Raw genomic sequence first — 72089 nt, 5'->3', positions numbered from 1 at the left:
ATGTAGTAGACAACACACTATGAGGCATGTATGTATCGGCGTTAACAGCTAACAAGGTAAGTTAGCCTCAATGTTAGCACATTGAGGCATATCGTATTAACGTTTGCAGCTAGCCAGGTAAGTTAGCATTAGTACATAGCAGACATGCAAACACCCCATTAGGCATGTTGGTATCAATGTTAGCCAGGTAAGTTAGCATTACTGTTAGCACATAGCAGAAATGCCAACACCTCATAAGGCATGTTAGTATCAACATTAGCAGCTAGCCAGGTAAGTTAGCATGGTCTCTTAGCACAGACATGCCAACACCACAATAAGGCATACTAGTATCAACATTAGCAGCTAGCCAGGTAAGTTAGCATGGTCTCAGCACTGACATGCCAACACCACAATAAGGCATACTAGTATCAACATTAGCAGCTAGCCAGGTAAGTTAGCATTGTCTTAGCACTGACATGCCAACACCACAATAAGGCATGTTAGTATCAACATTAGCAGCTAGCCAGGTAAGTTAGCATGGTCTCTTAGCACAGACATGCCAACACCACAATAAGGCATACTAGTATCAACATTAGCAGCTAGCCAGGTAAGTTAGCATGGTCTCAGCACTGACATGCCAACACCACAATAAGGCATACTAGTATCAACATTAGCAGCTAGCCAGGTAAGTTAGCATTGTCTTAGCACTGACATGCCAACACCACAATAAGGCATGTTAGTATCAACATTAGCAGCTATCCAGGTAAGTTAGCATGGTCTCTTAGCACAGACATGCCAACACCACAATAAGGCATACTAGTATCAACATTAGCAGCTAACCAGGTAAGTTAGCATTGTCTTAGCACAGACATGCCAATACACAATAAGGCATACTAGTATCAACATTAGCAGCTAGCCGGGTAAGTTAGCATTCTCTTAGCACTGACATGCCAACACCACAATAAGGCATACTAGTATCAACATTAGCAGCTAGCCAGGTAAGTTAGCATCGGTGTTAGCACATTGCAGATATGTAAACATCCAGTGAAGCAGGTTAGCAACTAGCTAGACATGATGATGATGATTCTGAAGGGTCGCCTCAAGTGTAAATAGTTGTATTAGACTCACACATCACCATGGCAACAGCTGAGTAAGGAGCATGTGACAGGGGGATCCTGCAGCTACTGACCATATAAGGACACAACAGAGAGGAGGAGGAGGGAAACTCACGGGAAACCCCATGACTCTTTTGGACTCCAACTCTCCGACATCATAATAAGGTCACAGCGCTTCCTGACATCATGATGATGTCATCGCTTTACTGGCAGCTGATTGGAGGTGAAGCAAAAGATGGCACAAATGAAACAAACACTTTGCACACCAACACGTCGGCAAAGTGTCATTGGTGGTTAGTTCTCAGGTAAAGGCCGTGCAAGGTTCAAGTCTCAGGTCAAGAGTCACGTACAATACACGCTCAAATAAAAATAGGTTCAATTATTGATATTTTTACACTATTTATTTGGAATACATTTGGAACTTTGCCCTTTTGAATCAGTGTACTTTTCTAATGTGGTCTAAATAGTTTAGAATGGTGACTATGCACTATGTAAAAATAAAATGTTAATTGTAGACTGTCATTTCTAACTCAAGACTATAGTTTTTAGGTAAACAATGTAGTTATCATCTAAAATGTGAATAATGCTGTTTTTAACATACCAGTAGTTATAATATACTCTTTTTAACCTAGACTATAGTGTCAATTAAGTAAACAAAGCATTATTAATGTATACTGTGCAGTTTTTTGTTTAAAACAACAACGTCTAACTATGTTAAAGTCGTTTTTAACATGGACTGTAGTTTGTATACACAAGCCTATGTAGTTTTTAAGTAAACAATGTAGTTAACGTAGACTGATGTTGAAAAGGTAAACTATGTAGTTTTTCTGTTTAACAGACTGTTGTTGGTTGTAACCTAAACTGTCGTTTTTAACATAGTTTTTAAACACAGATTGTGTAGTTTTAAGCAAACAATGTAGTTATTCATGCAGACGATGTTTAAAATGTATACTATGCACTTTTTTGTTTAAAACAACAACAATGTCTAACTATGTTAAAGTCGTTTTTAACATGAACTGTAGTTTGTATACACAGCCTATGTAGTTTTTAAGTAAACAATGTAGTTAACGGAAACTATGATGATGAAAAGGTAAACTATGTAGTTTTTCTGTTTAACCTAGACTGTCGTTTTTAACATGGACAGTAGTTTTTAAACACAGACTGTGTAGTTGCAGTTTAACACGGTTTTAGGTAAACAATGTAGGTATTAACGTAGCCTATGATGTTTAAAAATGTAAGCTATGCAGCTTTTAGTTTTTTTAACATAGTTAAGACTGTTGTTTTTAACCCCAAACTGTAGTTTTAATGTACTTTTTACCATAGACTGTAGTTTTTAAACAGACTGTGTAGTTTTTAACAAAGCCTATGACGTTTAAAATGTAATATATGCAATTTTTTTGTTTTTAACATCGTTAGAGTAAATTGTTTTTAACTCAGTCTGCAGTTTTCATTTAGTTTATAAAATAGTGTAGTTTAGAATGTAGTTTTTAATGGTGACTATACATTGAGTGTAATGTAGTTTCGTTAAGAAGTTTTTAATGGTGACCATACAGTTTATAAAATAGTGTAGTTTAGAATGTAGTTTTTAATGGTGACTATACAATGAGTGTATTGTAGTTTCGATAGTCGTTTTTAATGGCGACTGTACATAGTTTATAAAATAGTGTAATTTAAAATGTAGTTTTTAAATGGTGACTATACATAGTTTATAAAATAGTGTAGTTTAGAATGTAGTTTTTAATGGTGACTATACAATGAGTGTATTGTAGTTACGATAGTCGTTTTAATGGGGACTGTACATAGTTTATAAAATAGTGTAGTTTAAAATGTAGTTTTTAAATGGTGACTATACATAGTTTATAAAATAGTGTAGTTTAGAATGTAGTTTTTAATGGTGACTATACAATGAGTGTATTGTAGTTTTGATAGTCGTTTTTAATGGTGACTATACATAGTTTATAAAAGTGTAGTTTAGAATGTAGTTTTTAATGGTGACTATACATTGAGTGTAATGTAGTTTTGTTAAGAAAGTAGTTTTTAATGGTGACTATACATAGTTTATAAAATAGTGTAGTTTAGAATGTAGTTTTTAATGGTGACTATACATAGTTTATAAAATAGTGTAGTTTAGAATGTAGTTTCCAATGGCGACTATACATAGTTTATAAAATAGTGTAGTTTAGAATGTAGTTTTTAATGGTGACTATACAATGAGTGTATTGTAGTTTTGATAGTCGTTTTTAATGGCGACTATACATAGTTTATAAAAGTGTAGTTTAGAATGTAGTTTTTAATGGTGACTATACATTGAGTGTAATGTAATTTTGTTAAGAAAGTAGTTTTTAATGGTGACTATACATAGTTTATAAAATAGTGTAGTTTAGAATGTAGTTTCCAATGGCGACTATACGTAGTTTATAAAATAGTGTAGTTTAGAATGTAGTTTTTAATGGTGACTATACAATGAGTGTATTGTAGTTTCGATAGTCGTTTTTAATGGAGACTATACATAGTTTATAAAATAGTGTAGTTTAGAATGTAGTTTTTAATGGTGACTGTACATTGAGTGTAATGTAGTTTCATTAAGAAAGTAGTTTTTAATGGAGACTATACATAGTTTATAAAATAGTGTAGTTTAGAATGTAGTTTTTAATGGTGACTATACAATGAGTGTATTGTAGTTTCGATAGTCGTTTTTAATGGAGACTATACATAGTTTATAAAAGTGTAGTTTAGAATGTAGTTTTTAATGGTGACTGTACATTGAGTGTAATGTAGTTTCGTTAAGAAAGTAGTTTTTAATGGAGACTATACATAGTTTATAAAATAGTGTAGTTTAGAATGTAGTTTTTAAATGGTGACTATACATAGTTTATAAAATAGTGTAGTTTAGAATGTAGTTTTTAATGGAGACTATACATAGTTTATAAAATAGTGTAGTTTAGAATGTAGTTTTTTAATGGTGACTATACATAGTTTATAAAATAGTGTAGTTTAGTATGTAGTTTTTTAATGGTGACTATACAATGAGTGTATTGTAGTTTCGATAGTCGTTTTTAATGGTGACTATACATAGTTTATAAAATAGTGTAGTTTAGAATGTAGTTTTTAATGGTGACTATACAATGAGTGTATTGTAGTTTCGATAGTCGTTTTAATGGGGACTGTACATAGTTTATAAAATAGTGTAGTATAGAATGTAGTTTTTAAATGGTGACTATACATAGTTTATAAAATAGTGTAGTTTAGAATGTAGTTTTTAATGGTGACTATACAATGAGTGTATTTTAGTTTTGATAGTCGTTTTTAATGGCGACTATACATAGTTTATAAAAGTGTAGTTTAGAATGTAGTTTTTAATGGTGACTATACATTGAGTGTAATGTAGTTTCGTTAAGAAAGTAGTTTTTAATGGAGACTATACAAAGTTTATAAAATAGTGTAGTTTAGAATGTAGTTTTTAAATGGTGACTATACATAGTTTATAAAATAGTGTAGTTTAGAATGTAGTTTTTAATGGTGACTATACAATGAGTGTATTGTAGTTTCGATAGTCGTTTTTAATGGTGACTATACATAGTTTATAAAATAGTGTAGTTTAGAATGTAGTTTTTAATGGTGACTATACATAGAGTGTAATGTAGTTTCGTTAAGTAGTTTTTAATGGTGACCATACATAGTTTATAAAATAGTGTAGTTTAGAATGTAGTTTTTAATGGTGACTATACATTGAGTGTAGTGTAGTTTCGATAGTCGTTTTTAATGGTGACTATACATTGAGTGTAATGTAGTTTCGTTAAGTAGTTTTTAATGGTGACCATACATAGTTTATAAAATAGTGTAATTTAGAATGTAGTTTTTAATGGTGACTATACATTGAGTGTAATGTAGTTTCGTTAAGTAGTTTTTAATGGTGACCATACATAGTTTATAAAATAGTGTAATTTAGAATGTAGTTTTTAATGGTGACTATACATTGAGTGTAATGTAGTTTCGTTAAGAAAGTAGAAAGTTGTTTTTAATGGCGACTATACAGAGTTTATAAAATAGTGTAGTTTAGAATGACGTTTTTAATGGTGACTATACATAGTTTATAAAATAGTGTAATTTAGAATGTAGTTTCCAATGGTGACTATACATAGTTTGTAAAATAGTGTAGTTTAGAATGTAGTTTTTAATGGTCACTATACATAGTTTGTAACAGTTTTGTTAACCAAGTAGTTTTCCATGGGGACTATACGTAGTTTGTAATGTAGTATAAATGTGGTATTTAGAAGTCACAAATATAATGTAGTTTTAACGCAGCACAGTCATTTTCAACCGAGGTTCTGTCGTTTTTTTTAAAGACTATTTTGTCTTCCAAGGAAGAAGAGGGAAGTTTGGAAGTCTAAATTTAGCCAGAAGGGCGTCTCCCCACGCCCCCGACCCCTCTGACCGCACTATTGCACAGAGGACCCCCGCCCACCACCGTCTCTATGCAGCACTCATTTACTTCACTCCTGCAACCTTTATTCCAGTAATAAAAAAAACAAAAACATGTAGCGTCAGCTCAGCTCAGCGTTCCAAGTGGAAAAGCCAGAGTGCACGTGGGCGTGCATGAGAACAACTCCATTATTAGCACAGAAGACCCTCCTCAAGGAAATGCCTAGAAAACATCCCAAAAATAGTCCCAATCTTAGCCAAAACCACAGCACTGAGGAGGCAAGACTCCTCCTTCTTGTGGCCCCGCCCCCATTGATGAGTTCAACCTGGTGGGCTCATGTTGACGGTGGAGGTGTTTACCTAGCCGACCTTTGACCCTGGTCAGGAGAAGGCTTTACGCTAATGTCAAGCTGGCAACGCTACATGCTACGTGCTAAAGTGCCACCTGACTCAGCTAGTGTTAGCACAGTTGCACGCATGACAACGCAAAGCTGCTTCGCGAACAACAACACATGTTGCTAATTGGGGTCAACCCTCTCCAAACACACACACACACACACACACACACCTACCCCCCGCTGGCCATGTTGGCCTCGCTTGAGCAGCTGCTGCGTGTCTGAAACGTGGAGAGCAGACACATTTTCCCTGGAGAAGCTCACACACGAGCTGCGCCGCTGTTGTTGTTTCGTTATGTTAGCCTAGCCGCTAACCAGCAAACTGAAGATAGCAGCAAAAATCTGCTAGCTAGCTTTGTTCACACTTAAAACATCAACAGCTAGCCAGGTACGTTAGCATCAGTTTTAACAAAAAGCAGACATGCAAACACCCAATGAGGCATACAGGACTCCATCCATCCATCCATCTTCTTCCGCTTTTCCGAGGTCGGGTCGCGGGGGCAGCAGCCTAAGCAGGGAAGCCCAGACTTTCCTTTCCCCAGCCACTTCGTCCAGCTCCTCCCGGGGGATCCCGAGGCGTTCCCAGGCCAGCCGGGAGACATAGTCTTCCCAACGTGTCCTGGGTCTTCCCCGTGGCCTCCTACCGGTTGGACGTGCCCTAAACACCTCCCTAGGGAGGCGTTCGGGTGGCATCCTGACCAGATGCCCGAACCACCTCATCTGGCTCCTCTCGATGTGGAGGAGCAGCGGTTTTACTTTGAGCTCCCCCCGGATGACAGAGCTTCTCACCCTATCTCTAAGGGAGAGCCCCGCCACCCGGCGGAGGAAACTCATTTCGGCCGCTTGTACCCGTGATCTTGTCCTTTCGGTCATAACCCAAAGCTCATGACCATAGGTGAGGATGGGAACGTAGATCAACCCCGGTAAATTGAGAGCTTTGCCTTCCGGCTCAGCTCCTTCTTCACCACAACGGATCGATACAGCGTCCGCATTACTGAAGACGCCGCATCGATCCGCCTGTCGATCTCACGATCCACTCTTCCCCCACTCGTGAACAAGACTCCTAGGTACTTGAACTCCTCCACTTGGGGCAGGGTCTCCTCCCCAACCTGGAGATGGCACTCCACCCTTTTCCGGGCAAGAACCATGGACTCTGACTTGGAGGTGCTGATTCTCATCCCAGTTGCTTCACACTCGGCTGCGAACCGATCCAGCGAGAGCTGAAGATCCTGGCCAGATGAAGCCATCAGGACCACATCATCCGCAAAAAGCAGAGACCTAATCCTGCAGCCACCAAACCGGATCCCCTCAACGCCTTGACTGCGCCTAGAAATTCTGTCCATAAAAGTTATGAACAGAATCGGTGACAAAGGGCAGCCTTGGCGGAGTCCAACCCTCACTGGAAACGTGTCCGACTTACTGCCGGCAATGCGGACCAAGCTCTGACACTGATCATACAGGGAGCGGACAGCCACAATCAGACAGTCCGATACCCCATACTCTCTGAGCACTACCCACAGGACCTCCCGAGGGACACGGTCAAATGCCTTCTCCAAGTCTACAAAGCACATGTAGACTGGTTGGGCAAACTCCCATGCACCCTCAAGGACCCTGTCGAGAGTATAGAGCTGGTCCACAGTTCCACGACCAGGACGAAAACCACACTGTTCCTCCTGAATCCGAGGTTCGACTATCCGGCGTAGCCTCCTCTCCAGTACACCTGAATAAACCTTACCGGGAAGGCTGAGGACTGTCTCAGAAAATTAGAATATTGTGATAAAGACCTTTATTTTCTGTAATGCAACTAAAAACATGAGAATGTCATACATTCTGGATTCATTACACATCAACTGAAATATTGCAAGCCTTTTATTATTTTAATATTGCTGATTATGGAATACAGCTTAAAAATTCTATCTAAAAAAATCAGAATATTTCCTCAGACCAAGTAAAAAAAAAAGATTTATAACAGCAAAACAAAATCAAACATTTTAAAATGTCAATTAATGCACTCAGTACTTGGTTGGGAATCCTTTTGCACGGATTACTGCATCAATGCGGCGTGGCATGGAGGCAATCAGCCTGTGGCATTGCTGAGGTGTTATGCAAGCCCAGGATGCTTCACTTGCATTATTGGGTCTGGTGTCTTTCAGCTTCTTCTTCACAATACCCCACAAATTCTCTATGGGGTTCAGGTCAGGGGAGTTGGCAGGCCAATCGAGGACAGTAATGCCATGGTCAGTACACCAGTTACTGGTGGTTTTGGCACTGTGGGCAAGTGCCAGATCATGCTGGAAAATGAAATCATCATCATCTCCATAGAGCTTTTCAACAGATTGAAGCATGTAGTGCTCTAAAATCTCTAGAAGCGTCTGACTTGGGCTATGGAAAAGAACATACTTGCCAACCTTGAGACTACCGATTTCGGGAGGTGGGGGGCGGGGAGGGGGCGTGGTTAAGAGGGGAGGAGTATATCTACAGCTAGGATTCACCAAGTCAAGTATTTCATATATATATATATATATATATATATATATATAAAAATAAAATAAATACTTGAATTTCAGTGTTCATTTATTTACTCATATACACACACATAACACTCATCTACTCATTGTTGAGTTTAGGGTTGAATTGACCATCCTTGTTCTATTTGTCACTATTTTTCTAACCATGCTGAACGCCCTCTCTGATGATGCATTGCTGTGTGGCACTCAAAAAGTGCTTTCATCAAATGCACTAGATGGCAGTAATGTCCTGTTTAAGAGTGTCACAACAATGCTGTTTACGGCAGACGAACTGCTTTACAGTAGACGAAAACTTGACTGCTGTTGTTGTGTGTTGTTACCGTGCTGGGAAGACGTTAATGAAACTGCCTAACAATAATAAACCCACATAAGAAACCAAGAAATAGCTCTCGATCATTCTAGTTATAACGTCATTGGGCAGGTACGCTACTTATATTGTGTGCCTGAATTTCGGGAGATTTTCGGGAGAAAATTTGTCCCGGGAGAGGTGCTGAATTTCGGGAGTCTCCCGGAAAATCCGGGAGGGTTGGCAGGTATGGAAAAGAAGCACTGGACCGTTGCAGAGTAGTCTAGGGTCCTGTTTTCAGATGAAAGCAAGTTTTGTATTTCATTTGGAAGTCAAGGCGCTAGAGTCTGGAGGAAGGCTGGAGAGGAGCAAAATCCAAGTTGCTTGAAATCCAGTGTGAAGTTCCCACAGTCAGCAATGGTTTGGGGAGCCATGTTAGCTGCTGGTGTTGGTCCACTGTGTTTCATCAAGTCCAGAGTCAATGCAGCTGTGTACCAAGAGATTTTAGAGCACTACATGCTTCCATCTGTTGAAAAGCTCTATGGAGATGATGTTTTCATTTTCCAGCATGATCTGGCACCTGCCCACAGTGCCAAAACCACCAGTAACTGGTGTACTGACCATGGCATTACTGTCCTTGATTGGCCTGCCAACTCCCCTTACCTGAACCCCATAGAGAATTTGTGGGGTATTGTGAAGAAGAAGCTGAAAGACACCAGACCCAATAATGCAAATGAGCTGAAGGCTGCCATTGAAGCATCCTGGGCATCCATAACACCTCAGCAATGCATACTTGCCAACCCTCCCGGATTTTCCGGGAGACTCCCGAAATTCAGCGCCTCTCCCGAAAACCTCCCGGAACAAATTTTCTCCCGAAAATCTCCCGAAATTCAGGCAGAGCTGGAAGCCACGCCCCCTTCAGCTCCATGCGGACCTGAGTGACGTCAGGTGCGCAACACCACGTAAATCGTTGGCCAACCAAAAAGTAACCCCAGTACCTATAGCCAACATTCACCAGGAGATGGCAACAGACAAACATGGATCACTCTATTACATTATTCCCCTTTTAGAAATGTATAGAAGTTACTCAAAATAAATAAACAACCCAACCAAAAAATGCAGCAGCTCAATTAAAAAACTGTACTTAAGCCACATTCTTTTTTCTTTTTTTTAGTACTGAACTCTTAACCCTCATTTGTAAAAAAAATAACATGCTTATTATACAAACAGTATTTGTACATCTTTAAAACAGATTTTTATACTGTCTTCAGAGATTCCGTTTTTTTGGTGGTACTCGAAACCTTTCTGGGTACCTGCGAAAGGGTGTTCAGCATGGTTAGAAAAATAGTGACAGAGAATAGAACAAGGATGGACAATTCAACCCTTAACTCAACAATGAGTAGATGAGTTATGTGTGTGTATATGTGTAAATAAATGAACACTGAAATTCAAGTTTTTCTTTTATTTATATATACATATATATATATATATATATAATATATAGCTAGAATTCATTGAAAGTCAAGTATTTCTTATATATATATATATATATATATATATATATATATATATATATATATATATATATGAAATACTTGACTTGGTGAATTCTAGCTGTAAATATACTCATCCCCCCCCACCTCCCGAAATCGGAGGTCTCAAGGTTGGCAAGTATGCAGTAATGTCACAGGCTGATTGCCTCCATGCCACACCGCATTGATGCAGTAATCTGTGCAAAAGGATTCCCAACCAAGTACTGAGTGCATTAATTGACATTTTCAAATGTTTGATTTTGTTTTGCGGTTATAAATCTTTTTTTTTTTTTTACTTGGTCTGAGGAAATATTCTAATTTTTTGAGATAGGATTTTTAAGCTGTATGCCATAATCAGCAATATTAAAATAATAAAAGGCTTGCAATATTTCAGTTGATGTGTAATGAATCCAGAATGTATGACATTTTCATGTTTTTAGTTGCATTACAGAAAATAAAAAGGACTTTATCACAATATTCTAATTTTCTGAGACAGTCCTGTATAGTATCAACATAAGCAGCTAGCCAGGTAAGTTTAATCAGTGTTAGCACAAAGCAGACATGCTACATATAGTATCAACGTTAGCAGCTAGTCAGGTAAGTTAGCATCTATACTAGTCTACAAATGATCACAATAAAACAATCCCGTTATGCAGCACTTCCTGTTCCTAAACTAAGCCTCTCATTTTCTCATGTTTAGTAAGTTGTGCTAGTCGACATAGCAACACCACCGTAAAAGATTGTGGTTTGTTTATAGCTTCAAAATAAAAGCTCACACGGTCATGTGACCTGGTCACGTGACTAACTCCGCTGCTAGCCTCGCATGGAAACATATGTCCCGCTTGAAAAACCCAATTAGCGTCGTGACGCTGGGCCAGCTGTCGCTTAACGAGTCCGCAGCGGATTAAAAATGCTCGTCGTGGTTTATTGTTTGCCGACCTCTGACCTTCTGCTGTCTGAGAAGGTTTGTGACTCCACCATGTGACCACATGCTAACAACAATGTCAATATGTCAGTGAAAGTTGCCACTTCCTGTGGCGTCCATATAAGGCGGGGGTCAGCAACTCTTTAGTGCCGCCCTAGTGGCTCCCTGGAGCATTTTTAAAAGAGGATAGAAAATGGAATAAGTTAAAGTACTAATGATTGTCACACACACACTAGGTGTGGTGAAATTTGTCCTCTGCATTTGACCCATCCCCTTGTTCACACCCTGGGAGGTGAGGGGAGCAGTGAGCAGCAGCGGTGGCCGCGCCCGGGAATCATTTTTGGTGATTTAACCCCCAATTCCAACCCTTGATGCTGAGTGCGAAGCAGGGAGGTAATGGCTCCCATTTTTATAGTCTTTGGTATGACTCGGCCGGGGTTTGAACTCACAACCTACCCATCTCAGGGCGGACAATATATATATATATATATATATATATATATATATATACACACATACACACACACACATATATATATACATATATATATATACATATATATATTAGTATATTAGCTATAATACCCTACTATCAAAATGACTTTAAGTCTTATATAAGTGTTATATTGAAGGAAACACGTGTCTATATTAGCTATAATAGCCTACTATCTAAATTACTTTAAAAAGTATTATCTAAGTGTTATAATGAAGACAACACATGATGTAAGTGTCTATATTAGCTATAATACTCTACTATCAAAATGACTTTAAAAGTCTTATATAAGTGTTTTTTATATATATCAATCAATCAATCAATGTTTATTTATATAGCCCTAAATCACAAGTGTCTCAAAGGGCTGCACAAGCCACAACGACATCCTCGGTATAGCCCACATAAGGGCAAGGAAAAACTCACCCCAGTGGGACGTCGATGTGAATGACTGAGAAACCTTGGAGAGGACCGCATATGTGGGTAACCCCCCCCTCTAGGGAGACCGAATGCAATGGATGTCGAGTGGGTCTAACATAATATTGTGAGAGTCCAGTCCATAGTGGATCCAGCATAACAGTAAGAGTCCAGTCCACAGTGGGGTCAGCAGGAAACCATCCCGAGCGGAGACGGGTCAGCAGCGCAGAGATGTTCCCAACCGATATACAGGCGAGCGGTCCATCCCGGGTCCCGACCCCGGAAAGCCAGCACCCCATCCATGGCCACCGGATCTGTGTGTCTCCCCTTCCACAAGGGATAGGGGGGAGCAGAGGAGAAAAGAAAAGAAACGGCAGATCAACTGGTCTAAAAAAAGGGGGGCTATTCAAAGGCTAGAGTATACAAATGAGTTTTGAGATGGGACTTAAATGTTTCTACTGAGGTAGCATCTCTAATTGTTACCGGGAGGGCATTCCATAGTGCTGGAGCCCCAATAGAAAACGCTCTACAGCCCGCAGACTTTTTTTGGGCTCTGGGAATCACTAATAAGCCGGAGTTCTTTGAACGCAGATTTCTTGCCGGGACATATGGTACAATACAATCGACAAGATAGGCTGGAGCTAGACCGTGTAGTATTTTATATATATATATATATATATATATATATAACTTATATAATACTTTAATACTCTATCAAAATGACTTTAAAAGTCTTATATAAGTGTTTTTTATATATATATATATACATATATATAAAACTTATATAATACTTTAATACCCTACTATCAAAATGACTTTAAAAGTCTTATATAAGTGTTTTTTTATATATATATATATATATATATATATATATAACTTATATAATACTTTAATATCCTATCAAAATGACTTTAAAAGTCTTATATAAGTGTTTTTTTATATATATATATATATATATATATATATATATATATAACTTATATAATACTTTAATATCCTATCAAAATGACTTTAAAAGTCTTATATAAGTGTTTTTATATATATATATATATATATATATATATATATATAACTTATATAATACTTTAATATCCTATCAAAATGACTTTAAAAGTCTTATATAAGTGTTATATATATATATATATATATATATATATATAACACTTATGTATTAAAGTATTATATAAGTTATGGGACGGCGTGGCGCAGTGGAAGAATGGCTGTGCGCGACCCGAGGGTCCCTGGTTCAATCCCCACCTAGTACCAACCTCGTCATGTCCGTTGTGTCCTGAGCAAGACACTTCACCCTTGCTCCTGATGGGTGCTGGTTAGCGCCTTGCATGGCAGCTCCCTCCATCAGTGTGTGAATGTGTGTGTGAATGGGTAAATGTGGAAGTAGTGTCAAAGCGCTTTGAGTACCTTGAAGGTAGAAAAGCGCTATACAAGTACAACCCATTTATCATTTATCATTTATATATATATATAAAAAACACTTATATAAGACTTTTAAAGTCATTTTGATAGTAGGGTATTAAAGTATTATATACGTTATATATATATATAAAAAACACTTATATAAGACTTTTAAAGTCATTTTGATAGAGTATTATAGCTAATATAGACACTTACATCATGTGTTGTCTTCATTATAACACTTAGATAATACTTTTTAAAGTCATTTAGATAGTAGGCTATTAAAGCTAATATAGACATGTGTTGCCTTCATAATAACACTTATATAAGACTTTTAAAGTCATTTTGACAGTAGGCTAATATAGACACTTACATCATGTGTTGTCATCATATAAGACTTACTGTATATAAGACTTGTAATTTTTTTGCAGCTCCAGACAGATTTTCTTTGGGGTATTTTTGGTCCAATATAGCTCTTTCAACATTTTGGGTTGCCGACCTCTGATACAAGGAAATGAACCGTGTCAACATGCTAACTGTGCATGCTCTTGTCATACGTCATTGTCCCTCGGAATCCCCACGACGACCTCTGACCTCCCGAGCAGTGAGACGTCTCATCTTCACACACGCTCTCGGGTCAGCTGGACTTTGACAGCGTGGGAGTAAACACGTAACATGTAGAAAGAGGAAGGGACCCACGCAAGAAGACGACAAGTGTGTCTCATTCACCAAAAAGAAAAAACATAAAAAAGGAATACAAGAGCAAACCGATTGAAATGTGCAATGTTGACTCTAATAACACAAAGCTGCTATGCAGACTGATTTTCTTTAAAATTGTCATTGCTCAAAACATGACTCAAAATCAATGTGAAGAATTATTGATCTATTAAAGACTAATTATTTCACATTAAATATTCCACTTAAAAAAAATTGGCTATAAAAAAAATCACATTTTCTATGACAAAAGAGGCATAAAACAAAAACAAAAAATACAAACTTTTAACATTTTTATCTTTTTTTTTTGGATCCCTGAGAATTTTAGTGAGATTTGTTGTTTTTCAATCTTTTTGCTCAAAAAATTATGAATCAAAATCAATGTTATGAATTATTGATCTATTTCAGGCTCCAATTACTTCACATCAAATATTCCACTTTGAAATATTTGCATATTTTGTGTGCTTGCCATAAAAAATTTTTTTTTAAAAAGAACCCTGAATTTTCTGTGACAAAAGGGGCAACAAACAAAAATTTAATTAGCGGATAGATTTGAAGTTGATATATGCGTTGAAAGTTTAAAAAAAATATATATATATATGACTTATTTTTCAACACTGAGTGGAGCCCTTTTGGATCCCTTGGAATTGTGATTTTATTTTAACTGTCATTGCTCAAAAATTGATAATGAATCAAAATCAATGTTATGAATTATTGACATATTTAAGGTTCCAACTGCTTTACATCAAATGTTCCACTTTCAAAATTTTGGGCCAGAAAATATTGCATATTTTGTGTTTTGGACATAAAAAACCAACTAAGTTTCTCATGACAAAAATGGCAAATTAACAAAAAAAAATAAAAACGTACAATCGACGGATATATCTAAAGTTGATCGAGGCATTCAAGTGTTGGGGAAAAAAATATAATTTTACTGTTATCTTGTCTATTTATAAAATGGAGAAGATAAAGGATTTTTATTAATTATAAATGGGAGAAATTTACTTCATACTGGGAAAACTGGGTCAATTATGTCATAAGCCTGATTTTATTTTCTCTAATTAGTGATTGTACCACTTAAAAAAAAAAATATTACTACCTATGTCTAGGTTTTCTTCCTACTTATTTAATATTTGTTTATTTTACCGCTTAAAAAATATTACTCCCTATATGTCTATAGTTTTTTTTCTACTTATTTAATATCTGTTTATATTCATGTTTTATTATTATCATTTTAATTTTTTATTTGTTAATATTACTTTGGTTGTGGGTTTTTTTCTTGTTTTTTTTTGCTGTTTTTGCTCTTTTTCTCGAGGGGTGGCATCGTCGGGATATAAATAAAAACAATATTTTGACATTTAGGGAAGACTGTCATTGCTAAAAAATTGATAATGAATCAAAATCAATGTTATGAATTATTGACATATTTAAGGTTCCAACCGCTTTACATCAAATGTTCCACTTTCAAAATTTTGGGCCAGAAAATATAGCATATTTTGTGTTTTTGACATAAAAAAACAACTAAGTTTCTCATGACAAAAATGGCAAATTAACAAAGAAAATGAAAACGTACAATCGACGGATATATCTAAAGTTGATCGAGGCATTCAAGTGTTGGGGAAAAAAATATCATTTTACTGTTATCTTGTCCATTTATAAAATGGAGAAGATAAAGGATTTTTATTAATTATAAATGGGAGAAATTTACTTCATACTGGGAAAACTGGGTCAATTATGTCATAAGCCTGATTTTATTTTCTCTAATTAGTGATTGTACCACTTAAAAAAAAAAATATTACTACCTATGTCTAGGTTTTCTTCCTACTTATTTAATATTTGTTTATTTTACCGCTTAAAAAATATTACTCCCTATATGTCTATAGTTTTTTTTCTACTTATTTAATATCTGTTTATATTCATGTTTTATTATCATTTTAATTTTTTATTTGTTAATATTACTTTGGTTGTGTTTTTTTTCCTTTTTTTTTTTTTGCTGTTTTTGCTCTTTTTCTCGAGGGGTGGCATCGTCGGGATATAAATAAAAACAATATTTTGACATTTAGGGAAGACTGTCATTGCTAAAAAATTGATAATGAATAAAAAACAATGTTGTTATGAATTATTGACATATTTAAGGTTCCAACCGCTTTACATGAAATGTTCCACTTTCAAAATTTTGGGCCAGAAAATATAGCATATTTTGTGTTTTTGACATAAAAAACAACTAAGTTTCTCATGACACAAATGGCAAATTAACAAAAAAAAAAGAAAACGTATAATCGACGGATATACCTAAAGACGATCGAGACATAAAAAAATAAAATACTTATATTTAACATTTTTATGGACAACATTTGGGGGGAGCCCTAATGGGTTAAAACAAATCTATGTATTGTATTGGTTTTGAAAATGAAAAATATCAGTGAAAAAAGTTTGGACAGCCCTGATCTAGAATAAGACTTTATAGAGAAATATACACCCTCAGGTCTTGCTGAGTGGGTGGGAAAGGGTTTGTTATGTTTTCTCATGGGAGGGGGATCTTCCCTCATGTAACACCTAAGCAGATGACCTTTACTGAACACACACATTTGTGACCCTATCAACTAACATGGACGCTGTGTGTGTGTGAGGTGTGAAATTCTCACACTTCCCCCTGCAGCTTCACACCTCACACACACACCTGTCTCATTCATGTGTGTGTGTTTAATCCTTAACCATGTCTTCGTCACGTGGTCACATGATCACACAATAACAAGAATCGCAACGTCACTCACGTGAGGCGATGACGTCGCAACGGTGTTTAACACGGCCAGTGGCGTAGGTCACGTGATGGCACGCATAGTTAGCATCACCAGTGATGTTGTCATGGCGACGTTCACCAGTAAACATGTTCCTGGGTCCACAAACAGCCTTCACTGACCTCTGACCCCTAACATTCTGCCAACTGTTGGCCGGCCGATGACGTCACTCCACAACCAGGTCCTACCAGCTGGAAGAGCTATTCATCCACTGCCACCTGCTGTTTAAACAGCGCAACTGCAAGCAATATTGGAGAAACACAAACAATAAGACACTTTTAAATAAAAACTCATTTCATTTAATGTTGGGTGTTGGTTGACGAGTGACGCACTCGGATCAAATAAAATAAAACTAATAAAAAAACACCAACCTGTGGTATAAAACACCTATGTACACTTAATAAACTCCCATCCCACAACCAGCCCAGTCCTGCTTCTCTTGTGATGCGTTCAAGTCAGCTGGGAAAATGACTTTTGACAACAGATTAATCAGTGCAACATTAAGGAATGTTGGGAAGTCGCGGCCACATGTGACTGGCACGCAAACGAGTCTACAATCAATTTTACTCTCCTGAATGAAGTCATTTGGTATCAATCAAAAGGTTCCTCATGAGGCGCTGATAAGACACTCATCATGTGGCAAACATCGAGAAGCATCATGATGCCTGCTAAAAAAAATATATACTTAAAGCATTAAAAAAAAAAAAACAGTACTCGCCACATTAGCCAGCATGCTAATAAGCATACAGTATTAGCCAGCATTCTAATAAGCATACAGTATCAGAAACATCAGCCAGCATGCTAATAAGCATACAGCACTAGCAAACATGTTTTGCCTGACTGGTAAATATTTAAAAACAGGTTAGCTCACATTCTAGTAAATAACTCATGTTAGCTATGCTAGCAAACATTTAGCATTAGCATCGCACACGACTACTAAAGAAAACAGTATGCACGTTAGGAGCAGAGTTAATAAATCTGTGTGGTTAGCCCACACCGTCAACATGCTAACGATATTAGCCATACAAATGCTACGATGCTAGATGATTGCACAACGATGAGAATCGGGCCAGAAACCTTTTAAAAACACGTTTTTTTTAAAAACCGCCTCCTTCCATTACTGCTCGCATTCAGCGTAACGCAGATTTCCGGCTTTCACGACTTAGACTGGAATGTAGTGTTGCACGGCGGATTTTTTTTTTCTTTTTTTGGTTCAGGACGACAAAAGGTGATTGTACGAAGCAACCGAGAGCAGGAAGCGTGTCGTCAAATATTGCTCAAATGTGCCGTTGTGATTGCGCAATAGATGAAAAGATTACCCAAATGTGCCGCCGTGATTGCGAAATCGATGAAAAGCCGAGAAGAGGGGGAAGTGTAAACCAACTGACAGATCGACAGCAAGAACAACATTAATGATAACAATAATAATAATAATAGTAATAGTAGTAGTAGTAGTAATAATAATAGTGATAATAGTAAGGCACCACCGTCACCTGAACACAGGCCAAAAAAGGCCAGAAAGGGCCGTCCCAAACAGGGCGTGGCCAAAAGGAGTCCAGCAGACTAAAGCAGGATGGAGGAGGAGCTTAAGGCCGCGGGTATCATCAACAAGGGGTCAAAAGGTCATAGGCAAAGTGGTCAGATGGCCGACTTGGAGAAGGACACTCTCAGGTGGTGGTGGTCTCCCAGGTCGTGGTTGTGGAACTGGATGAGGGACTCGATGGCCTGGTCCACCGAGGCCATCTGGATCAGCGCCATCTTGTGGTCCTTCCTGCGGGGGGGGAGGCGAGCAAATGGCAGTGTGTGTCTCGACTAAAACCAGGGCGGCTCGGGGGAAACTTACTGAAAGAACTTGAAGGCGTTGACCTTGGCCCCACAGCTGGAGAAAAGCACCTTGAGGTCGTCTTCGAGCACGGAGGGCCTGCGGGCGCACGGAGAGAGCGTGGGTGTCAGAGGTTAGAGCGGCAGAGGCGCCTGTAAGGTTATTAGCTTTTTATTAGCTTATAGCAGGGGTGCTGACACTTTTTCTGCAGGCGAGCTACTTTTCAATTGATCAAGTCGTGGGGATCTACCTCATTCATATATATAATTTATATTTACTTATTTATGAAATATATGTTTTTGTTAACAAGTTAAAGGTGTTTAATGATAATGCAAGCATGTTTAACACATATAGTTAATATTGTTAAAAAAATTAAAGGTGTTTAATGATAATACAAGTATGTTTAATACATATAATTAATATTGTTAACAACTTAAAGGTGTTTAAAGATAATACAAGCATGTTTAACACATATAGTTAATATTGTTCACAAGTTAAAGGTGTTTAAAGATAATACAAGCATGTTTAACACATATAGTTAATATTGTTAATAAGTTAAAAGGTGTTTAAAGATAATACAAGCATGTTTAACACATATAGATTCCTTTCTTTCACGAAGACAAGAATATAAGTTGGTGTATTACCTGATTCTGATGACTTGCATTGATTGGAATCAGACAGTGGTGCTGATAATGTCCGCATTTTCGAATGGAGGAGAAAAAAAGTCCTCCATTCTGTCCAATACCACATGAAAGTGGTTGGTTTTTGGCATCTTATTTGTCCAGCTTCCGTACTCCTTTGTATACACTTTACAAGAAATACATTGTCGGCAAACTCCGTAGCTTGCTAGCTTGTGCACGCCAGCTTTGTGAGACTCTTATTTTGGTAGCGCAACTGTGCAACTGTGCAGTCGGTCTTTGGAGTTTTGACGACAGGTACGGCGCCAGAGTCTGTTGAAATAAAGTGTTTCTCGCCTTCCAGTCGGTAATTTTAATGAGCTGGCAGCAGCCAGCGTCATCTCAGAAGACCCTCGGGTGCCGTGAATGTCAATCAAGTGACGAAAGTGACGTCATAGTGAAGATTTACGATCGCTCATTTTTAGGACTATTTTTTTAATGCCTGGCTGGTGATCGACTGACACACCCTCCGAGATCGACCGGTAGCTCGCGATCGACGTAATGAGCACCCCTGGCTTATAGTTAGAGATCCACATAACTTTTTTTTTTTTCCAACCATGGGAAGGAAGAAAGCGAGTGTGGTCATTGAATTAAAGAAATCAATCATCAGAAACATGACCGAGCGTGTGGCAGATCATACCTAAACGTAGGACATTTATCCATGAAAATATGGAGAAGCCGCTGATGGTGTGTTTGACAGAGAAGCAGCTGGAAGTCCACTCTCCAAAGTAAATACTTGACATTATTATGTCAGTACTTCATGAAACTACTTTAGTTGTCAGTAACACATTCTACTGTATTGTTTATCTGCAATATTTCTCTTTTAAAAGTTTGTTTTTCTTTTTTAAATGTTTTTTGTCCTGTCTAGCTGCTCATATGGTTGATGATGAACTCACGGGATGTTGGAGAGGTGGAGCGTGGCGGAGGGCGGGAAGATGTTGGCGTAGTTTTTGGAGCCGGGCTTCTTGAAGCGGTGCAGAGGCGAGGAGCTGAAGTCTTTGGTCAGGCCCTGGTCCTCGTGGCCTTCAAGCGGCAGCGCAACGCTGGCGTGCTTGGACGGCATGACGCGCAGGGGCTTCCCGTGCAGCCGCTGGCCGTTTAGGTGATACATGGCTGCCGGGAGGGGGTAGGGGTTACAACGCCCAGGTCGAGGCGTGAGGATGGCGGGGGCTTACCTAGCTGGGCCTGTGTGCCGTCGGCCATCTGAACCAGAGCGTTGTCCTTCTTGTTGAACAGGATCTTCACTCTCATCACGTCGCCGTATACACCTGAGGACACGCCAAGCACAACGCTCAACACGCAATTTCAACGAGACGGCGACGAGATGCTGGCGGTGACGTACCGAAGAGGATAAACAGGCAGTGGGGCGTGACCATCTGGAAAGACAGCGGGGGGGGGGACACGACGGGGAAAGGCGGGAGGGTTGCAAACGTTCCCGTGGCAACGTGAGAGAAACATATGAGGAGGGGGCGGCTCATGTGAACTGGACATCACGTGTGTGTGTGCGCACTCACGTCGGCGTTGAGGTTGCTGACCAGCAGGACACAGTGTCCAGCAGGGTTAGGGGGGAATGCAAGCCTGGTGGTCCCCGGGAGGGACAGGGACGTCAGTGTTCCAGGCATGGAGGGGACTGTCATCCCTGATAGGACAAATCAAACATGTTACACGCTAGGGTTGTACGGTACTAGTATAGTACCGGTATACCTGTGAATCATATTTGGTACTATACCGCTTCTAAAAAGTTAAAAGTTAAAGTTAAAGTACCAATGATTGTCACACAAACACACTAGGTGTGGTGAAATTTGTCCTCTGCATTTGACCCATCCCCATGTTCACTCCCGAGGAGGTGAGGGGAGCAGTGAGCAGCAGCATGTGCCGAGCTCGGGAATCATTTTTGGTGATTTAACCCCCAAATCCAACCCTTGATGCTGAGTGCCAAGCAGGGAGGCAATGGGTCCCATTTTTTGTAGTCTTTGGTATGACTCGGCCGGGGTTTGAACTCACAACCTCCCAGTCTCAGGGCGGACACTCTAACCACAAGGCCACGGAGCTACCCTATTATTTGCGCAATACTGACAAGTGATGCACCGTATCGGTAACACTATGATTACGTCGTTATTCTTTAGCGTCACAAAATCGTTTTCCGTTTAAAAAAAAATCATATTATGTTTATAAACTGAGGAAATATGTCCCTGGACTAAGGGTGTAACAGTACGTGTATTTGTATTGAACCGTTTCCGTACGGGGGGTTCGGTTCGGAACGGAGGTGCACCAAACGAGTTTCCACACTGTGACGTAACATTATCAGGTAAGGAGAAAGGACTTTTATTTTGAAGGCGAGTTGCTCCCTCCTCTAGTTTCCGGGAGTCTCCGCGCGACTTTACACACGAGACGGATTTATGTGTTTCAGCGCTCCAAGTTTGTAGTTTCTTCCCACAAAGTGCCTTGGAAACATTGTCTGTATGTCCTGTGTCTGTTTTATGAGTGACATGAAGACGTTGTGTGCGCGTGTAAATGTAGAAATAGTACTGTGCGACGATAAGTTGTTGCTACTTAGCATGTAGCTTCTTTGCTCACTAAGGGAGGGTGCAATGTTTGTGTCTCTCCTCCTCAGTATATCATGTATATTATCCTGTGTGGTTTGCAACCATTCCATATGTAAATCTTATTTATGTGTGGCTTTGAAGTGTTACATGGGCTTTGTACGGCTATTTACATAACTTTAAGAGCACTGTTTACATGCTATTGTATGGGCTGTGTGTGTGTGTGTGAAAACTTGTTATATATAGAAAAACATGTTTATAGAAATGTAGTTACTTAGTAGTGTTTATTTGACATATAATCTGTGTCTCTTTATACAGTTTTACAAATAAATAAAGAAGAGAAGATAACAAAAACAAAAGGGAAACAAGGAAAAGAGAAAAGAAAGAAAGAAATGACCAATTAGACAAGAAGGAAGCTAAAGCTTCTTAAAGATAGAAGGCCTGGACTCTTTCTTCCCTTTCCTTGGGATCTTCATGTTAACTCATACTTGCCAACCTTGAGACCTCCGATTTCGGGAGGTGGGGGGAGGGGGTTGGGGGTGGGCGTGGGTAAAAGGGGAGGAGTATATTTACAGCTAGAATTCACCAAGTCAAGTATTTCATAGATTATATATATATATATATATATATATATATATATATACACACGTATATATATATATATATATGTATTTTATTATATATATATATATATATATATATATATATAAAATAAATACTTGAATTTCAGTGTTCATTTATTCACACATACACACACATAACACTCATCTACTCATTGTTGAGTTAAGGGTTGAATTGTCCATCCTTGTTCTATTCTCTGTCACTTTTTTTTCGCACCATGCTGAACACCTCTGATGATGCATTCTGTGTGGCACGCACAGAAGTGCTTTCATCAAATGCACTAGGTGGCAGTATTGTCCTGTTTAAGAGTGTCACAACATTGCTGTTTACGGCAGACGAACTGCTTTACGGTATACAAAAACGTGACTGCTGTTGTTGTGTGTTGTTACCGCGCTGGGAGGACGTTAATGAAACTGCCTAACAATAAACCCACATAAGAAACCAAGAACTCGCCCTCCATCATTCTACAGTTATAACGTTATTGGGCAGGTATGCTGTTTATGTTGTGGGTTAGCGGACTCAGGTCCATGAGGACCTGAGTCCGCCTGAATTTCGGGAGAAAATTTGTCCCGGGAGGTTTTCGGGAGAGGCGCTGAATTTCGGGAGTCTCCCGGAAAATCCGGGAGGGTTGGCAAGTATGTGTTAACTATCTGTCAACTTGTTTACGTCACGGACACAGACACGCAGGACGGAATACACACGGACATATTAAGTAACTACAGAGCTATTTTAAAGCAATGTTAAAAATATAAAGCCATTGTTCACAAATTTTGGTAAATAAATAACCAGAAAATGTATATTTTGTTGTTTTCTCACTGTACCGAAAATGAAACGAACCGTGACCTCTAAACCGAGGTACGTACCGAACCGAAATTTTTGTGTACCGTTACACCCTTACCCTGGACACATGAGGACTTTGAATATGACCAATGTATGATCCAAGTTTCGGATTGATACCTAAATTTGTGGTATCATCCAAAACTAATGTAAAGTATCAAACAACAGAAGAATAAGTGATTACATTTTAACAGAAGTGTAGATAGAACATTTTGAAACGGAAAGTAAGCAGATATTAACAGTAAGTGAACAAGTAGATTAATAATCCATTTTTACAGCTTGTTCTTAATAATTGTAGATTCCTAATGAAGCCTTTAGCTTGACGCTCCTCTACTTTCTCCTGCTCCGCTTGCTGCGGCAACAACAAACAAAACTCCAGACGCTCCTCTTCGTTTTGTATCGTTTACTTAATAATTCAAAAACGTAAAACAATAACGATGTGGGAACAAATGAATGGCAAAATAAAGAGAGTTTGTTACAGTTCTTAAAACCCATTTTTATTCACTGGCTTTTAACCCAGCATGAGACTTTGAACTGTTTTTAGCTTTTAACTTTTTGAACTGTTTTTAACTTTTAAACTGTTTTTATCTAACAAACTGTTCTTAGGGTAATTAATATTTGCTTTTTAAATGTGTATTTTTATTTCTGTTTTAAATGTTATTTTTTAGTCTGTCCTTTGCCTCCATTTCTTTGTGGTGTACAGCCCTTTGTTTTTCAACTGTGCTTGTCTTTAAAGGGCTTTATAAATAAAGTTGGTATGGTATGGTATGGTTAGAAAAAGCAAGACTAAGAAAAAGTAAGAGTGAGGTCAAAAAACTGTGTGGCTCAATTCCCCCTCACCTGACTGCCATTACCCATAATGCACTGTGTCCAAAAACCAACCTACCACACAGATCCTTCCGCCATATATGCAATTTACACAGTTACGTCATCAAACTATTTAGACAAATGTAATAATTATTCTAAGCATGCAAATAAAGTAAATAGTCCCATTTTGGCTGAATAAACATAAAGCACCTTCCATAAAAATGTAAATTAACTTAAACAGCATTTAGGCTCCTACAATAATGTTGACAAAATAATAGAATGGAAAATGACAATATGTTACTGCATATGTCAGCAGTTAAATTACGAGCCTTTGTTTGTTTACTTACTACTAAAAGACAAGTTGTCTTGTATGTTCACTATTTTATGTAATGACAAAATTGCAATAAAAAACATATGTTTAATGTACTGTAAGATTTTTTTTTGCTAAAATAAAGCCAATAATGCCATTTTTTGTGGTGCCCTTTATCTAGAAAAGTATCGAAATACATTTTGGAACCGGTAGCAAAATATTGGTATGAGGACAACACTATTACACACGGATCCACTGACAACATCGACCGTCTCTTATTTTGAAAGAAACAGGACACTGACCGGCAGGCTGGAGAGTGAAGGCGTGGGGGTAGTTGTGGGGCGACGCAGAGTAGGGCGAGGCTGGGATGATACCTGCTGGAGCTGCATAGATGTTAGTACACACGCGTGTATCTATATCTACAAGTGTGTGTAGCGTACCGAACGCGGCGGCCGCCATGGGGTTGTGCTCCATGATGGCCTGGTTGTCTCCGCTGGGGAGGTCCGGCCGGGTGAAGTCGCGGCTCTTCTCGTTGTTGAATTTGACGTTGAGGCTGCTCAGCCTGGAGAAGCTGATCTTCAGAGTGCAGCAGCCGTTGTAGATGTTCTGACCGTCCAGGGACTGAAAAGCAAGGCGGTTGCCATGACGACTGGGGGGCGGGTTCGGGCGATACTATGCGCTGTGTTCCACCAGCGGCGGGGTTGGACCTACCACTTTAGCGTTGTACGCGTTGGATGCGTCAGGGTACTGCAGGAGAGCCTGAAACTGGCCATTCTTGGTAAAGATGATAATCCTGAGCACGGTGCCAAACTTGGAGAAGATCTGCGGACACAGTTGAACACCTCACAATAGGGTTGAATGGTATATCGGTACTATTATTACTACCACGGTACTAATAACGTAAAAAAAAAAAAAAAAGGTACTATACTGCCTTTGGAAAATATAATTATTATTTTTTTCATGCACCTAATGGCGCCCTGGCGCATGTGAGTCAACGCACACGCACACACACACACACACACACACACACACACACACACACACACACACACACACACACACACACACACACACACACACACACACACACACACACACACACACACACACACACACACACACACACACACACACACACACACACACACACACACACACACACAGAGAGAGAGCACTTACAAGTAGAAACAGGGTGGAGATATAAGTATTTTGGCTTTAAAACTGCCTGGGCCCAAATTCAATAGTCAATCAACAGATAAATGAAAATTAAGTCGGCAAGTTTTCTAGCCTGCGATGAGGTGGCGACTTGTCCAGGGTGTACCCCGCCTTCCGCCCGAATGCAGCTGAGATAGGCTTCAGCACCACCCGCAACCCCAAAGGGACAAGCGGTAAAAAAATGGATGGTTGGATGGATAATCCATAAATCGCTGTGTGCATGCTGTACGAGCATTCAAGCTTTTCATTGGTTGCAGCAACATTTGTGCCATAGCGGAATGAAAAGAAGGCTGGGAATTATCTTGTCCTCATTAAGTATCTTTGACTCTTTGTGCGGCAAGTTGCCCGCTAGCATCACACAGTGCAACTAGTTAGCCTGTAGCAGCTAACAAACAAAATGATCCCAAAACCAGATGCCACCCCACCAATGTGGTAATATTTCAGTTTAAACAAAATGAGCCCATCAACACCGAGTCAGTTGGCCGAATGTGTGCGAATACAACAAATCTGCACGCCCACTTGAAACACAACCAACCGACAGTCCACAATCACTTCACGTTTGGTGTGCAAGGTGAGTGCAAAAAAGTGTGTGCTCATAGAAAGTGTGGTTAAATACATCGCCAAAGACATGCTGCCATTTCATACTAGCATTTCTAAAAGTGCTGCAAACGTTTGACAGACATTTGTTATGTTGTCATGTCGGTGTTCCTCACTCGGAATCTGCCAGACTTAAGTTGTTTGTTTTTTTTGCATATTTCTTTCTTTTGGTTTATTTCGAACATGAACACACTTACAGCATAATACATCACACAATTTCATATCATTTTTGTTTACATCATGTCCGAAAAGGAGTAGTAAGAAGCAAAGCTTATTTAATCCTACCCCTTTCCCACTTCAGAGCGTTTACAACTATATACATTCATTTACTGACCTTTTTATAGTAAAATGAAATCCGTGAATAAAGTAATACAACAGTTTTGTAATATGTAATTAGTTAAGTCAGTCATTATTAACATACTGAGATGAAGAATCTTATTTTTTTATCTCCTGTTAATACATCTGCTTACACTGTAGTGTTTATATTGTTACTCTGCATTTTTGTTTAATAAAAAAAAAGGTACTAAATATGATTGTCAGTTACATAACGTACAATTCTACCTCTGCCTACATGCTCAATATTGAAGCGCAACTTTGTCGATCATTTATTTAGCCCTTATATTGATTGTTTTATTTATGTTTGAGGGCCCCTAACCCCTCCTTAACATACAGTACAGGCCAAAAGCTTGGACACACCTTCTCCTTCAATGGGTATTCTTTATTTTCATGACTATTTACATTGTAGATTGTCACTGAAGGCATCAAAACTATGAATGAACACATGTGGAGTTATGTACTTAACAAAAAAAAGGTGAAATAACTGAAAACATTATATTGTAGTTTCTTCAAAATAGCCACCTTTTGCTTTCATTACTGCTTTGCACACTCTTGGCATCCTCTCCATGAGCTTCAAGAGGTAGTTAAGAGAATGCCAAGAGTGTACAAAGCAGTAATCAGAACAAAGGATGGCTATTTTGAAGAAACTAGAATATAAAACCTGTTTTCAGTTATTTCACCTTTTTTTGTTAAGTACATAACTCCACATGTGTTCATTCATAGTTTTGATGTGACAATCTCCAATGTAAATAGTCGTGAAAATAAAGAAAACCCATGGAATGAGAAGGTGTGTCCAAACTTTATACCTATACTGTATGTTATGTCCTTTTGGTTGTGAAATCTATTCAAGTGCAAAATTTTGCACACGGACAAAATATAATTTATTGTTATTTGTTTATTTAACTTGGAGATTTAAAAGTCTACATTCAAATTACAATATATATGAGAAATACAAGTTTATCGCATTCGAAAGAATAAACATGCATTATTATGTATTATTACATTAGGTCATTGGTCGCAAAAAAATGATGTCAGTAATATTGTTTATCGTCCATTATTTGTAGGTCAATTTATCGTTGAGGAAAATGTGTCATGGGCCATCCAAAGCGTTTTAGCTACTTCTACATCACTACGGTAATCACTACGTCATTTTACACGTATGATCACTGCACGACGAGGAATAGCTAAACATACTTTACGACACACTGTAGAGAATACAATAGCTAACCGCTAACAGTAGGTTAGCGCTCCTAGATGTAAACAATTGGGTGGATCTATACAAATATCGACTGTAACGATACCAAGTACAAGAGCTGTATATAGTCGATACTACAATGACTACGTCGACAAATTCAGGAAATATGTCCCTGGACACAGGAAGATTTTAAGTATGACCAATGTATGATCCTGTAACTACTTGATATTGGACCCATACCCAAATTTGTATTATCACCCAAAACTTGTGTCAAGTATCCAGAAGAACAAGTGATTATTACATTTCAACAAAAGTGTTGATAGAACCTTTTTAAAAACATAAAGTAACCAGATATTAACAGTAAATGAACAAGTAGATTAGTAATACATCTTCAATCAATCAAAGTTTACTTATTTGGCCCTTAATCACAAGTGTCTCAAAGAGCTGCACAAGCCACAACGACATCTTCGGCTCAGATCCCACATCAGGGTAAGAAAAAAAATAAACCCAATGGGACCAACGTGAAACTCAGATCATTAATACATTCAGAAATGACACGTTACTGCATACAGAAAAGAAAAAAATGAATATGGCCCCATTCCTGGGTGGATTTTGCGAGAGAGGAAGGGGGTTGGTTAATAATTTTGCAATGCAGTCTGCTGAAAAAGATGGAAAGCGCCACTCTACATAGCAACTGACACTGTGGTCAAAGATGGAACAAAACACATTTTTTAAGATATTCAACACTCTACTGCCATCTGGCGGCTAAAGTGGGTAACGCCCCCTCCCATTCGTCACGTTTCTTGTAACAGGTAAACCGCGATGAATGGGGCTCTTCCTACTATACATCAGCAGTCAAATTAAAAGCCTTTGTAACTGTTTCCTTACAACTAGAGATGTCCGGTAATGGCTTTTTTGCTGATATCCGATATTCTGATATTGTCCAACTCTTAATCACCGATTCCAATATCAACCGATACCGATATATACAGTGGCGGAATTAACACATTATTATGCCTAATTTTGTTGTGATGCCCTGCTGGATGCAATAAACAATGTATCAAGGTTTTCCAAAATAAATCAACTCAAGTTATGGAAAAAAGTGCCAACATGGCACTGCCATATTTATTATTGAAGTCACCAAGTGCATTATTTTTTTTAACATGCCTCAAAACAACGGCTTGGAATTTGGGACATGTTTTCCCTGAGAGAGCATGAGGAGGTTGAGGGGGGAGGGGTTGAGGTGGGGGGGGGGGGGGGAAGCAGGGGGTAGTATATTGTAGCGTCCCGGAAGAGTTAGTGCTGCAAGGGATTCTGGGTATTTGTTCTGTTGTGTTTATGTTGTGTTACGGTGCGGATGTTCTCCCGAAATGTGTTTGTCATTCTTGTTTGGTGTGAGTTCACAGTGTGGCGCATATTTGTAACAGTGTTAAAGTTGTTTATACGGCCACCCTCAGTGTGACCTGTACGGCTGTTGACCAAGTATGCATGGCATTCATTTGTGTGTGAAAAGCCCTAGATACTATGTGATTGGGCCGGCACGCAAAGGCAGTGCCTTTAAGGTTTATTGCCGTCCGTGTACACAGCGGCGTTTTAAAAAGTCATACATTTTACTTTTTGAAACCGATACCGATAATTTCCGACATTACATTTTAAAGCATTTATCAGCAATCCGATATTATCGGACATCTCTACTTAAAACTAGAAGACAAATTGTCTAATATATGTATTGTCTAATACAGGGGTGCTCATTACGTCGATCGCGAGCTACCGGTCGATCTCGGAGGGTGTGTCAGTCGATCACCAGCCAGGCATTAAAAAAATAGTCCTAAAAATGAGCGATCATAAATCTTCACTATGACGTCACTTTCGTCACCTGATTGACATTCACGGCACCCGAGGGTCTTCTGAGATGACGCTGGCTGCTGCCAGCTCATTAAAATTACCGACTGGAAGGCGAGAAACACTTTATTTCAACAGACTCTGGCGCCGTACCTGTCGTCAAAACTCCAAAGACCGACTGTACAGTTGCACAATAAAAGCGCTACTTCATCCTGCCTGCGCTACCAAAATAAGAGTCTCAGAAAGCTGGCGTGCACAAGCTAGCAAGCTATGGAGTTTGCCAACAATGTATTTCTTGTAAAGTGTATACAAAGGAGTACGGAAGCTGGATAAATAAGATGCCAAAAACCAACCACTTTCATGTGGTATTAGACAGAAAGGAGGACTTTTTTTCTCCTCCATTCGAAAATGCGGACCTTATCAGCACCACTGTCTGATTCCTATCAATGCAAGTCATCAGAATCAGGTAATACACCAACTTATATTCTTGTCTTCATGAAAGAAAGGAATCTATATGTGTTAATTATGCTTGTATTATCTCTAAACACTTTTAACTTATTAACAATATTAACTATATGTGTTAAACATGCTTGTATTGTCTTTAAACACCTTTAACTTGTTAACAATATTAACTATGTGTTAAACATTCTTGTATTATCATTAAACACCTTTAATTTATTAACAATATTAACTATATGTGTTAAACATGCTTGCGTTATCACTTAACATCTTTAACTTGTTAACAATATTAACTATATGTGTTAAACATGTTTGCATTATCTTTAAACACCTTTAACTTATTAACAACATTAACTATATGTGTTAAACATACTTGTATTTTCATTAAACACCTTTAATTTATTAACAATATTAACTATATGTATTAAACATACTTGTATTTTCATTAAACACCTTTAACTTGTTAACAAAAACATATGTTTCATAAATAAGTAAATATAAATTATATATATGAATGAGGTAGATCCCCACGACTTGATCAATTGAAAAGTAGCTCGCATGCAGAAAAAGTGTGAGCACCCCTGGTCTAATATGTATCATTTAATGCCATTTTATTTCAGTATTCTAATATTCTTTGAGTGCAAATAGAAACACATGTTTAATGTATCATTAAATTTCCTGTTAAAGTCAATTTTATTTTTTTGTCCTTTACTTTGAAAAGTATTGAAAATAATGAAAAAGCATCGAAATATATTTTGAAGTGAAGTGAAATACATTTTATATAGCGCTTTTTCTCAAGTGACTCAAAGCGCTTTACATTGTGAAACCCAATATCTAAGCAGTGTGGGTGGCACTGGGAGCAGGTGGGTAAAGTGTCTTGCCCAAGGACACAACGGCAGTGACTAGGATGGCGGAAGCGGGGATCGAACCTGTAACCCTCAAGTTGCTGGCACGGCCGCTCTACCAACCGAGCTATACCGCCCCACATTTTGGTACGCTAAGCTAAGCCAGCTGCTACGCACCTGACATAGGGCGTCAAGACTGACAGGATACAGCAGGTTCTCCACCACCACACGCAGCACGGCACTAGGTTGCACTGCAGACAGGTCCACAATGGATGTGCTGAAGGCTCGAAGAGCCGCCTGAGCCCTCTGAGGTGGGGAGAACAAGAGGAGGATTTTCTTTGAGTGCGTGTCAACGGCCGCTAATAAATGCAAACAGCTGTGTTACCTCCTGGTTCGGGGAGTGGTCCGTCTTCAGTTCCTTGTGGTTGGAGAACTGGACGTAGACGGGATGGTTCCTGATGAAAGGCAGCATTGACGAGTAGTAGGTCACCATATTATCAGCTGCTTCCACTGAGTTCATCTCTAAAAAAGCCTGAAATAACGACACAAGGACAAGTCAAAATATTTTCACTCGTCAGGCTAGTTGATCTTAAATTCTAACTTTGCCAGTGATTCTCAAATAGTGGAGCGGGCCCCCATTGGGTGGCGAGGTGAGATGTCAAGGGGGGCCTGAGAGTCAAAGGACTTTCAGTATTAGCGTCTTTTTTCATTCTTGAGCTCGAATTAATCAACAGGCTCAATCAATATTGCTTGTTCCAAAATATGCTTGGATACATGAACTACAGTTATCCTCTAAAGCAGGCCTGGGAAATTATTTTGACTCGGGGGCAAAATTTTAAGAAAAAAATGTGTCTGGGGGCTGGTATATCTATTTTTAGGAACACTAAAACAAAACCTTACAATAATGTCTTATTGAATGCTATAAACTTTGACAGACCGCCTTAAAAATCGGAATGGTATTTTAAATATTTTCCTGAATGAGACCCCCAGAATGTACATGAAAATAAAGAATGTGGGATTTACAATATTGACTATGAACATACTTGCCAACCTTGAGACCTCCAATTTCGGGAGGTGGGGGGTGGTTGGGGGGTGCAGGGGGCGTGGTTGGGGCGGGGGCGTGGTTAAGAGGGGAGGAGTATATTTACAGCTAGAATTCACCAAGTCAAGTATTTCATATATATATATATATATATATATATATACATATAAGAAATAATTGACTTTCAGTGAATTCTAGCTATATATATATATATATATATATATATATATATATAAGAAATACTTGAATTTCAGTGTTCATTTATTTACACATATACACACACATAACACTCATCTACTCATTGTTGAGTTAAGGGTTGAATTGTCCATCCTTTTTCTATTCTCTGTCACTATCTTTCTAACCATGCTGAACACCCTCTCTGATTATGCATTGCTGTGTGGCACGCACAAAAGTGCTTTCATCAAATGCACTAGAAGGCAGTATTGTCCTGTGTCACAACATTGCTGTTTACGGCAGACGGACTGCTTTACTGTAGACGTTCTTTATATTGTGGGAAAGCGGACTCAGGTCCGCATGGAGCTGGAGGGGGCGTGGCCTCCAGCTCCGCCTGAATTTTGGGAGATTTTCGGGAGAAAATTTGTCCCGGGAGGTTTTCGGGAGAGGCGCTGAATTTCGGGAGTCTCCCGGAAAATCCGGGAGGGTTGGCAAGTATGACTATGAACGATAAAACACTGAATATTGACAACATATGAAAGCCACATCCCTTCTCGATCGACATATTTTACAATCAAGCGAAACGCAACAAAATTACAACAAACGCAGTGAAATATGAACGCGAAGGGTAAGAAAAACCTCCACCTACAATCTGATATACATACCGGTATCACTGAGCTTTAGAACTTTGTTGTAAAAATCTCCTTCCACGTCTGTCCCTGACACCCACATTTCAGCTAGGTTGCTCTGGAAACACTCCCCACCCAAACTGCTCACTGCCTCGTCTGAGCTGCAGTGACTTAGATTACCGTATTTTTCGGACTATAAGTCGCAGTTTTTTTCATAGTTTGGCCAGGCTCCAGTGCGACTTATGTTTTTTTCCTTCTTTATTATGCATTTTCGGCAAGTGCGACTTATACTCCGAAAAGTACGGTACTATAGTAACTAGTATATCATGCAAAAGCGCAGATTCCAACCATTGAATTACTTTGTATTAGTTCAATACTTACGGTAACTTGAAAACATCACTGCACATCATAATGGCAGCTACAGTTTCCATCTTAAAGATTTTTAAAAAATGATTTGGGAATGTCCGGCGGGCCAGATTGAAAAGCTTAACGGGCCTTAAATTCCCCATGTTTGCTGTTAAATTATATCAGGGCTTCCCCTACATGTATTTAAATGTGGCACACCGCCGTGGCAAAATAAATCCCCCCACACTTCCAAAATAAGTTGTTTATTTTTAACAGTTAAACATTTTTTTTACATGAAAACAAATTTAAGTAATATATTCTATGAATTCATATACTGTACATAGTATATTATTTACTTACCATCAGCTATGATAAGTTCAACATCTAAAATATCATAAAAACGTTCCTATGCTTTCTTTAAAAAAAAAAACGTGCATCTGGTAGCGCACCTAAACGGAAAACAAGGAGTGAAAATTGAAGAGTAAAGTATTTCAAGTTCAATATGCATGTTAGGTTAATTGAAGACTGTAAATTGTTATGAATAAAAGTCGTAAAAATGAAAATGTGTGTTTTTTTAATGTGAAAGTAAATGAAAGTGATAATGTATGAATGGATGTACCTGTATATAGTGTAATATATTTGGGAGGGTTGTAATCTTTTAATGGCTGTCAATGGTCTCGCCCCAGCTTACATCAAAGATCTCCTGGACCAACCTACCAGCTCCAGGCTTGGTCGTTGCCTTCGATCTGACAACCAGATGACCCTGAAGGTCCTACGGTCAAACCTAGTGACAAAGGGAGACCGTGCTTTCTCAGTGACGGCACCTAGGCTATGGAATAAGCTGCCTCTGAATATCAAGTCTGCCACCACTCTGGACTCTTTTAGAGCACAGCTTAAAACTCACCTCTTTACCGCAGATGACTTTTGATTTATGTGTTCATTGTGAGTCTTAAATGTTTATTTTAGATTCCTTTGTGTGTCTCAGGCTCTGTTTCTGTTTTTTTGTTTCTCTACTCCGGCTGATGTAACAGTTGGTTGGGGGGCGTATAATAAATGAAAATAACATAACATAAGTAAAGAAGCGGACATCAGCATGGATCTACGTAGGCTTTATTTTTAAACTCACATGTAAGCAAATGCGCCACTGCGTCAATCCCGGTCTTTCAACAATTGCTATTTCTTCGGCATCAAAATATATATTCATATATTTCATGTAGCCTATTATTTGTGCACTACTGACAAGTGATGCACCAACATTTTGGCAGGCTTTAATAGAAACCGAAACCAGGTGTTCTGATTCAATTTCAGCTGGCGACTGCGTCTTTTCAGCACACACGACTGACTGCTCGCCCACAGCTGATGAAAAAATTAGATTCAGGTCGCATTGTGTTTAGACTGAAGTCACATTTGAAAATATCAGATTCCAATCTGACTCAGGTCTACCTCCTGATGTAGCCTGAATCTGATGCCAAAAGATCAGATTTGAAGCACTTTGGAGCGTTAAGACTGGCAAAAAAAATCAGATCTGTGTCACTTGAGGGCAACAAAATCTCATTTGGTGTGCAGTGTAAACGGGGCCAATGCAGGCATGAAAAACAACATGCATGTGCATGCTTCATATTGGGGAGGTGTGTGTGTGTGTGGGGGGGGGGGGGGGGGGGGCTAAGAGGGGAGGAGTATATTTACAGCTAGAATTCACCAAGTCAAGTATTTCATATATATATATATATATATATATATAGAAGAAATACTTGACTTTCAGTGAATTCTAGCTATATATATATTTATTGTATTATATATATATACCGTATATATATATATATATATATATATATATATATATATATATATATATATATATATATATATATATATATATATATATATATATATATAAATAAAATAAATACTTGAATTTCAGTGTTCATTTATTTACACATATACACACACACATAACACTCATCTACTCATTGTTGAGTTAAGGGTTGAATTGTCCATCCTTGTTCTATTCTCTGTCACTATTTTTCTAACCATGCTGAACACCCTTTCACAGGTACCCAGAAAGGTTTCGAGTACCACCAAAAAAACTGAATCTCTGAAGACAGTATAAAAATCTGTGTTAAAGGTGTACAAATACTGTTTGTATAATAAGCATGTTATTGTTTACAAATAAGGGTTAAGAGTTCAGTACTAAAAAAAAGAAAAAAGAATGTGGCTTAAGTACAGTTTTTTAATTGAGCTGCTGCATTTTTTGGTTGGGTTGTTTATTTATTTTCAGTAACTTCTACATTTCTAAAAGGGGAGGAATGTAATAGAGTGATCTATGTTTGTCTGTTGCCATCTCCTGGTGAATGTTGGCTATAGCGTACTGGGGTTACTTTTTGGTTGGCCAACGATTTAGTGGTGTTGCGCACCTGACGTTAAGTGTGTGAGTCTGTTCTGAAGTCTACAGTAAAGAGACGTACTTCATCACCTCGCCTGGTTATTGCCTCCAACTCAATATATTACAACAACATTGCTGTTTACGGCAGACAAACTGCTTTACGGTAGAATAAAACATGACTGCTGTTGTTGTGTGTTGTTGCCGCGCTGGGAGGACGTTAATGAAACTGCCTAACAATAAACCCACATAAGAAACCAAGAACTTGCCCTCGATCATTCTACAGTTATAACATGTTTGGGCAGGCATGCTGTTTATATTGTGGGAAAGCGGACGTGAATACAGGCTGTCGACACGTCACTCAGGTCCGCATGGAGCTGGAGGGGGCGTGGCTTCCAGCTCCGCCTGAATTTCGGGAGATTTTCGGGAGAAAATTTGTCCCGGGAGGTTTTCGGGAGAGGCGCTGAATTTCGGGAGTCTCCCGGAAAATCCGGGAGGGTTGGCAAGTATGCATGTAGGTGCTAGTGCCAGCAACTCAGAGTGGATAGTACGCATAAATATATAAACATTTACAAGTTCCTTAATCGTATTTTGGGGTGGAGGTGAAAAAAAAAAAAAAAGATGTCCCCAAGGGGGGGTTGACAAAAAAATTATTGAGAAGCACTGATCTCTAACAACATACTCATTAGGACAAGACATGATGCTGTCCTCAACACTCACCTGGTTCTTGGATTTGAGCAGCAGCAGGTTGGTGATGTCTCCAAAGGGAAGGCCCAGGCCGATGACTTCAGGTTCGCTGACGTCGTCGGGAAGTTTGCGGATGTGGACGACTCTGGACGGCGTGCTGAGACCTCTCAGGTCACCTTTCAACTTGTCGTTGTCGTTGCCATTGGCTACAGAGCACACGGAGGAGGAGTTTGGCGTAGATTGGTTTTAGCCAGGACGGCAGATGGAGAAAAAGAAGGGAAGGAAACCTGGGGTCGTCATGATACACGGGCCACTGGAGAAAAGATGCTCAGGTCCCCTCTGAAACACAACATGAAGAAAATGACTACAGTTGTCCATCGCGCCCAAATATTCACCACATCACAGATCTTTTGGGTATATTTTCTTCATTTTTTAAAGCATAGTCTACAATTTGTTGGTCCCAAATTCAGCATTTTTAAGTATAACAATGGCTAAATAGACTAAAAAGATGAATACTGCAGTAGTATTTGCCAATGAGGAGACCAAACTAATTAGAGTGTTCATTATCTGATTGGCTCAGCCTCAAGCAGCGTTATTCTAGATTATAAGGTGACTAAAGGGAGTTATTTCATGTCTAGAGGGCTACCATAATGTTGAAAAACTTATTTTAAAAAGGGTGTAAACAGTCCTTAATGCTCTAGCTAAGAAAATATATTTTTTGTTAAGTACTGACTACTATGCGGAAATTCATTCATCGCGGTCATGTCTGAAATCGATTAGAAGGGATAAATTACTGTACGTTGAAATGATAAGTTGTGAACGACTGGTGAGTCTCGTTACATTGCACCATTATTGCGGTTATGGTTTTACCTTAATTGTATTTTCAGAAAAAATGAATTACACCAAACACTAAATGTTTTTTTCCAGGGTTGCAACATTCGAATGTCAACATGCTGCAGGAAAGGATCCAAACATATTCACAGCCTGTGTGAGGGTGGAGGGCAATGCATCATGGTACATGTCGTCCTGGGAGGAGCAATCACATGTCCATGAATGACATCAGAATCAAATTTGCATAATTTACCAAGAAAGACAGTCATTTTTAAAAAAAAGATCAAAACACAAATGTTATTTCTATAGTCAAAACACATCTTTGTGATGTTGTTTGGGCCGTCAAAATCAATATGTTCATGCAGATTAATCCATCCTCATTTTTAGGAGTGTGACAAATTGATCTACCTAACTATTTCTATATTTAACAATGATACGATAATCTATGAACTACGCCACATATTGGTTATTTATGGTGAGTGTAAAAGTGATTGCGGCGATAGCGGACAGTAAACAATTGAGCACAACTGTTACGGCTACTCTTGCGTTCAAGAAAGTTCGAAAAAATTTAAAAAAAAGATAGCACAGTAGTACTGAGGAGGAGGTTTATGACTCACTAATTCCTTAAGCACTCGCGAGATATGTCGAGATTCCAAATGATCATCATTTATTTTCACAAACATAAAATATTCTCCGTGGTTGACTTCATAATAATCAAAATAACTTATTTAGCGGTAAATAAACTGTTTCACTCCTTCAACATGATAGACAGACAAAAGAAGCACCCAGCTGTCCTGTCTTTTTAATCATAGGAGGAGGAAGTGGCTCACCAGGAGGAGCGTGAGCAGCTGAAAACAATCAGTCCATCATAATTCATCTAAAACATCCAATAATTCAACATCATCATTGGCATTATTTGATTTCTTTGTCAAAACAATTAATAAATAATATAGATAGGCTCAACTATGTACGGCATCTTGAATTCATCATTGTATTTCATCATTATGAATTTTATAATCACGAATTATAACAAACAGGCATCTTGAATGGATCACTGTATTTCATCATTATGTATTTTATAATCAATAATTATAACAAACATCACATTATCAATTCCATTTTATTTACAAGATATGACACAATATGCATGTCCTCAGTGCTGCTTTGCTCCACTTTATTTCCTAATACTTTTAATATTGCTAATATTTGCATCCAGTTAATGTCACCCTAACATCAATGTTTGGTGAGTTATTATAATATTGCAAATATCTCCATTGGGTTAATGTCATTGTAACGTCAATGTTTCTTTCACTTCTATAGTAGAAAGTTGTGGCCATAAATCGAGAAGTTGGTCAACTTTGACATTCGACTTGGGACCAAGATATGGTCACAAAAGCCACGGATGAAGTGCTGGCTGTCCAGAGTCGGGACCCGGGGTGGACCGCTCGCCTGTGCATCGGCTGGGAACATCTCTGCGCTGCTGACCCGTCTCCGCTCGGGATGGTGTCCTGCTGGCCCCACTATGGACTGGACTCTTATTATGTTGGATCCACTATGGACTGGACTCTCACAATATTATGTCAGACCCACTCGACATCCATTGCTTTCGGTCTCCCCTAGAGGGGGGGGGGGGTTACCCACATATGCGGTCCTCTCCAAGGTTTCTCATAGTCATTCACATCGACGTCCCACTGGGGTGAGTTTTTCCTTGCCCTTATGTGGGCTTTGTACCGAGGATGTCGTTGTGGCTTGTGCAGCCCTTTGAGACACTTGTGATTTAGGGCTATATAAATAAACATTGATTGATTGATTGATTGAATGTATCTTTTGAAAGGGTTTTGTTTAGTTACTGTTAAGTAGGGATGTAATGATATGAACATTTCATATCACAGTTATTGTGACCAAAATTATCACGTTTATTATTGTAATTGCAGTATTGTTGAATGTGCTCAAAAAGTACACGCACACTGAAATAGTTTGACCAAGTTTTTTTTTAACTAAAATAAATACTAAGGGTGTAACGGTACGTGTATTTGTATTGAACCATTTCGGTACGGGGGTTTCGGTTCGGTTCGGAGGTGTACCGAACGAGTTTCCACACGGACATATTAAGTAGCGTACCGCACGTTGTGCAATCAATGCACACCGAGGCACAACACACGGCATGCTAGCAGCGACCGAGCTACGACAACAAAGCGAAAGCGGTTTGCCGACATTGTTCAGCAGCGGTAAGGTATGCTTCTGGCAACGTCATACATGCTAACCCATTTGAAGCGTCACCACCCCCAAGTGAACATCGCTTCAACGACGAGAAAGACGAGCGTGGTGCAAACCCCGCATTCAAGCAGCCTCTCCTCGGCGAGTCAAGCAGGGCTAAAGCAATAACAAATGCAGTTGGTGTTTTTATAGCATCAGATTTAAAGGGGAACATTATCACAATTTCAGAAGGGTTAAAACCATTAAAAAATCAGTTCCCAGTGGCTTATTTTATTTTTCGAAGTTTTTTTCAAAATTTTACCCATCACGCAATATCCCTAAAAAAAGCTTCAAAGTGCCTGATTTTAACCATCGTTATATACACCCGTCCATTTTCCTGTGACGTCACATAGTGATGCCAATACAAACAAACATGGCGGTTAGAACAGCAAGCTATAGCGACATTAGCTCGGATTCAGACTCGGATTTCAGCGGCTTAAGCGATTCAACAGATTACGCATGTATTGAAACGGATGGTTGTAGTGTGGAGGCAGGTAGCGAAAACGAAATTGAAGAAGAAACTGAAGCTATTGAGCTATATCGGTTTGAACCGTATGCAAGCGAAACCGACGAAAACGACACGACAGCCAGCGACACGGGAGAAAGCGAGGACGAATTCTACCAACGATTGGTATGTGTTTGTTTGGCATTAAAGGAAACTAACAACTATGAACTAGGTTTACAGCATATGAAATACATTTGGCAACAACATGCACTTTGAGAGTGCAGACAGCCCAGTTTTCATCAATTAATATATTCTGTAGACATACCCTCATCCGCTCTCTTTTCCTGAAAGCTGATCTGTCCAGTCCAGTTGGAAATGCATCTGCTTTGAGTGTCGCAGGATATCCACACATTTTTGCCATCTCTGTCGTAGCATAGCTTTCGTCGGTAAAGTGTGCGGAACAAACGTCCAATTTCTTGCCACTTTCGCATCTTTGGGCCACTGGTGCAACTTGAATCCGTCCCTGTTCGTGTTGTTACACCCTCCGACAACACACCGACGAGGCATGATGTCTCCAAGGTACGGAAAACAGTCGAAAAAACGGAAAATAACAGAGCTGATTTGACTCGGTGTTTGAGAAAATGGCGGATTGCTTCCCGATGTGACGTCATCGCTCCGAGAGCGTTATAATAGAAAGGCGTTTAATTCGCCAAAATTCACCCATTTAGAGTTCGAAAATAGGTTAAAAAAATATATGGTCTTTTTCTGCAACATCAAGGTATATATTGACGCTTACATAGGTCTGGTGATAATGTTCCCCTTTAAGACCATATTGCATTAAAAACTAGATTTTGACCCACTTCTTCTTTCTGCAGACAATGTGGATAAACTGATTTTTCTGGCAAGAAACATGAAGATTGAGTGAAAGTCATCAGGGGCACAGGTCCGGTGGCCATGGATGAAGTGCTGGCTGTCCAGAGTCGGGACCCGGGGTGGACCGCTCGCCTGTGCATCGGCTGGGAACATCTCTGCGCTGCTGACCCGTCTCCGCTCGGGATGGTGTCCTGCTGGCCCCACTATGGACTGGACTCTTATTATGTTGGATCCACTATGGACTGGACTCTCACAATATTATGTCAGACCCACTCGACATCCATTGCTTTCGGTCTCCCCTAGAGGGGGGGGGGGGGTTACCCACATATGCGGTCCTCTCCAAGGTTTCTCATAGTCATTCACATCGACGTCCCACTGGGGTGAGTTTTTCCTTGCCCTTATGTGGGCTTTGTACCGAGGATGTCGTTGTGGCTTGTGCAGCCCTTTGAGACACTTGTGATTTAGGGCTATATAAATAAACATTGATTGATTGATTGATTGAATGTATCTTTTGAAAGGGTTTTGTTTAGTTACTGTTAAGTAGGGATGTAATGATATGAACATTTCATATCACAGTTATTGTGACCAAAATTATCACGTTTATTATTGTAATTGCAGTATTGTTGAATGTGCTCAAAAAGTACACGCACACTGAAATAGTTTGACCAAGTTTTTTTTTAACTAAAATAAATACTAAGGGTGTAACGGTACGTGTATTTGTATTGAACCATTTCGGTACGGGGGTTTCGGTTCGGTTCGGAGGTGTACCGAACGAGTTTCCACACGGACATATTAAGTAGCGTACCGCACGTTGTGCAATCAATGCACACCGAGGCACAACACACGGCATGCTAGCAGCGACCGAGCTACGACAACAAAGCGAAAGCGGTTTGCCGACATTGTTCAGCAGCGGTAAGGTATGCTTCTGGCAACGTCATACATGCTAACCCATTTGAAGCGTCACCACCCCCAAGTGAACATCGCTTCAACGACGAGAAAGACGAGCGTGGTGCAAACCCCGCATTCAAGCAGCCTCTCCTCGGCGAGTCAAGCAGGGCTAAAGCAATAACAAATGCAGTTGGTGTTTTTATAGCATCAGATTTAAAGGGGAACATTATCACAATTTCAGAAGGGTTAAAACCATTAAAAAATCAGTTCCCAGTGGCTTATTTTATTTTTCGAAGTTTTTTTCAAAATTTTACCCATCACGCAATATCCCTAAAAAAAGCTTCAAAGTGCCTGATTTTAACCATCGTTATATACACCCGTCCATTTTCCTGTGACGTCACATAGTGATGCCAATACAAACAAACATGGCGGTTAGAACAGCAAGCTATAGCGACATTAGCTCGGATTCAGACTCGGATTTCAGCGGCTTAAGCGATTCAACAGATTACGCATGTATTGAAACGGATGGTTGTAGTGTGGAGGCAGGTAGCGAAAACGAAATTGAAGAAGAAACTGAAGCTATTGAGCTATATCGGTTTGAACCGTATGCAAGCGAAACCGACGAAAACGACACGACAGCCAGCGACACGGGAGAAAGCGAGGACGAATTCTACCAACGATTGGTATGTGTTTGTTTGGCATTAAAGGAAACTAACAACTATGAACTAGGTTTACAGCATATGAAATACATTTGGCAACAACATGCACTTTGAGAGTGCAGACAGCCCAGTTTTCATCAATTAATATATTCTGTAGACATACCCTCATCCGCTCTCTTTTCCTGAAAGCTGATCTGTCCAGTCCAGTTGGAAATGCATCTGCTTTGAGTGTCGCAGGATATCCACACATTTTTGCCATCTCTGTCGTAGCATAGCTTTCGTCGGTAAAGTGTGCGGAACAAACGTCCAATTTCTTGCCACTTTCGCATCTTTGGGCCACTGGTGCAACTTGAATCCGTCCCTGTTCGTGTTGTTACACCCTCCGACAACACACCGACGAGGCATGATGTCTCCAAGGTACGGAAAACAGTCGAAAAAACGGAAAATAACAGAGCTGATTTGACTCGGTGTTTGAGAAAATGGCGGATTGCTTCCCGATGTGACGTCATCGCTCCGAGAGCGTTATAATAGAAAGGCGTTTAATTCGCCAAAATTCACCCATTTAGAGTTCGAAAATAGGTTAAAAAAATATATGGTCTTTTTCTGCAACATCAAGGTATATATTGACGCTTACATAGGTCTGGTGATAATGTTCCCCTTTAAGACCATATTGCATTAAAAACTAGATTTTGACCCACTTCTTCTTTCTGCAGACAATGTGGATAAACTGATTTTTCTGGCAAGAAACATGAAGATTGAGTGAAAGTCATCAGGGTTAAAGGCTGGAGGGGGGGGAATAAAAGTTAATCTGAGGCTGAGTTGACTTGAAACTGTTTAATGTTGCACTTTTTATATGTAGAAGAAAAGTTTTGTCGTTTTATTTAATTTGAGCAACAACTTGAGGCAGTTTAATGTTGAATAACGTGACTTAAACAAGTTGAAAAACGTATTGGGGTGTTACCATTTAGTGGTCAATTGTACGGAATATGTACTGTACTGTGCAATCTACTAATAAAAGTCTCAATCAATCAATCAATCAATCACAAAAAGCACTTTATATGTAGAAAAGTTTTGTTAAACCATTCTGAGCCATATTTTTAGTTTTTATTGTATATATGTTGACCACATTAACCCTGGCAATGGAACCTGTGTGTATATGTATGTTATGCCATTGTTTACAAATTTGGTAAATAAATAACCAAATTTTTTTTATAATTTTGTTGATTTCTTACTGTACCAAAAATGAACCGAACCGTGACCCCCAAACCGAGATACGTACCGAAACAAAAATGTTGTGTTCCGTTACACCCCTAATTACATGTTATGTAGACCACAAGATAGTGTTTTAAATTTAGAAAAAAAGTCATAATATGACCCCTTTAATGCGCCTTATAATCTGATGTGCCTTTTGTATAAAAAAAAAAGACCTGAAAAGACCTGCTCATCGGCAGTGCCCTATAGTCCGAAAAATACGGTAACATTTTCATACGTAAGCAGATTTGGGGTTTCTGGCATACGTAGAGTTTTAGTCAACATTCAAAGTTTTATTTGACTTGCGTTGCATGCTCGTAACAGGTGGTGCCGAATCTATTTGTGGCGGTTTAAATGTATTAATGGCGGAAAACCAAAGATAAATAAATGTATGGGAAACACTGTTTGGGCTCAGATGCAGCGATTCCTGCCGGGCCACTAAGTGAAAGAGGCTACAGTTTCCACAAGAACAATAAGGCGGGCGTTTAAAAAAACAAAAAACTTTTTTTGACGGGCTTGAGGGAACGCGAGCAGCTCAGATCTTCTTACTGATACGCTCATGAATAAAAGAAGAGAAAGATGAGCTGCCCGCGCCCACAGTTGGACCTGCTTTGTGTGGAACCGCACACTTACTGTTGAAGACCCCATTAGGGCCTCACCTGAGGATGTTTGTTTGATATTCCGCTTAAGAATTAGCTCAATGTGGAAGGGTTCAAAGAGCAGCTTTGTCACCCTTAACCCATCAATTGGATCTTAGTTTGAAAAAGTGTGTGTGTGTGTGTGTTAAGAAGTTTACTGTTTTGACTTTCTCGCCAGCTGAAGCTAGCGGACCTGGATGCTAATTACAGGAAAAAGCTCTCATCTGTTCCGAGATGGTGGAGAGTCCGTCCTGCGGGACACAATTGAGAAGCCTCAGAGTCTCTGTGAAGAAGAGGAGGAGGAGGAGAAGGAGGAGGCCGAGAGGCCCAGGTACCTACCTTGGATCCTGTTGTTCAGTCATGCTGGATGCCCCTAAGAAGAGGACAAGTGTTAGAAGCAGTACGACTCAAGTTGTGGCGCCTTCCCAAGGAAGAAGCTGGTGTCTTATTAACATTAGCGCTGCCGTGGTAGCAAACAGTCAAAGCAGCTAAACCAGTCGTCTCATTAATTGTTTAATGAGTTCTCTTAACGCTTGCTTGACTCCACCCCCCGCATCTTACGAGCAACATCAGCCATTCCCTGCAAGCATGACGGGCGGAGTCACGTGCTTGGAGTACAGTAAGACGACTTTTGTGGAATGTCAGCATTCCATGTGGATTGAAAGGCGTCTAGTCAGAATGACTGGTGGTAAAACAGCTGGCTGGAGGCCCCTTAGGGCACCAATGGGTCCTGACAAGAATTCTAACTGCAGATGATTGTGATGCGGTTTACAGGCCCAATCAAACAATCGATTATGCAAGACCACAACGACACGCCAATGCTCAAAAACAAATTTACCAGCTACATACATCACTTTTTTCCAAGACTAATTTAAACTTCATAGACATTGTTCACTTAAGCCTACTGTTTTAAACTGTTAAAACTGTTTTTATCATCTCAGAAATATTTCTAAAGTGAGAAATTTGTTGTCAAAATTGGATCATGTGTTCATTTCGTCTCGCATTGACTATTGCAATTCTCTCTTCAACAAGTCAACGCTAAAGAGACTTCAGACGGTACAAAATGCGGCTGCCAGACTTTTGACCGGTGCACCCAGAATATTGGCTTCCAGTTAAATTCAGCATTGACTTTAACATTTTAGTTGCATGGTGGGGCCCTGAGTACATCACTGACTTGCTATGCCCCTACTCTTCAGTGCGCAGCCTCCGGTCTTCAAAAGATCCCGAAAGCTCGTTTTAAAACCCGTGGAGGCCTGGCATTCCAGGCTATAGCTCCCGGACTCTGGAACAATTTGCCCCAGTCCCTCCGTGATCTTGCCTGTGTTGACACTTTTAAGAAACATTTGAAAACTTCTCTTTGTAGTAAAGCTTTTACTTAATGTACCTTTTAACTGTCATTTTTAATCCACTTTGTATCTTTTTTATGAAGTTGCCCCTGTTTTAAATTGAATTGTTGTTTTACTTTACCTATGTTTTGTGATATGCCCCTACTCTTCAGTGCTCAGCCTCCGGTCTTTAGGCCAGGGTCTTCTACAGATCCCGAAAACTCGTTTTAAAACCCGTGGAGGCCTGGCATTCCAGGCTATAGCTCCTGGACTCCGGAACAATTTGCACCAGTCCCTCTGTGATCTTGCCTGTGTTGACACTTTTAAGAAACATTTGAAAACTTCTCTTTTTAGTAAAGCTTTTAGTTAATGCACCTATTAACTGTCATTTTCAACCCACTTTGTATCCTTTTTATGATGTTGCCCCTGTTATAAATTGAATTGTTGTTTTACTTTACCTATGTTTTGTACAGCGCTTTGTGAATTTATCTGTCAAAGCGCTTTATAAATAAAATGTACCTACTTAAGACACTGCGTTTCCATGGCGACCACTACAGTAATATGAACCTTCTGAAGAAAACTCTAGGACGAAGCTGCCATGGCAACAGCATCTTAACCTTTAAATGGAAAGAGTGAGCATTGGGTACACTCGGAAATCCGAAATATAGTCTTATAGTAAGGTAACTTGTTAGAGCAACACACATCTGTGGTTGTGTTCCTTGTTGGATGGCAAATGAAGATGTGTACAGCTCTGGTAATGTGTACATTCGCACCCACCTGCACAAATGTACTTCAAAATGTAACAATCAAAATAAATATGACTTCTTTTTTTGGTTTACTAGGGCATGCATATATAATATGCATTAGTTTGACCATTTAAAATCAACGATAATAAAAAGGAGATGCTTGGAAATAGCATAAAAATGCCCCAAAAACTTGGAAAACGTGATTCATAGCGTTACTTTATGGTGTAACCATCATGAGCGTTCTGTTCAGGCATATTTCTTTTATATTTTGATAAATCATCATAAATAGGTATTGATCAATCTTTAAGCTGTGTGTATTTGATTTCAGTTTGCTTTTGACATCTTATTTAGAATTGTAGTTGAAACTTTTACAACCTTGTGTTGCGCTCATGATGGCGTAACCAAACTAGATTATTTTGAATATTTATTCCCTTTTTTTAAATTTAGTATATTTATGTATACTGTGTTTTATGCTTTTTTCTTTTTGGAACATGTACTTCAGTAATGCGGACGCTGTATCGATCCGTTGTGGTGAAGAAGGAGCTGAGCCGGAAGGAAAAGCTCTCAATTTACCGGATGATCTACGTTCCCATCCTCACCTATGGTCATGAGCTTTGGGTTATGACCGAAAGGACAAGATCACGGGTACAAGCGGCCGAACATGACATGACAATCAACAATGTCCCCACAAAGAAGAAAAGCGTCCGCACAACTTAAATAGTCTTGATTGCGAAAACAAAGCAGGTGTGGAGAATAGCGCTCAAGGAAGACATGAAACTGCAACAGGAAAATACCAACAAAACGGGAAAAAAACACCAAAATAGGAGCGCAAGACAAGGACTAAAACACTACGCACAGAAAAACAGCAAAAAACTCAAGATAAATCAAGGCGTGATGTGACAGGTCGTGACAGTACACCTACTTTGAGACAAGAGCTATAGTGAGGCATTCATGGTTATGGTTTAAATTCATATCCAAAAATTGCGAGAACGACTTTTTATTGTCGATATCGGCTACTGAGTTTCGTTTTTTAATGATTTCTGCTTGTGGTGTGCCTCAAAATTTTTTCTATGAAAAAAAATGTGCCTTGGCTCAAAAAAGGTTGAAAAACACTGCTTTATACCAAACATCAATGTGAAATAGCGTGAAGGCCAAGCAAACTGCACCAAAGTATGCACCAAGTATCTTTTTAACATGTTTACAGTCAACCAGCGGATGGCGTTCATACTGCATACTACACCCATGTTCTTTTCATTCGATTTTATAATAATCAACAAAACATTGAGTGTTTTAAAACCTTAATGAACTGTAGATTACACATTCAACATATTTACTGTTTTTTTAATTTTATTTTAATGATCAACATTTAATTTTCGCAGCCGAGTGTGAAGCGAGTAGGTCTTGCCCCAAGTGGAGGAGTTCAAGTACCGTATTTTCCGCACTATTAGCCGCACCTAAAAACCACAAATTTACTCAAAAGCTGACAGTGCGGCTTATAACTCGGTGCACTTTATATATGGATTAATATTAAGATTCATTTTCATAAAGTTTCGGTCTCGCAACTACGGTAAACAGCCGCCATATTTTTTCCCCGTAGAAGAGGAAGTGCTTCTTCTTCTACGCAAGCAACCGCCAAGGTAAGCACCCGCCCCCATAGAACAGGAAGCGCTTCTTCTTCTACTGTAAGCAACCACCCACCCGCGTAGAAGAAGAAGAAGCGCGCGGATATTACGTTTCATTTTCTTTGTGTGTTTACATCTGTAAAGACCACAAAATGGCTCCTACTAAACGACAGGTTTCCGGTTCATGAAAAGACGCAATCTCTCCATCCGCACACGGACTACTATTTCACAGCAACTGCCTAAAGACTTTCAAGAAAAGCTGGCTACTTTCCGTGCATATTGTAAAAACAAGATAGCTGAAAAAAAGATCCGGCCAGAGAACATTATCAACATGGACGAGGTTCCACTGACTTTTGATATTCCTGTGAACCGCACTGTGGATACAACGGGAGCACGTACGGTGAATATTCGCACCACAGGGAATGAGAAGTCATCCTTCACTGTGGTTCTAGCTTGCCATGCTAATGGCCAGAAACTTCCACCCATGGTGATATTCAAAAGGAAGACCTTGCCAAAAGAGACCTTTCCAGCCGGCGTCATCATAAAAGCTAACTCGAAGGGATGGATGGATGAAGAAAAGATGAGCGAGTGGTTAAGGTAAGTTTACGCGAAGAGGCCGGATGGCTTTTTTCACGCAGCTCCGTCCATGTTGATATACGACTCCATGCGCGCCCACATCACGCTGGTTTTTAATATATTATTAAAGTTTGACTGACCTATCTGACTGTTTTTTTGACATTCCTTTAGCGCAGTTAGATGCGGCTTACAACACGGGGCGGCTTATAGGTGGACAAAGTTTTGAAATATGCCGTTCATTGAAGGCGCGGCTTATAACCCAGGGCGCCTTATGGTGCGGAAAATACGGTACCTCGGAGTCTTGTTCACGAGTGAGGGGAGAGTGGATCGTGATATAGACAGGCGGATCGGTGCGGCGTCTTCAGTAATGCGGACGCTGTATCGATCTGTTGTGGTGAAGAAGGTGCTGAGCCGGAAGGCAAAGCTCTGAATTTACCGGTCGATCTACGTTTCCATCCTCACCTATGGTCATGAGCTTTGGGTTAGGCGGCCGAAAAGAGCTTTCTCCGCCGGGTGGCGGGGCTCTCCCTTAGAGATAGGGTGAGAAGCTCTGTCATCCGGGAGGACCTCAAACTAAAGCCGCTGCTCCTCCACATCGAGAGGAGCCTGACGAGGTGGTTCGGGCATCTGGTCAGGATGCCACCAGAACGCCTCCCTAGGGAGGTGTTTCGGGCACGTCCGACCGGTAGGATGCCACGGGGAAGACCCAGGACACGTTGGGTAGACTATGTCTCCCGGCTGGCCTGGGAACGCCTCAGGATCCCCCGGGAGGAGCTGGACGAAGTAGCTGGGGAGAGAGAAGTCTGGGCTTCCCTGCTTAGGCTGCTGCCCCCGCGACTCGACCTCGGATAAGATGGATGGAACATGTACTATACATATAACACAATAAAGTCCCATATAAAATCATGTTTCTAGCAATACTTTAATTTTGCCTTTGAAAGTAACACTCCAATGTCCATTAGTGGAGCTGTACACAGATGTATGCCGTGCTGACGTCATATAGGCGGGGTCAACCGAACACAATCACACAGCAGCTCTCAAACATGAAACATTTTAGGAAGCAACTCAACCATCCGCGCATCAAAATGCTTACAACAAGATACAACTGCTGCCCAACCCACGATAATATCCAAAGGACGGAAACAATGACCACCATTACATACACACTTTATCGACAAGAAACGTCACCTTTGTTGGGTTTTCGAAAGGGGCGGCCAGGTGGAGTTAGCACCATTAGCTTAGCCACAAGCTAATACCGAAAGCACAATTATTAGACGCGGTTAACGTAACAACGGAGCGGAAATACCACTCGACGACGTATCTTCGCCCGTATTCCAAAATGTGTCCTAAATGAAAGTTGAGGTGGGAAGGAACAGGTAGTACAACTCACCCGTCCATCGCACATGAACGCGGAACTGCCAAGCAACAGGTTCCCACTGGCCAGCAGCAGTTTCCTGTTATGGACGGACAAAATGGCGTCTGACGCGAGCGGGGCTCTGATTGGACGTTTAGCAAAGCCTGTGGGCGGTGCTTGACCGAGCTGCGAGCTGATTGGCTGAGCGGGGAAAGGGAACAGGAACAATACTTTGAGTGGTTGAAGATGAGCGTCTAAATACATTCAACATGACACTTTTCACTTTGTAACGCGACTGGACGTTATTGACTTGTTTTGGCATCAGGGGAAACATAATCGACACACGCATTAGGTACACATTTGTCGATGTACTCCAGAATATTTGGTTTTATTTACAGGATATGCAAATACATCTTCATTTCATTCAAATTCATTAAAATGTGGTTTTTTTAGCATACTCCTAACACTGTATGGTATGTGTCTACGTATAAATAGAGCATTTTACTTCATGCTCTACGGGTGTTTCTGCAATAAATCCCTTTTTTACTTTAATTTCAGCAACTAACCAACAGTGCAGTGGCAGTCACGTGATCAGCACCGGAAATTTGGGGCTTCCTCTGATGTGCCGTGACGTCACACAAGGGTCAGATATTTCATTTCATTGGCGTTGTTAGGCATATTTTGTTAAAATATTCTTAAGCCCCCCTAAATAATTTGGTGTTTTTTTTGTTTTTTTACAAATGCATGCCGACATATTCATTATAAAGTGGCCCGAATATGAGTTTAAATAAATAATCATATAACCTGTCAGGGGCGTCACTAGCTTTTAAGGACAGGGGGGGGCTTAGCCCCCAGGAGATGCACAGGATGCGAGCGAACGTTACGCACAAGCACACAACTTCACAAACGGCTAACAAAGACTTAGAAATTATTCATTGTTATTATTATTATTTTAAAAAAAATGCACGGGACGAAATTAAATGCTCCCCGGGACGATGGCTTTTAACCTTTTTTTTTCTTTTTATGTATTTATTCGTTTTACATTTTATATTAAATGTCTTGGTTTTTCCTCCCTCTGAAAATCCTATGAAATGTTTAACAAGCCATCCTATAATAATACAACAGCTATTAATGTAACAATACAAGAAAACAAATATATTTAATGATGTTTTTTTCATTATTATAACAATAGGCTAATGTATATTACTTTATATAGATTCTACAAGAAACACAAAACTTAAAAACTAAATTATTTGCAATTGCACACACAAGGTTTTGTGCAGCTTCACTCATTGTAAAGGAAGATAATGTGCTTCGTACACCTGCAGGACCGCAAGCAACGTCGCAGAGAAAATGCGGACTGGAATTTGAGTGATGTGGGCATTTTCTATATGAACAAGTGGAATGGATTGGATACCGACGCACTAAAGGGGCTCTCTACCTTACGCTACAAAGTGAGGGGAAACTGAGTGAATAATAACAGGTTATATGATTATTTATTTAAAGTCATATTCGGGCCACTTTATAATGAATATGTCGGCATGTATTTGTAAAAAAAACAAAACACCAAATTATTTAGGGGGGCTTAAGAATAATTTAGGGGGGCTTGAGCCCCCCTAAAATATGCCTAACAACGCCAATGTAACCTGTTATTATTCACTCAGTTTCCCCTCACTTCGTAGCGTAAGGTAGAGAGCCCCTTTAGTGCGTCGGTATCCAATCCATTCCACTTGTTCATATAGAAAATGCCCATATCACTCAAATTCCAGTCCGCATTTTGTCTGCGACCTTGCTTGCGGTCCTGCAGGTGTACGAAGCACATTATCTTCCTTTACAATGAGTGAAGCTGCATAAAACCTTGTGTGTGCAATTGTAAATAATTTAGTGTTTAAGTTTTGTGTTTCTTGTAGAATCTATATAAAATAATGTACATTAGCCTATTGTTAAAATAATGAAAAAACATCATTAAATATATTTGTTTTATTGTATTGTTACATTAATAGCTGTTGTATTATTATAGGATGGCTTGTTAAACATTTCATAGGATTTTCAGAGGGAGGAAAAACCAAGACATTTAATATAAAATGTAAAATTAATAAATACATAAAAAGAAAAAGAAAAAAAATGGTTAAAGGCCATCGTTCTGGGGAGCATTTCATTTCGTCCCGTGCATTTTTTTTTAAATAATAATAATAACAATGAATAATTTCTAAGTCTTTGTTTGCCGTTTGTGAAGTTTTGTGCTTGCGCGTAACGTTCGCTCGCATCCTGTGCATCTCCTGGGGGCTAAGCCCCCCCTGTCCTTAAAAGCTAGTGACGCCCCTGTTTCATTTCATTTCATTTTCATTTATCTCCTTCATTGATGTGCATCTTTGATCGATAGACAATTATACCTCAATTATTCAATTATACATTTACACACCAAAGCCTGAGAAGGAGCAGGATGAAGAAAAATCGTATATTTTCCTGCCCCCTTCAACATAATACGTAGTCTTACTTAATGGATATCATATAAACCAACAATTACATCCAAATATAATGAAAACAAACAAAAAACACAACAAGTGCAAAACTTCATGAAGTACAAACCGAACAAAAAGAAAAAAAAGTAATATACACCTCACGGGATGATACAAAACAAATACAAAACCAGGCAAAAAATAAGTAAAATAATAAATATAAAGCAAAATGTAAACACTTATGGCTGTCCAAATGATCTTATTGTTCTCTCTTTATATATTTTTTTCAATTAGAATATATTTTTACAATCTTTTATCTCACTGTAAAGAGAATTCCATAGTTGAACCCCCACCACTGATATACACATTTGTTTTAAACTTGTCCTTGAATACTGATGTTGGAAATGACCTTTTCTTCTATGCTCTTCATTCTCAGAAGTGATGACAAACATTTTATTGTAAATTTGCTGGTAATGTTTTAACTTTTAGCCTTAAACATGACAGATATAATTATTGTCTTGGGTGTTTGAAGCACAGACATATTTATTCAATTAATAATACCATTTCAGAAACTATAATAGATCATATAAACATTCATCATCATCATCATTTCTTTTTATTCCTTTCATGAAAATGCATATGTACAGTTGACACTTTCATTGTTTTTTTTGTTCCTTATACATTTCCATGATCAGAAAGGAGCAGATGGAAGAATACTATTCTTATATTGATCAGCCCCCTTTTTTTTTCCAACTTTTTTTATTGGCATTTTCAAATAGACAGAAAAAAGTGCAAGTCGAAACAGTACAATTTTAAAGTCAGTAAATTATTCACACCCTTTCCCTTAAAACCCAAACCACCCACCCACCCTCCCACCCCACTCAGGTCCCACCCCACTCAGGTCCCACCAACGAGGGACAAATGGCACAATTATATAACAAGTAAGACGACAAAGACAGACACATTCTCACACACACACACACACGCACACACACACACACGAGGCCAGAGACAGACAGACGGGCTGAAAAGGAGAGAGAGGGAGAAAAAAAAAAAAGAAAAAAAAAAAAATATATATATATATATATATATATATATATATATATATATATATATATATATATATATATATATATATATATATATAAAATAATAATAAATTTAAAAAAAGTAAAAAAAAAAAAAATAAATATATATATATATATAATAAAATAAAAATAGAATAAAATAATACTAATAAATAAAAGGGAGATTGATCAGCCCCCTTTTTAACACAAATTATTTTAGATGACTTTATAACTGTCCCCTCCACCAACACCAGAACTCCAACATACTTTTAAATTTTTGTTTAAGCATTTTCACAATGACACGTCCAATCAAAATCAAAAATCAGTTTGATATAATTCCAGTTGTCTCTTTTTGTAACTCTTTTTTTAAATTCAAAGATATCCTTGCAACTTTTTAAGTCTTTCTTTAGAGAATTCCATGCTTTCACAGCAGCAACAGACAAGCACATTTGTTTGAAATTTGTTCACACTCTTGGATGTTTAAAGTCATACGGCCTTCTGTGGTTCTCATCTTCAGACGTCAACACAAATAACTTTTGTAAGTCCTTCGGAAGAACCTTATTTCTAGCTTTGAACATCACTAATAGAGTATGCAATTCTACCATGTCTTTTAGTTTGAATAATCCTGACCTAATGAAGAGTGGATTTGTGTGGTTTCTATATCCTACTGTAAAAATTATACAAATTACTCTTTTCTGTGAAAGAAATAAAGGCATTATGTTGCTGTGATATATATTTCTCCATATTTCTGCACAATAAAATAAATTATCAATAAAACATTATTTTTATTGATAAAAAGGACACCAATTGTGCAGCAGTGTCCAAATAAGACTTCAAGCAACTATGTAAACATTCATAAAAAGCATCATAAATGTAGTTATTGGACCATTGACATACATTTGTAATTTGTCTTTCATGAAAGGAGGATTCCTAGATTGTATGAAAACTGCTAGAATAGCACTTTACAAAGGTGGAAACAAGCACGAGTACTCCAATTACAGACTAATATCACTGCTTCCACACTTCTCAAAGATCTTAGAGAAATAGTTTGCGGTTAGATTTAATCAATTAATTAATAGATATGATATTTTAAGCAACAGTCCTATGTGTTCCGGCCTAATCACTGAACTGCAACAGCAGTAATTGATTTAGCGGACTACATTTCAAATGCAATAGATAGAAAACAATATTTATTAAGTATTTTTGTAGATCATAGACTCGATTATTAAATTACTATTTGACAAATTCTACAACTACGCAATGAGAGGAGTGGCACATGAGTGGGTTCAAAGTTACTGGGAGGACAGAAAACAGTTTGTGGGAGTTAACAATAGGAAATCTGCCTTACATATTATTAGTTGCGGGATACGACAAGTATCGGTCTAGTTTGGGCCTATACTGTTTCTCATGTATATCAAACATATGCTTTCCAAACCAGGGTTTCCCCTTAATGTAACTGATCGTGGCAAAATTAAAGCCGCCATTAAACATAAGTTTCTCTTTTACGTTAAAACATGTTAAACTAATACAATGTATTATATAGCCTCCAGAAGAAGTCAAAAGTCTGGCGCTATTTTTAACTTTTATTGCCCATGTTATGCTAACAGTTCCAACACACATATTTCCCTCTTTTGCACACACTTGTGTCTCTGTGCTTCCTCAGAAACACAACAACACTTCCTCACTCTCCGCAAAATCCCCTTTCAGGCACGGACGGTGTGTTCGCAATCATGGGAACAATGAGAATCAACACAAACATAAAACATTACCACCAGCAGGTCGTTACAGTATGAATAGATGTATTATTTGTGCACTATTGACTACCATGAATCGATTAACGTGGACCCCGACTTAAACAAGTTGAAAAACTTATTCGAGTGTTACCATTTAGTGGTCAATTGTACGGAATATGTACTGTACTGTGCAATCTACTAATAAAAGTTTCAATCAATCAATCAATCAAAAATCAATCAATCAAGGGATGCACCGAAAATTCCACCTCCGGAAAAAGACTGACCACCGGAACTGCGCTGCCGAAATCGGATGTTGTGACGACTTAGGCAATACGCACGGGATTGTTTGCAGTCTAGTCAGCATGTGGACATACTTTAATACATTGGCGTTGTTAGGCCTATTTTAGGGGGGCTCAAGCCCCCCTAAAATATTCTTAAGCCCCCCTAAATAATTTGGTGTTATATATATATATATATTTTTTTACAAATACATATTCATTATAAAGTGGCCTGAATATGAGTTTAAATAAATAATCATATAACCTGTTATTATTCACTCAGTTTCCCCTCACTTCGTAGCGTAAGGTAGAGAGCCCCTTTAGTGCGTCGGTGTCCAATCCATTCCACTTGTTCATATAGAAAATGTCCACATCACTCAAATTCCAGTCCGCATTTTCTCTGCGACCTTGCTTGCGGTCCTGCAGGTGTACGAAGCACATTATCTTCCTTTACAATGAGTGAAGCTGCACGAAACCTTGTGTGTGCAATTGTAAATAATTTATTTTTTAAGTTTTGTGTTTCTTGTAGAATCTATATAAAGTAATATACATTAGCCTATTGTTAAAATAATGAAAAAAACATCATTAAATATATTTGTTTTATTGTATTGTTACATTAATAGCTGTTGTATTATTATAGGATGGCTTGTTAAACATTTCATAGGATTTTCAGAGGGAGGAAAAACCAAGACATTTAATATAAAATGTAAAGTGAATAAATACATAAAAAGAAAAAGAAAAAAAATGGTTAAAAGCCATCGTCCCGGGGAGCATTTCATTTCGTCCCGTGCATTTAAAAAAATAAAAAATAATAACAATGAATAATTTCTAAGTCTTTGTTAGCCGTTTGTGAAGTTTTGTGCTTGTGCGTAACGTTCGCTCGCATTCTGTGCATCTCCTGGGGGCTAAGCCCCCCCTGTCCTTAAAAGCTAGTGACGCCCCTGCTTTAATACATCCAAAAATATACCAGCGGACAGCGATCTACATACAAAATGTGCAAATATTAAGAGGAGAGAAAGTCCAACTGGAGCAGCAGCGCGAAGTGTGACGTCATGCTCACTGTTTGTTGCGTACACCGAGGGACAGAAGTAGAGTCTCTAAACACCAGTACAGTTTATGATAACACCAGGAAAAAATGCCGGATTTGTTGTTTGTCATTTTTAACAAAGTAAAAGTCTCTAGACACTTGAAAAGACATTGTACAATTATAATATATAAAAAATATGGTAATACCAATTAATAACTGAGATGTCTTTTTAAATGCATTTTTTGATCCTTTTCAAAGAAAGTCACATCACAGCCAATTCTGCAAGTTATACAATGACATTGTGGTGACCGCGCCCCCTAACCGCGCCTCCACCTCCACAGAGATCTTGGCAATCTAGGGGAAACCCATTTCCAAACAGTTCAACTGTATTTTATTTGCAGACGACACAACCTTATTTTATTCAGGAGAAATAATATCAAAGATGTGTTAGAGGTGGTTGAAAACTAATTTATCAAAACTAAAGGGTGGTTTGATGTTGATAGACTATCCTTGAATACTAGTAAAACTAAGTTTATGTTTTTTTGCAGTGGTGAATAAAGTGTGGATGCCTCATTATATGTCATAGGAGTTAAAGGGGAACATTATCACAATTTCAGAAGGGTTAAAACCATTAAAAATCAGTTCCCAGTGGCTTATTTTATTTTTCGAAGTTTTTTTCCAAATTTTACCTATCACGCAATATCCATAAAAAAAGCTTCAAAGTGCCTGATTTTAACCATCGTTATATACACCCGTCCATTTTCCTGTGACCGCACGTCACTGATATATATATATATATATATATATATATATATATATATATATACATATATATATATCATACTTGCCAACCTTGAGACCTCCGATTTCGGGAGGTGGGGGGCTGGGGGGCGTGGTCGGGGGTGGGACGGGGGCGTGGTTGAGGGCACGGGCGTGGTTAAGAGGGGAGGAGTATATTGACAGCTAGAATTCACCAAGTCAAGTATTTCAAACATATATATATATACATACATATACATATATATATACATATATATATATATGCATATATATATATATGCATATATATATATATGCATATATATATATATATATATATATATATATATATATATATATATATATATATATATATATATATATATATATATATATATATATATATATATATATATATATATATCTTTACATCCTGAAAATATGCAAACAAAACTGTGTTTAGATAATTGACACTTCAAACTTGCATAAATAAATCTTAAGGAATATAACATAACTTGGCTTCTGAGAGCTTCAAAATGTGATGAATAAAATGCTAAAGTTGTTGATAAACAAGCAATTATTTTAATAATTAAATATGGTCATTTTAAATGAATTATTATGATCATTTAATTATTAATTATTTCCAATATGTCTATTTTAATGTATGGCTGGATGTAATAAGGAGTCGGAAAAAAATACAAATAAAAATACAATTAATTTTGATGTTTTTAGCAAAATATAGTAAAAATGTATTTAGTTTTTTTTTTTTTAAATTAATAAATATATTTATTTTTAGGTAAGATAAACATAATAATACAATTTATCTCTAGTCTGGATGATTTAGTTCTTGTCACCCTGTGGTCCTCCCGTCATAAAAAAAAGGCTGTCCTCACTCAGGTCCGCATAAAGCGGGAGATTTTCGGGAGAATATTTGTCCCGGGAGGTTTTCGGGAGAGGCGCTGAATTTCGGGAGTCTCCCGGAAAATTCGGGTGGGTTGGCAAGTATGATATATATATATATATATATATATATATATATATATATATGTATATATATATATATATATATATATATATATATATATATATATATATATATATATATATATATATATATATATATATATATATATATATATATATATATATATATATATATATATATATATATATATATATATATATAGTGGCGCAGTGGCAGAGTGGCCGTGCGCAACCCGAGGGTCCCTGGTTCAATCCCCACCTAGTACCAACCTCGTCATGTCCGTTGTGTCCTGAGCAAGACACTTCACCCTTGCTCCTGATGGGTGCTGGTTAGCGCCTTGCATGGCAGCTCCCTCCATCAGTGTGTGAATGTGTGTGTGAATGGGTAAATGTGGAAGTAGTGTCAAAGCGCTTTGAGTACCTTGAAGGTAGAAAAGCGCTATACAAGTACAACCCATATATATATATATATATATATATATATATATATATATATATATATATATATATATAGCCCGGCCCCCGGCCAATTTTTTTTAATCCAATGCGGCCCCCGAGTCAAAAAGTTTGGGGGACCCCTAGTGTAGACGATCCCCCGAGTCCTGCCACCACACGCCATAGTGTACAAGTAGGTACAGACAAACTGCCACACTATTGGTCCAAAGCTGCAACATCACGGTTTCCTATTGGTCTTCAGCACCGGGGCTTCCTATTGGCTGCTGCGTCACCCGCCAGCAGAGTTTCAAAACAGCGCCATGGTCAAATTGCGCTCGAAAGACTAAACTAGTTTCTAAGGTATTCTACGGTCTATACTGAATCGTTCCCGTACTCTGATTATATCCCAGGTGAGTCCAACGTTGAAAACTTTGTACGCCAACGTACGTAGGCGTAAGCTAATGCTAATGCTAATGCTAATGCTAATGCTAATGCGGCTCCAGTGAACAGCGTCTCTCTTGTGTCTCAGCATCGTCTGATCATGAGCTGGCCAGTCAACCTGCGGGATCTACCCGCTGGTGTTTTCCAAAAAGTCTTCTCTCCCGAGAATGTGAGCGTAAGGTGAGCGACAGTGAGCAGCTGTAACAAAGTTTTCTTTAGTGTCACTAACAGGTACACTATAGCAGTGTTTTTCAACCACTGTGCCGCGGCACACTAGTGTGCCGTCAGATACAGTCTGGTGTGCCTTGGGAGATTATGCAATTTCACCTATTTGGGTTAAAAATATTTTTTGCAAACCAGTAATTATAGCCTGCAAATGAATCAGACTCAGAAATACTTTATTAATCCCCGAGGGGAAATTTAAATTTTCCGCACAATCCCATTCAAGATCAGACAAACATTACAGGGGGACAGAACAGGATCGCTGACAGGTCTGCCAACTTCCGGCCCCCCTTACCAAAAAGGTGAGGTAGAGGTAAACAATGGGGGAGAAAAAATAAAATCGGTCTAAGCCTTGGCCCCTGGAGAGAGGGTCTAGACTGAGGCCAAGGGGGGAAAAAAACTCATAGCCATAGCACAGATCATTGTATTCCCTTTATTAGGGATGTCCCGATCCGATATTGATATCGGAAATCAGTCCGATATTAGCCAAAAAAGTGAATATTGGATTTTATCAGACTGAATCTAAAAACTCCGATATAAGCGCTCCGATATAAGCTGTCCATTTACCGCTGCAGCACGTCTATAATAGGTGACTCTGGTTTGATCACACTCCAACACAGTAGGTGGCGGCAATGCCCCTTAATTAACGTTGGTGCCGGCTGCGGAAGAAGAGTATGGCGTCACATTAGTGCCAAAAATCCGAGCGCATAAAAACTGTTATCGCGCGCTGATTCTCCACTTCGTGCGCGCGCAAAAAGGCACCGCGCGCGCACAGAAAGGCACCGCGCGCGCGCACGAAGTTGATAAACAAGCAATTATTTTAATAATTAAATATGGTCATTTTAAATGAATTATTATGATAATTTAATTATTAATTATTTCCAATATGTCTATTTTAATGTATAATTCTATGGCTGGATGTAATAAGGAGTCAGAAAAAAATACAAATAAAAATACAATTAATTTTGATGTTTTTAGCAAAATATAGTAAAAATGTATTTAGTTGTTTTTTTTTAAATTAATAAATATATTTATTTTTAGGTAAGATAAACATAAAAATACAATTTATCTCTAGTCTGGATGATTTAGTTCTTGTCACCCTGTGGTCCTCCCGTCATAAAAAAAGGCTGTCCTCACTCAGGTCCGCATAAAGCTGGAGGGGCGTGGCCTCCAGCTCCAGCTGAAAATCGGGAGGTTTTCGGGAGAGGCGCTGAATTTCGGGAGTCTCCCGGAAAATTCGGGAGGGTTGGCAAGTATGATATATATATATATATATATATATATATATATAGCCCGGCCCCCAGCCAAATTTTTCTAAAAACTCCGATATAAGCGCTCCGATACAAGCTGTCCATTTACCGCTGCAGCACGTCTATAATAGGTGACTCTGGTTTGATCACACTCCAACACAGTAGGTGGCGGCAATGCCCCTTAATTAACGTTGGTGCCGGCTGCGGAAGAAGAGTATGGCGTCACATTAGTGCCAAAAATCCGAGCGCATAAAAACTGTTATCGCGCGCTGATTCTCCACTTCGTGCGCGCGCGCGGTGCCTTTCTGTGCGCGCGCGGTGTCTTTTTGCGCGCGCGCGGTGCCTTTCTGCGCGCTCTTTGTGTACTCCTGGCATCTCTCCTCGCGCTGTCATGTTTCTTTTTGGCACTTTGGGGGCGGGTATGCTTAGACGGCCCCTTCTTTCTGATTGGTCAGGCGAAAAATGCTCAGAGCCAATCAGAAGTATAGCAGGGCGGGTCATCGTCAATATGTATCAAGATTTACGGAGGAAGAAGTGGATAAAAAAAATGTTGCGCGCTGATGAAGGTTATTTCATACCACATAAACACAATACAGGGTAATACAAAATGTGACCCAAATAAATAATAAGACAACAAACACCATAATCACATCTTTCAGCCAGAACTGGTCCACCAGCAATAACATCCAACCATAACATTATTTTATATTTTCACTTCTTCTTGAACATTTGTTTTCTAATTTATGGAATTTCTTTTGATTCAGGAATCAAATTAATGAAATAATCTTTGAATTTTGTTTTTTAAATGTTAAAAATAGCTTTTAATAATGTATTCTGAAACAGTTTAAAATAATCAGAGAACTGACTAACACTGACCCTACACAACTATGTTGCACAATTAAGTCTTTTTTTTTTTAAAGCTAAAGAGGTAATTTCAACAGGTACAGCATCTTATGTCATATCTACATGTAATAAGATTTGTAACAAGGCAAACCGTTTGTAAATTGGTCGAAAATCGAACAAGTTATGGTAATTTAATTAGTACATGTACCATTGACATCGATGTAATGATTGAGGCTAGATGTCCGAGGTAAGATGGCTACAACGTTGCTACGCTGGAGAATCATTGGTCATATGAAAAATGCTCACAGCCAATCAGAAAGAAGGGGCCGTCTAAGCATACCCGCCCCCAAAGTGCCAAAAAGAAACATGACAGCGCGAGGAGAGATGCCAGGAGTACACAGAGAGCGCGCAGAAAGGCACCGCGCGCGCGAAAAAGGGTGTCGCGCGCGCGAAAAAGGGTGTCGCGCGCGCACGAAGTGGAGAATCAGTGCGCGATAACAGTTTTTATGCGCTCGGATTTTTGGCACTAATGTGACGCCATACAAGAGCGTCTCTGATCCAGCATGCACAGCCCACGTGATCACAACAACGACAACGCGTGTGCTTGCAGCAAAGTGTAGTGATGTCGGCTGTGTGGAAGTATTTTAACCTAAACTCGGACAAAGACGTTGCCGCTAAATGCAACATTTGTCAGGCGCGAGTGTCCCGTGGAGGGACAGAACCGGGAAGGTTCAATACAAGCAACCTCATCGCACATTTGAAAAAAACACCACAAAAAAGAACGTGAGGATTTTCGCGAGAGCAGCAAGGCGAAGCAACGAACCTCTGGCTCGCTTCAGCAACCCACGCTGGCCGAAAGCTTTGCAAGACGTGACAAACTACCACGGGACAGCAAAAAGGCAATGGCCATAACAGAAAAGATAGCCCAGTTTATTGTGCTTGATGACCAGCCCCCGTCGGTGGTGAGTAATGTCGGGTTTGAACGCTTAATGGAGCACCTCGGACCTCGCTACATTATTCCTAGCCGCCACTACATTGTAGACAAAACTATACTATCCAACATATGCTGACAGTAAAAAAATAACTGAAGTACCATCTCAGTGGCCTAGTGGTTAGAGTGTCCGCCCTGAGATCGGTAGGTTGTGAGTTCAAACCCTAGCCGAGTCATACCAAAGACTATAAAAATGGGACCCATTACCTCCCTGCTTGGCACTCAGCATCAAGGGTTGGAATTAGGGGTTAAATCACCAAAAATGATTCCCGGGCGCGGAACCGCTGCTGCCCACTGCTCCCCTCACCTCCCAGGGGGTGAACAAGGGGATGGATCAAATGCAGAGGACAAATTTCACCACACCTAGTGTGTGTGTGACAATCATTGGTACTTTAACTTAACTTTAAGTGAAGTTGAATTGTTTGCACTTTAAAACGTTTTTTTTTTTTAATTGGATTTATTTAGGTTATTTTTCAGGGTCTTCTAATTTATTTTTAATGTATTCTATTCAATTGTATAATTATGTTGGTATTAGTGGTTATTTTGCACTTTAAATATAACATTTAGTTTTTATTGGATTTGTTGAGGTAATACTCTTATGTTGAAGGTTAAAATTTATGCAACCAATTGGTTAATAATAAATGGGTCAGTTTTTCCTATACCTACCTACTCTTGCTGACTATTGTTTTCTGTTTTAACACTACAACATCAGTAACAGTAACATCACTTTATCAAGCCTTTTCTAACATTCCACACAACAAAATAAGGAATAAATATATGTATGATTCCTGCCTATATCGTATCGTATTGATATCGGTATCGGCCAATACTCAAGGCTACAATATCGGTATCGTATCGGAAGTGAAAAAGTTGTATCGGGACATCCCTACCGTTTATATCAGGGGTGCTCATTACGTCGATCGCGAGCTACCGGTCGATCTCGGAGGGTGTGTCAGTCGATCACCAGCCAGGCATTAAAAAAATAGTCCTAAAAATGAGCGATCATAAATCTTCACTATGACGTCACTTTCGTCACTTGATTGACATTCACGACACCCGAGGGTTTTCTGAGATGACGCTGGCTGCTGCCAGCTCATTAAAATTACCGACTGGAAGGCGAGAAACACTTTATTTCAACAGACTCTGGCGCCGTACCTGTCGTCAAAACTCCAAAGACCGACTGCACAGTTGCACAATAAAAGCGCTACTTCATCCTGCCTGCGCTACCAAAATAAGAGTCTCAGAAAGCTGGCGTGCACAAGCTAGCAAGCTACGGAGTTTGCCGACAATGTATTTCTTGTAAAGTGTATACAAAGGAGTACGGAAGCTGGATAAATAAAATGCCAAAAACCAACCACTTTCATGTGGTATTGGACAGAAAGGAGGACTTTTTTTCTCCTCCATTCGAAAATGCGGACCTTATCAGCACTACTGTCTGATTCCAATCAATGCAAGTCATCAGAATCAGGTAATACACCAACTTATATTCTTGTCTTCATGAAAGAAAGGAATCTATATGTGTGAAACATGCTTGTATTATCTCTAAACACTTTTAACTTATTAACAATATTAACTATATGTGTTAAACATGCTTGTATTATCTTTAAACACCTTTAACTTATTAACAATATTAACTATATGTGTTAAACATGCTTGTATTATCTTTAAACACCTTTAACTTATTACCAATATTAACTATAAGTGTTAAACATGCTTGTATTATATTTAAACACCTTTAACTTGTTAACAATATTAACTATGTGTTAAACATTCTTGTATTATCATTAAACACCTTTAATTTATTAACAATATTAACTATATGTGTTAAACATGCTTGCATTATCACTAAACATCTTTAACTTGTTAACAATATTAACTATATGTGTTAAACATGTTTGCATTATCTTTAAACACCTTAAACTTAACAATATTAACTATATGTGTTAAACATGTTTGCATTATCTTTAAACACCTTAAACTTAACAATATTAACTATATGTGTTAAACATGCTTGTATTATCATTAATCACCTTTAACTTGTTAAGAATATTAACTATATGTATTAAACAAACTTGTATTTTCATTAAACACCTTTGATTTATTAACAATATTAACTATATGTGTTAAACATGCTTGTATTATCATTAATCACCTTTAACTTGTTAACAATATTAACTATATGTATTAAACAAACTTGTATTTTCATTAAACACCTTTAATTTATTAACTATATGTGTTAAACATGCTTGTATTATCATTAAACACCTTTAACTTGTTAACAAAAACATATGTTTCATAAATAAGTAAATATAAATTATATATATGAATGAGGTAGATCCCCACGACTTGATCAATTGAAAAGTAGCTCGCCTGCAGAAAAAGTATGAGCACCCCTGCTTTATATTTACATCTAACACAATTTCCCAACTCATATGGAAACAGGGTTTGTAGAAGTGGCTGGTTGCATCAGCTCTGCTCTTTTAAAGTCCTTAATGTCCTTTGTGTTCTTTGATGTTGGATGTTTTCCCTCTTACACACGTGTAAGAGGGAAAACATCCAACATCAAAGGACACATGAAGTTTGGAGCTCTGTAGTCTTTGCACTATGCGCTTCAGCATCCGCTGACCCCTCTCTGTCAGTTTACGCGGCCTACCACTTGGTGGCTGAGTTGCTGTTGTTCCCAAACTCTTCACTTTTCTTATAATAAAGCCGACTGTTGACTTTGGAATATTCAGGAGCGAGGAAATTTCACGACTGGATTTGTTGCACAGGTGGAATCCTATGACAGTTCCACGCTGGAAATCACTGAGAGCGGCCCATTCTTTCACAAATGTTTGTAGAAACAGTCTCCATGCCTAAGTGCTTGATTTTATACACCTGTGGCCGGACACGACAGAGAACACAGTTTTCGTCATCATTGTTCAAATATTGTGACGTCTGTCGAGACGCTTATCTCCATTCGGTGCCACACGTCCACACCATCAAAATGCCGAGGCAAACATTTCCACATCAACACCGTATGAAAAAATTTATGATTTTTTTTTAGTTGTGATTTCCTTATCTGCATGAAAGTTTAAAAGTAGCATATATTAATGCAGTATGAAGAAGAATGTTTTAATGTAGACATGCAAGCCTTGAAAGACAATTTTGAAAATCAAGACTACATTTCCTGCAAATGGGTGCATTTCTACCCTATATTTTAACTTTAGATTTATTCTCATATCAAACTCTTTTGGCTGTCTTTTTGACACTTACATCCGGCGCCCCCCTCCACACCCTGGATTATTAATAATGTAAATAATTCAATGTGATTATCTTGTGTGATGACTGTGTTATGATGATAGTATATATCTGTATCTTGAATCAATTTAAGTGAACCCCGACTTAAACAAGTTGAAAAACGTATTGGGGTGTTACCATTTAGTGGTCAATTGTACGGAATATGTACTTCACTGTGCAACCTACTAATAAAAGTCTCAATCAATCAAAACACATAGAATCATCATACTGCTGTGATTATATGCATCAAGTGCTCATTCAAGGCTATAGCAAAATATCCACATATATATCGTGTATCGCAATATGGCCTTAAAATATGGCAATATTAAAAAAAGGCCATATCGCCCAGCCCTTGTTTCAATGATGCCATTTCTGTTTGTCATGTTTAATTTTTTCTATTTTGTGTTTATCCTTGAATAAACAGGTCAGTTTCTTGTTACCAACCATTGTGTATTATTCAAACTCACCTAATTCAGCTGGCTAGTTGTTATCAAGAGTACTAAAACCCTTTTCAACATGATTCTGACAACTAAGTAGGCTAAATAACTTTAAACTTTAATACATGCTCGGATAGGCCAGTATCGGACAGTATCGGTATCGGTCAGTATCGGTATCGGATCGGAAGTGCAAAAACAATATCGGTATCGGATCGGAAGTGCAAAAACCTAGATCGGGACATCCCTATTCAGGTTAACGTGTCATTATCTCTGTGTAGGCCTGCAGGAACGCCCCTGACATCCCTGAGCTTCCCCAAATCCAGATCTGCTCTGTGGGATGTGAGTCCTGTAGGAGAAAAGCTCTGCCTCCAGCTGTGCTCTCCCAGGTAAACTCTGACCATTTTGTATGCCGGGACTCTTTCTGAATTCAACCCGTGTGTGTGTGTGCAGGATGCCTCGGCTCCTCCTGCGTGAGAAAGCCCTTCGTCTGGCGCAGCGTCACGCCCGCCGCTGCAAAAAGTCACATGTTCCCTTCTTCTTCCTGGGCTCCGTCTCCGTGGATGCAGGTCAGAGGTCGCCGCCATCATAAGTTTGCGTGATGGTGCAGATGCGGTCCTTAATAGTTCAAATGTATCCGACAGTAGCAATCGGCCCAATGTGAAAAGATTCATTGAAATTTACGAAAAAACGTGGAATTTCTTTTCATGTCAAAATATAAATTCAGCATTTTTTTAAATGAAATGTCAGTAAAAAATAAGATTTTTACAAAATGTATGGAACGCTCGTCTCAGCCGCAGGTAATCTCTTTCCTCGCCGCACCGAGTTGGGAGATGTTCAGGAGCACCGAAACAAGCTCAGTCTTTAGCGGAGCGTAGGGCTGGGCGATATGGCCTTTTATTAATATCTCAATATTTTTAGGCCATGTCACGATACACCATATATATCTGGATATTTTGCCTTAGTCTTGAATGAACACTTAATGCATATAATCACAGCAGTATGATGATTTTATGTGTCTACATTAAAACATTCTTCTTCATACTACATTAATATATGCTACTTTTAAACTTTCATGCAGAGAGGGAAATCACAACTAAAAGTGTATTTATGAAACAGTTATTAAGCAGTGGCACAAACATTCATGTCATTTCCAGAACAGAAAGTGCAAGATTGTCAGAGACATTTTAAAACAAGCTATTAGTGCACTTTAGTGCATGATGTCACTAAGATGACATATCAAAACAACACTCAATTAAAGTGCACTTTTTGTACAGAACGCCACTACAATAGTTTAAAACAAATAAAGTGCACTTTTGTGAACTGCATTCGGCAAAATGCAGTTTTTGCTGACAAGCACAATAAAGATATTTATAGTAGGGGGAAAAGTTCCATCCATCCATCCATTTCCTACCGCTTATTCCCTTTGGGGTCGCGGGGGCGCTGGAGCCTATCTCAGCTACAATCGGGCGGAAGGCGGGGTACACCCTGGACAAGTCGCCTCCTCATCGCAGGGCCAACACAGATAGACAGACAACATTCACACTCACATTCACACACTAGGGCCAATTTAGTGTTGCCAATCAACCTATCCCCAGGTGCATGTTTTTGGAGGTGGGAGGAAGCCGGAGTACCCGAAGGGAACCCACGCAGTCACGGGGAGAACATGCAAACTCCACACAGAAAGATCCCGGGATTGAACCCAAGACTACTCAGGACCTTCGTATTGTGAGGCAGATGCACTAACCCCTCTTCCACCGTGTTGTACTCCTTAAAACACAAAAAATGTACCAAAAATGAACTGGAACTGTGGTCCAAAAACCCAGGTACCCTTGTTTACCTGCATCGTTGCACTCCAAGTACAGTACGTATGCACATTTATCCGCCATGTGATATCTATAAAGCAGAAATTGTGTGGAAGTATGCATGCACAAAGACTTTGAAGTCTTTTTTTTTTTTTTTTAGATTTAAGTACCGTATTTTTCTGACTATAGGGCGCACTTAAAATCCTTTCATTTTCTCAAAAATCGACAGTGCGCCTTATAACCCGGTGCGCCTAATCTACAGCATAATTCTGGTTGTGCTTACCGACCTCGAAGCAATTTTATTTGGTACATGGTGTAATAAGTGTGACCGGTAGATGGCAGTCCCACATAAGAGATACGTGTAGACTGCAAGATGACGCCAGTAAACACCACCAAAACTTTAAATGTTTCATTGAGAATATAGAACATTACACACGGCGCTCAAAAATCTGTCAAAATGTTTTTAGTACGACGTCGGTAAGCTATGAAGCCGCACCGCTTGATGGATTGTCGGCGCGTTAAACATACGAGTATTATTATGGTGCGTGTATAAGGACCGCAAAATGGCACCTATTAGCAGATGTTATCAGGCGTTTTGTTTCGCAATGTTATGCAACACCAACTTTTCTTACCTTCTGGTACCTGCTGATCTGTATTTGGGATCTGCATATCTCCTGAAAATGTGCGCGTGTCCGCCAATGTCGTACGTGCCGACACCATAGTCGATGAACTTCTTCTTTTTCTCTACCTTCTTATGTGGCATTCATCTTCCGCTGTTGCCATTTCTAATATAAAGTAGTGTAAAGTTCTTACTTATCTGTCAGGGGACTAGCTATGTGGAGTTATGTACTTAACAAAAAAAGGTGAAATAACTGAAAACATGATTTATATTCTAGTTTGGAGCTTCAAGCACACCTGTGAAGTGAAAACCATTTCAGGTGACTACCTCTTGAAGCTCATGGAGAGAATGCCAAAAGTGCAAAGCAGTAATCGGAGCAAAGGTAGCTATTTTGAAGAAACTACAATATAAAACATGTTTTCAGGTATTTGACCTTTTTTTTGTTAAGTACATAACTCCACATGTGTTCATTCATAGTTTTGGTGCATTCAGTGACAATCTACAATGTAAATAGTCATGAAAATAAAGAAAACACATTGAATGAGAAGGTGTGTCCAAACTTTTGGCCTGTACTGTATGTTATTTTCTCACATAAGGATTTTGAACGATAGACAAAACTCCCCCCAAAAAAGTGAGCTTCACCTTTTAACATCAAGCGTTAGCTTTGCTAGGTTCCTTCCGTGCAAGAAACGACTTCCATGGACACACCCGCCTTGCACATGTCTCAAACATGCTGAGAGTCAGTCATGAACCTGGTGCACCGCATTCTTCACGGTAGCGAAAAACTGTATCTCACTGTAATTGTATGCATGTTTGAAATAATTAACTAACACCACAACCATTAGCATGGTGTGTGGTTATGTGTCTTCAGCTGCTTCATGCTGCTAATATGGCTAATAAATCCATCTCCAGCGCCACCAAGAGGCTGAAAACATGATTTAAATGAGTTTAGTTAGCATGCTAGAAAACAAGATGTTAGCTCTTAGCTCAGATGCACAACTTGGAGCGGTATAGCTCGGTTGGTAGAGTGGCCGTGCCGGCAACTAGAGGGTTCCAGGTTCGATCCCCGCTTCCGCCATCCTAGTCACTGCCGTTGTGGCCTTAGACAAACTTTAATGATCCACAAGGGAAATTGTTCCACACAGGAGCTCATTTACAATGATGGAAAGTGTAAGGATGGAAAGGACAATGCAGGTATAGACTAAATATAGCGATATAAAATATAACATACGTAATATTTACATAATATAGGTACAGTGTATTATATATACCAGGGATGCTCACACTTTTTCTGCAGGCGAGCTACTTTTCAATTGATCAAGTCGTGGGGATCTACCTCATTCATATATATAATTTATATGTACTTATTTATGAAATATATGTTTTTGTTAACAAGTTAAAGGTGTTTAATGATAATGCAAGCATGTTTAACACATATAGTTAATATTGTTAACAAGTTAAAGGTGTTTAAAGATAATGCAAGCATGTTTAACACATATAGTTAATATTGTTAATACATTAAAGGTGTTTAGTGATAATACAAGTATGTTTAATACATATAGTTAATATTGTTAACAAGTTAAAGGTGTTTAAAGATAATGCAAGCATGTTTAACACATATAGTTAATATTGTTAACAACTTAAAGGTGGTTAAAGATAATGCAAGCATGTTTAACACATATAGTTAATATTGTTAACAACTTAAAGGTGGTTAAAGATAATACAAGCATGTTTAACACATATAGTTAATATTGTTAACAACTTAAAGGTGGTTAAAGATAATACAAGCATGTTTAACATATAGTTAATATTGTTAACAAGTTAAAGGTGTTTAAAGATAATACAAGCATGTTTAACACATATAGATTCCTTTCTTTCATGAAGACAAGAATGTAAGTTGGTGTATTACCTGATTCTGATGACTTGCATTAATTGGAATCAGACAGTGGTGCTGATAACGTCCGCGTTTTCGAATGGAGGAGAAAAAAAGTTCTCCTTTCTGTCCAATACCACATGAAAGTGGTTGGTTTTTGGCATCTTATTTGTCCAGCTTCCGTACTCCTTTGTATACACTTTACAAGAAATACATTGTCGGCAAACTCCGTAGCTTGCTAGCTTGTGCACGCCAGCTTTCTGAGACACTTATTTTGGTAGCGCAGGCAGGATGAAGCAGAGCTTTTATTGTGCAACTGTGCAGTCGGTCTTTGGAGTTTTGACGACAGGTACGGCGCCAGAGTCTGTTGAAATAAAGTGTTTCTCGCCTTCCAGTCGGTAATTTTAATGAGCTGGCAGCAGCCAGCGTCATCTCAGAAGACCCTCGGGTGCCGTGAATGTCAATCAAGTGACGAAAGTGACGTCATAGTGAAGATTTATGATCGCTCATTTTTAGGACTATTTTTTTAATGCCTGGCTGGTGATCGACTGACACACCCTCCGAGATCGACCGGTAGATCGCGATCGACGTAATGAGCACCCCTGATATATACTGATATATTATATTATATTATCCATCCATCCATCCATTTTCTACCGCTTGTCCCTTATTATGTCTATATCATATATACAATATATAACAATTACCATGTACAACAACTTGGGCAAGACACTTTACCCACCTTCTCCCAGTGCCACCCACACTGGTTTAAATGTAACTTAGATATTGGCTTTCACTATGTAAAAGTGCTTTGAGTCACTAGAGAAAAGCGCTATATAAATATAATTCACTTCATGTGTGTTCTCTCTGTGACGTCCCTCTTGTCTCATCCAGATGAGGAGGGTGTGACTGTCAATCTGGACCGCTTTGATCCAGGTCGAGACCAACCTGGAACATCAGATCGCGTTCCCACTGTTTTGATACCGGCAGATGTCCTGGTTCCGTGTGTGTTCTCCACTCAGAAGACATGTGACGACAACGTCCAATCCGAGGCCGAGCTGTATTCCTCCTCCTCTGTAAGTCCCCCGGCCATCATGTCCGTGCCTGTCCCACATGCTCAGGTCGCCTCATTGTGTGTTTGTGGGCTGGCGCCCAGGACTTGCAGCGCTACGTCAGCGGCCGACAGACCCTCAATCTGTCTCAGCTCATAAAGGTCAAGGGTCGTATCAACTGCCAACTGCTGGCCGACACTGCGCTCTTCGATCTCAGCTGGTCGTATGTCTGCCCGTCCACCTGCCTGGACGTCCAGCCGGTCCGAGCCATCCCCATCATCCCCACGGCGCTACACAGGAGTCTGACCAGCCTGGGCCTGGCGGCGCCGCCCCCCACCATCCACCGGCGAGGGTGAGACGACCGTACCGGGTGGCCAGTGTAGAACACATGCTCATGTTTAACGTGCGTGTGCAGGTTTCTGACCATGGATAAGACCAGGAAGCTGGTTTTGGTGCTGGAATCTGACCCCAAAGCCTCCAAGCTGCCGCTGGTCGGGCTGTAAGTCAACCACACGACTAGGGATGTCCGATAATATTGGACTGCCGATATTATTGGCCGATAAATGCTTTAAAATGTAATATCGGAAATTATCGGTATCTGTTTCAAAATGATCGGTATCTGTTTCAAAAAGTAAAATGTATGACTTTTTAAAACGCCGCTGTGTACACTGACGTAGGGAGAAGTGCAGAGTGCCAA

At 39.1% G+C, this 72089-nt stretch overlaps 2 protein-coding genes across 7 annotated transcripts in view; one reads left to right on the top strand and one right to left on the bottom strand.

The window, feature by feature from the left end:
* Positions 1–17290: 17290 nt before the first annotated feature.
* Positions 17291–49965, bottom strand: ptbp1b (polypyrimidine tract binding protein 1b). 6 transcript variants are annotated; one of them, XM_061978326.2, is made up of 16 exons: positions 49878–49965; positions 44558–44591; positions 44377–44469; positions 36665–36716; positions 36411–36583; positions 31506–31652; positions 31298–31426; positions 25343–25453; positions 25072–25252; positions 24934–25005; positions 21028–21152; positions 20856–20889; positions 20689–20781; positions 20410–20626; positions 18858–18935; positions 17291–18785 (listed from the first exon to the last, which is right to left on the bottom strand). In XM_061978326.2, exons 4-16 carry the CDS (start codon positions 36675–36677, stop codon positions 18653–18655), a joined length of 1506 nt encoding a protein of 501 aa, XP_061834310.1. In that variant the 5' UTR covers positions 36678–36716; positions 44377–44469; positions 44558–44591; positions 49878–49965; the 3' UTR covers positions 17291–18652. The 6 variants fall into 6 exon arrangements, with proteins under 6 accessions (XP_061834310.1, XP_061834304.1, XP_061834308.1 ...); XM_061978320.2 differs by having other exon boundaries at positions 24934–25014; positions 49878–49964; XM_061978324.2 differs by having other exon boundaries at positions 24934–25014; positions 44412–44469; positions 49878–49964.
* Positions 49966–58836: 8871 nt separating this feature from the next.
* Positions 58837–72089, top strand: part of stil (STIL centriolar assembly protein) — a 24671-nt gene continuing 11418 nt past the window's right edge. The window contains exons 1-7 of the mRNA XM_061978318.2: positions 58837–58993; positions 59113–59204; positions 66325–66432; positions 66497–66612; positions 71235–71416; positions 71497–71744; positions 71808–71891. Coding sequence (XP_061834302.2) covers positions 59125–59204; positions 66325–66432; positions 66497–66612; positions 71235–71416; positions 71497–71744; positions 71808–71891 — 818 coding nt within the window. The 5' untranslated portion in view covers positions 58837–58993; positions 59113–59124. The remainder of the gene's footprint in view (positions 58994–59112; positions 59205–66324; positions 66433–66496; positions 66613–71234; positions 71417–71496; positions 71745–71807; positions 71892–72089) is intronic.

The sequence above is a fragment of the Nerophis lumbriciformis genome, linkage group LG18 (genome assembly GCF_033978685.3).
Source record: "Nerophis lumbriciformis linkage group LG18, RoL_Nlum_v2.1, whole genome shotgun sequence".
Classification (NCBI taxonomy): domain Eukaryota; kingdom Metazoa; phylum Chordata; class Actinopteri; order Syngnathiformes; family Syngnathidae; genus Nerophis; species Nerophis lumbriciformis.
This window is presented reverse-complemented; position numbering and strand designations above follow the sequence as displayed.

Excerpts from the sequence above, each read along its gene's own strand:
- ptbp1b (XM_061978320.2), bottom strand. Across the intron at positions 20,890-21,027 it reads TCAGCAACCTCAACGCCGAC|ATGGTCACGCCCCACTGCCT; the intron begins GTGAGTGCGCAC and ends CTGTCTTTCCAG. Across the intron at positions 20,782-20,855 it reads CTGCCTGTTTATCCTCTTCG|GTGTATACGGCGACGTGATG; the intron begins GTACGTCACCGC and ends GCGTGTCCTCAG.